Genomic DNA, 71,708 nt, shown 5'->3' with positions numbered 1-71,708 from the left:
AGAAGACTGTAACAGGTGTTAAGATGAAGTAAATTATAACCTTCAGAGGGAAATTTGGTCTTTAGATATCACACATTTTTTAACTGTTAATGTGTCCAAAAGTTTACCATTTCTTGAATGTAGAAGTTTGTTTAATGCTTGCAGTGAAGTGGGAACATCAAGTCCTAAAGATAATCTGTGAAGAACCTGGATTTGTGCCTTTATTTTCCCCCGTTTTTTTTACTTTCAAAATACCAGGAATGTCAACTCTGGTATCCTTGGGTTTTGGTAGTAGACTTCTTGGGAGTGAAGGGGTATCACAGATACCCCTTCACAATGTTTATTGTGAGCTCCTCAAAGGAGACAGATGCCTTTTTGTAAAGATTGAATACCTTTCTCCAAGATGTTCATTAGTCACTGAAGGTAAATAGTTGAGTAGTCAAACAAAAAAACAAAACAAACAAACAAAAAAACCCTCTTCCCCTCTCAGCTTTTATTAAACTCCTCAAAATTCACCATTTTATTCGTTTGGCAGTAATTAAGCCATCTAAAGTAGAGGAAGCATGAATTTCCAATATAAAAGCCACTAAAATTCCTTTAAGAAGAAGTTTAATAATTTGTCTCACACACAAAAAATAAAAGTAAATGCCCCTTCCAAAGATAGTAACTCATGCTTTCAAAGAGAAACCATAATAGCTTCTATGGTCATGGTGAACTAAAAGTTCAGTTTATTAGCATGTTGATTTACACATGCAGACAGATTTTATAGCTAACATGGAGAGACTACATTGCACATCTGCAGACCCATAACCTTGTCTTCACTTGATAGTTTGTCCATACAGTTCATCACAGGGCCAATCCTATGAGAGATTTAAAGAACATAATAAGTCTCACTAGCTCAATGAACAATGATTTATTCAACATGGAACAGCGTCAACATAAAGAGACCCACCCATGAATACGACACTGAGTGGTTAGGGCACTCAACTGTTCAAATCCCTGCTCCAATTTGGGGATTCAAACTAGGAACTCCCACCTCCCAAGTAAGTGCCCAATTTGTAAATCTAGCCCTTTGTGTTCAGAGGACAACAAAACACTAAGACTGAAGTTATTTACTTTGTCAACCTTTTTAACGGATGATCCTAGTTCAGTTGTTTGTATTTATCTGCAAATTTTTAGATAACATTGCTCCAACTTCTTGAATAGTGACACTATGCAGACATGGTTACTATCAACATAAATACAATGGAAGTTTTGCCCATGATGCTGAAGGGAAACATGGCACCTTTACTGAGAAAGATAGATATCTCAGACTGCAGTTCTAGTCACATGACTTCATGTATTCTTTGGCCGGTTTTGACTAGCCAGGCTAAATCAGACACACACACACACTAGATTTCTCATCAATAGTCATTCCAGTCCATAGATAGCTGGAAAAACGCATCTTTAATTGCTTGCAGTGTACATACCCTTACAAGTGAAGGGACAAGTAGTATCCACCTTTCACAAGCATAAAACATTTGCTCAACAGAAAAACAATGTAGTGGAGATTAAGTTGCCTGTTAACCATCTGGGGAAGAGTTATTTAGGAATGAACTTTGGCTCTGTGTGCTAGGTTGGGCGGGGCAGAGTTTAGATTCCAAATCAATTGCTTGGTCTTGTTCAAATGAAGGGGAGAAACTTTAAAAAAAAAAACAAAAAAAAAAAACACCACACAAGAGGGGAACCCCCCCCCCAGAAAACAGCTATTTAAGCTAAAACCTTTTAAGCCACCTGTAACAGTTTGACCCAACCAGACACAAATAGAGCTCAAAGTCCCCACAACCTAAACTCTTGTTTGAGGGCTGAGAGGATCTCATTTTACTGAGCTGAGATTAAATAGTTTCCTCCTATCCCTGAACCAACTGGTAGTCCAAGAAATCTGCACACAGCTCCAATATGCTGCTCAACAGCCTATGCAACCAGTCTTATGCACTAAGATCTGGGCTACACTTTCTGCACAGCGTACAAGCTACTTGCAGGTTTTAGATTGTTGTTAACCTGAAAGGTAATATGAGAGGATTCCTCAGTATCACTCACCTTGAGAAGAAGTTAGGAACCTATAATGAGGGATCCAAAAAACCCTTCCCATACTATTTACTTACATCTTACTCCTTTTTAGGTTTCACTATTTTTATAGTGGCCACAGCAGCTTTTTCTGCCTCAGCTTTGTATTGTGGTTTCATTGCTGCTCTGACAGCCTTGGCACAGATCTGGGAATAGCGGATGTAGCTGAAAAGAGGAAACAAAAGGATGAAAATCAGGTGGGGCCCAACAATTAACATAATCAGCTCCAGGGACTCTAACAGCAGCCGAAGGTGGTGCCAACAACTGTACTGCCATGTTTTTAGGCAGTTCCCTCTGTTGCGGGCCCTTCCTGGCGAGGCCCCCTCCTCTGCCTGGTGAGGAGCCAGAACCTCGCCAGTCAGTGGATGCGATCGCACGGGGGGGACGACAGGCTCTCGCCGTTGGCCCCACGAGGCCAAGGGGGCTGAAGCTAGGGGTGTGGCAGCACCTCCTAGCTCGAAACTGTTCCATCGCATACAGGGTTTGCGGTTTCCTTCAATGGCTTTCAGCTCCCTCACTACAGAATTTGTTCCAGAGCAACACTCGGGATCGCTCCCTAGCTCGGCAGCGGCCAGGCGGGGCTCCCAACCTCGGCTCTCCAGGGGCCTCCTCCCCGCCGCGCCTGGACCCCAGGCGGCCACGGGGCACCCCTCCACTCGGGGACACTGAGGCGCCTCCGAGCCAGGCTTCAGCGCTCCCCCCACAGCCGCAGGAGACGGGGATATAAGGCAGGCGCGGGCTGGCCGCGAGCAGCCGGTACCTGAGCCCGGCCTGTCTCCAGTACGCCACCATGGCTGCGGTTCCGGGGCCTGAGGGCGCAAGCAGCCGAGACCCCCCAAGCACCAAGGTCAGCGCGCACCGGAACAGGAAAGGCTGAGAAACTCGCCGGTAACCAATCAGAAGCCGTCCCATTTCACCAATCAAAGTTTACATCACCTCAAGGAACTCGGCCAATCGCGGCCAACTAGCTCTTCCCACCAATCACAACACGATTCCCCTGTGCCGCCAATCAGAGTGCGGAGTGACCTGGCACCGCCCCGTTTGCTGCCGGGTTTGGCCGCAAAGCGGTGCGGGCAGGAGGCAGGTGGGCGCTCGTGGCAACCAGCGGCCCCTGACGGGCCTGGGTGTCCGGCTGCGGCGGCAAGAAATCCCCGGCATAGCACCTGTGGCACTGCCCAGCCACCACGGGTCCATGTCGCGCCCCGAGCCCCTGCAGGCGAAATCTCACCGAGGCTGAGCCAGTCAGCGCAGGGCTGCTAAAGCAGCCCCGAGGGGGCCTGCCCCAAGCCCCGCTCAGTCCAGGGCGGAGCGCCGCCTCCACAGCCCTGGCAAGGTTGTGCGAACACGATAACCCCTGCATGGGCGTCGTTAACCTAAAACCCCACACTTCTGTCTGAAGTCTGCCTCACCTACTGCTGCCCCAGGTGACACCCAAGATCTCGGTCACTGAACGAGATTAGGGGAAAACATCCTTCCCTTTCTGTTTCTTGGTGCATTCAAGAATGCCTTGGGGGCACTCAGTTCCACTCTTCCCTGATCAATGGCTAATTAGGACCCGATTCAGGGTTTCATAAAGCCAAAGGAGGCCCACCTGCAGGGAACAGTTTACAGGATCAGGGCCTTTTGCCCCTGTTGCTTTGTGTGGGTCTTTAACACAGCAACCAGAGAGAGAGGGGAAAAAACCACACTAAAATTGGGGAAGGGGATGTAAGGGTAGGTGTGGTATCCAGAACTCTCTTGAAATTGACTAGATTTCAAGTTGACTGTGTTCACTGAAGAATATATTTTTATGAAAATGTTTTCTAATGTTCAACAATCTGTGGGTATTGTTAACCCTAGACACCACAGTCCCAATCCTGACAACTGTCTCTGGGCTGGCAGACCTCTGACCTGCATAGGTTTCAGAGTAGCAGCCCTGTTAGTCTGTATCTGCCAAAAGAAAAGGAGTACTTGTGGCACCTTAGAGACTAACATTTCTTTGAGCATAAGCTGTAGCTCACAAAAGCTTATGCTCAGATAACTATGTTAGTCTCTAAGGTGCCACAAGTATTCCTTTTCTTTTTGCTGACCTGCATAATGTTTCAAACACTAACGGGGGGCTACATGAGTTCAGAGGTCTGTCTAAAGGGAACCAGTTTCAGGATCAGGGCCTTGGTTTTTCATTTCTAAAACCACTGCCAATAACTTGCTTGAAAATCACCAAAAGTTAGGACAAAATAAAACAGAAAGGAAACCATAATTATTTTCTACAAGGCTGGAGAACAGTGGATGGTCTTATTCATCATCACATAATGGCATCTTACATTTATATAACACTTTTCAGTAGGGTTTTAGATTACAACTGACTAAAATATAGCTGAAGCAAACATCTGAGATATGCTTTTATAAAATACACATAACCCACGCCCAGATAATCATATCTGAAGAGCTGAAAATTGTTAGCAAAGGTGTCCGCAGACCCTAAAATTCTCCCACACTCACTGAGACCTCATCCTTGGGAAAGTGAGGCTTTAAAAGGGTCCTCCTTTATATATAACAAAAGAAAGCTGTCTTTTTAATATTTGTATACTCCTGAAAACTATACCCATCATTTGCCTAAACATAGACATGGAAAGGAGGGAAAATATATACCACTAACCTGAAACCCTAATTTAATCATTTTCTACAGTGGCCTGAAAACAGTGGGTTACTTTACATATATAACAACAATTTAAAAAAAGATGGATGCAAGCACGCCCTCCTGCAAATTGAAGGTCAGAAATTTGAGGATGAATCTCTGAGCTTCCCTTATGGAGCCTGAGCCAAAGCTCATGTAAATCAATGGGCTTTGGATCAACATAGGTGTTAGGGAATCCCTGAAGACCTGTGCCATTCATGCAGATTCACTATTCTTCCATGGCTCTTCTGGGCTACGCTGCAGTCTGTCTCCATAAAAGCTACACTGCAAAAATTTCCTCAGTAGAGACTGCTCCTTGTAATGCCTTTAAAGGAAACTTCTCAAGTGTGAAGTGGCTCCACTATGAAGTGAAGCCTCAAGCAGATTTAGTGCTGGTTGCCTTCTGAGATGACATATGCATGTTGGTCTGCTCCCGGTGCAGGGGTTCTGGGAAGGGGCAGAGACGGTGCTATGGAGATGGATTTAAACTGGACATGATCTGAAAACCAGCCTCTCTATCATCCTTTCAGAGCTGTTGCCAGAAAAGCAGTATTTGAATGGTTCATCATGGAAGCAAAGCCTATTTCATTCCATCAGAGAGAAGCAGGGCACTGCACTTGGCAAATCCAATAAACATATCAGCTTATTAGTGTGTCTGTCTCACACACAGAAGTCTCTACATGGCAAAGAACAGGTCATTTCCCAATGCACTAGAGCTTCCACTTGGTCTAAAAACCATGATAATAAAAAATTCATACATGATAAGAATGACAACATAGCTTCCCCAGAATCCAAACCTGAGCTTGGTGGATAGCACTGATGAAAGATGTGAGACTCAGTCCTGGAGACATCTATTCATGCACAGATACACACAGTTACACAGCATGTACAGCAAAGGCGGTAAAAGTGAAAACGTGTCCATTTTGCCACACCAGTGTGCCTGAAAACCCTATAAGTCTGGAAGGAGGAGTTCACATTCCCTACTTGACCTTTCCATAGCGATTGCTAGCAAGGGTTCCAATTAGTGCTACTGGTGATTATTGTGTGTGTTTTAAGGTGGACACTTATCTATACAGAACTGAACTTGACCAGCTCATTTCACCTAAGCCACTAATTTGCTGATTTTTAAGAGGCTACTCAACAGCTTGACATCATTGCAGCAGTTGAAGTCAAACTTAATTTTTAAAAGCTTTTATAAAATAAAAACATCTCACAATTTCTCCTATAATAATTTCACAAAAATTATTATAAAAGCAGATGATCTTCTTTGATGTGTTTATTTTCTTGGTTGGTTTTCTACAAGTCATTTTTGCTCTCTTACTTATGAAGCATACATGGCATGTTGGAATAGTTTTCCAGCATGTGAAAAGTAACCTATTACTACAGAAATACAAATTATTTCTACTGCACACACAGCACTTTGGGCACAACAGCCAGAGAGAGAGTGTCAGTCAGTCAATATCAAACCCAACAAACTGAATCAACAGTCTGAAAGCACAGGTAGCATCAGTGACGAAAACAAAAAAAAAGCAGGACAGAAAGCAGCATTGGAATATGCTCATCTCCACTGTGCCAACAAATTAGGTGATGCACAGCTAACTGTTCTATTTGTTAAATCCAAGTTATTTTAGTATTGGTGGGAGACACGGAAGGGTTATTTTTAAACTAGGGTTGCTTTGACGTGTTACACCTGGTGATTTCATTTGATAAATACCATAGCTCCAAGCAAGGTCATTTGATGCCTCATGTGTTGCCCAAACCACCAAGATAATTTATTAGGATATTAGAAGTCCTGGGTAAATTTATCCCACTAAATGTTACTCTACTTTTCTCTGTCTTCCCAACTCCATCTCGTGCCTGTCTTTCTAGCTCTGTCTCTCTCTCTTCCTCTTTGGTCTTTCTTTTTTTCATCCTGCCTTCCACTTTTGTCCATGTCTTTCCTCTCACCATAGATCAGTGTGACAAAGTACCTACCTTGAATTGCGCACACTTCGCTCAAGTTTTGCAGACATGCAAACTGAGTACAATTATTTGATCATTTAGCCCTTTTGTCATCCGTTGATCTTTGGTAGGAAGATGAAAAATCAATATGAGTCTCTAAAAAGAGGCAGGGCTCTGAGAGAGGTAGCAGGCTGAGACAGAATGAGGCTTAGTGTATGAACATAAAAGCAGAGCTTTACAAAAACTCTATAATATAGATGAATAACTTTTCTGCAGCCATAAACAAGGCACCACTACAGATCTGTACAAACTGTTTTCATACACAGGGTTGAGTACAATTTATAGAACTCTCCCCAAACCCAGAACTCTCCCAAAAAGGAACTCATTTAGAGAGCTCTAACAGAGAGGTCCTGAGATTCTAAAGAGGTGAGATTGGAAAGATCCAGAGAAACTGAAGAGGTGAGAGAAGAGGCATCCTGAAAGGTGAGGTCAGAGAGGTCCAGAAAGGGTGAAGAGACGAGATTAGAAACATCCAGAGAGGTTGATAAGGATAAATCAGAGGAACCCTGAGATGTTAAAGTGTTAAAATTAGTGAGGTCTAGTGAGGGTGAAGAGGTTGAAGAGGTGAGATCAGATACATCCAGAAAGGGTGAAGAGACTGCATAAGGAAGGTCCAAGGAAGCTGAAGAGGTGTGACTGGAGAAGTCTAGGGAGGGTGAAGATGAGAAACTGGAGAGGTCCAAGGAGGCAGAAGAAGTGGAACCGGAGAGGTCCAAGGATACCGAAGAGCTGGGATTAGAAAGGTCCAGAGACCCTGAAAAGGTGAGACTGGAAAGGTCCAACGAGATTGAAGAGGTGAGACTGGAGAGCTGCAAGGAATCTGAAGACGTGAGACTGGAGAGCTCCAAGGAAATTGAAGTGGTAATGCTGGAGACATCCAGAGAGGCCAAAGAGCTGCAACTAGAGAGGTCCAGAGAAGATGAAGAGGCGAGATCAGAGAGGTCCAGGGAGGATGAAGAAGTGTTGCTCGAAAGGTCCAAAGAATCTGAGGAGCTGAGACTGGAGAGGTCCAACGAATCTGAAAAGATGAGTTTGGAGAGTTCTAAGGAGGCTGAAGACTCAAAAATGGAGGGGTCCAGGGAGGCCAAAAAGGTGAGACCAGGGAGTTCCAGAGATGCTGAAGAGACTGAAAAGCCAAGTAAATCCACAAAATGATTGGTGTCTTATACAATCATAGGCAGATTCAGCTAAAACTCTCCAACAATGAAAATGCTAAGAAAATATAAAACAATGAGAACATGAAAACCAATTAATATTACTACTGAAAGTAACTAAACACAGATTTCACTCTGGGATTTTAATCAACTAAATTCTAAAATTACAAGCTCACAGCACTATCCCTTAGAACACTAGCATTTGCCAGAATCCCAGACAAGTAAATGCATAGAAGCATTTGTGCATCAGTATGTATCTGTCTTTTTAAGTGTATCTATGTCTCTAGACCATAATCTATGCAAAATCTTAGCACAGGACCCTCCGAATACCCTCCTGTTACATACACAGGCTCATCACCTTGTCTGATGATTTAAAATAAAATAATAATTAAATAAGAGAATGAAAATTACTAAACTTTCTTTTCAACTTCTGGTCTCCAGATACCAGAGGGTATTTGGTGCCATAATAATTAGAGTGGAATAAATGCCATTGCAGACTGATATTTGTTTAAACTGTAAGCCATTAAAAACCTATGTAGTTGTAAATGGCAAGTGAGAGTCCTACTTGGCCTATCATTATAAAGATATAATGGATCATTTCTTTTTCATCTGAATCAATGCTGAGAGAGGTGGCATAATTCAGCAAAGTGCACCTCCTTGAGGACATTAATAGAGATGGAAAAGAAAACAGTAATTCTCTCAGCAATAAGCGTTGGTTTATTTTGGGGGGCCAATGTCATTCCAAATTGCCTTCACAACTAATTAAGAAACCTACTGAAAAGGTCTGGCAGCTTCTAATATGCTCTTTTATTTATTTTATATAGTGGTCCCATCTAATCCCTTGTCATTTTTTATTTTGGGTGTAATTCTTAATAAAATAAAGATGATCTTTAATTTGTGGGCACTCTGGCTGCCTTAATAAACTATACTGAAGAGATCAATTATGATAAAAAGATAATACACCCATTTTAATCCCAGAGTGAGAATAAAGCTTGGCAAATGGTCAGCAAAGCCACAGAACATAAGCAATATATAACTAAAAAGGGAACTGAAAACTTCAAATTCTAGTTCACAATGGTGCCTTTAATATACTTTGGGATAGATCACAAGGTGAGAATTCTACAGCTGCTCCTGGCCCCTCGATTGCATAGCAAGACAGTCAGCAGTTCCAATCTTACTGATACCAGTTGTCATGATGGGACACATGGCACAGATGTATTTTAAAAAAATCATTACAAACATATATTCACTCACAGTTGTGTTCAAACACAGTATAATGGGCCAGGACCAGTAAGGCATGCATTCATGATGCAAGGCTGCAATTTCTCAGGTGGTTAGGAACACAGCTTAACTTTGTCTGTATCATCATCTGACTGAGGTGCAGACACACGCATAATTGATTTAATGTCATCACTCCCACTAAGGTTGCTTCTCAGTGAAGAGAAGTGTCTACTAGACACCAACTGAAGTCAACAGGAGTTTGGTCGTAACATGTACAGACTGATGACCATAGGAATTTGGCACCAGATGAAAAATATTTCATTCTACAAAATAAAATTCACATATGCAACAATACAAGTCCTAAACAAGACTGAATTATCAAATAAACTTTACATTTATTTTTAATAAACCGGTGATTTTAGAGGTCATCCAATATAATTGTCATCTTAACAAGTGTACAAAATATATGGATCAGGATGGCAAAATACATGAAAATCTCTTGCCACACAGGTTTCAGTAATGGTTATGATGATCATATAAATATGCTCACTCTCCTTCTTCCCTTGCACACTTGATGAAACAACAAAAATTATGAACCACCTCTGAGAAATCCTTTCCCATCTAATGCATAAGGATCTGCCATTCTGTAACTGTCTCTCTTCAGATTCAAAAGTTTCACAGATGCACATTACAATAAAAAGCAAATCATTATAACTAAGCTAATCACAATACAATGAAAAGCCAATATTGACACGATTTCCAACACATTACAGATTTCAGTGTCCCTTCACTGCGTTTCTTCTGCATTTGTTTAGAGTGGCAGAGCTACTCTGCTTTTCCTGTGAAACGACACACATTGGAGGAACATGGAAGCATAATCATTACTGCACAGAACATACACTGAGCTTTAATAATACTTCATACCTTCTCTAGTTGTGGATTTGTCTCCTTTCTTCCCTAGTGTGAGCCATATTGGGCTCGGACTGTTCAAGCTCTGCTGTGCTTGCTGCAGATGACCCTAATCTGTTCAACAGCTACTGGAAATCATGTCATGCTGATTAAAATACAGGTAATCTTCTGATAAATCCCTAACTGCCTTGATGAAGCACTCATCATGGAGCACTAGTACATAATACTGTACTCTGAAATTATCTACAATTTTAATGTAAGGTTGCAGTTCTGTATTGTTTTCTATTACAGAGCTAGATTTTGGAGATGAGCTGGTGATATGGATGAACCCATTTGGTGTTTTTTAACGTTTGGACATTTGGATTCAACTCCGGGTTTAGAATGTAAGTAAAAATGACCTTGACAGTGAAATTCTAATTTTCAGTTGTCCTCTCCACAAATTAGACACAATTTGGCAGTCTTACCTGACTATTCTCTAGAGAGACATAGGTCTGGAATAATAGGGGCATTGTGGGGTCAGGATTCACTCCACATTTACTAGTTACAAATAACTATTGCAAATGATATATTTAATGACTTTTTCTTGTTCTTTTAATTTAAAATATATTTAATGGTCTTATGCCCTGTCAGTTGTAACATAATTTAGGGGTTTTTTGGTAAATGTCAAAGCGTTTTACAGAAGATAGTAAATAACACTGGGTACAATTTTCTAAAGCACCTAAGTGACTTAAAAGCCTTGTCAAAAGCAGCTAAGACACTCAGGTGTGGGATTCACAAAGGTACTTAGGCACCTAACTGCCCTTGAAATCACTAAATACCTTTGTGAATCCTGACCCACAATGCCCCTAGCAGACTAAGTGTTTGCTACACAGTGCATTAGTCCACTCTAGAGGGGTGTAAATTCTATGTGCACTAACTGGCCCATGTGGATCCCAATGGTGTGCATTAAAAATTCGCTAATGCATATTAATGTAATACTGTTTGAAACCGGACTACATTAATATGCACAAGGGAACTTTTTAGTTCATGCCAGCAGGGTCCACCTGGGCCAGTTAGTGTGCAACATGCTAAAATTCACACACCTCTAGTGCAGACTAAGGCACCATGTAGACAAGCCCTAAGTTCCAGTGAAAGTCAATGAGACTTAGGCTTCTAAGCCACTTAGACACTTTTGAAAATTTTACCCATTTTACAGATGAGGAAATTGAGAAATAAAGTTGCTTGTCTAAAATCAGACAGTGGCAGAGTCAGAATTATAACCCAGGTCCCTTAACTCCCAATCCCACATCCTATATATTAGACCATGCTGCTACTACTACTTGTAAGTAAGTTTAAAACTGTCTGCAAACATGGTTATGCCCAAGCATACTTGTAACACAGCTCTGAGTTAAGCAGAACAGTGCTTGTTTTCAAATATGGTGGTAATCAAGCTAGCCTCTTTTGGTGCTCCAGAATGTAAATGGCTTTAGGACCCGATACTCTTCAAGTTGCTGTAAACTGGGCTCTTCACCTCAAGCCATGCTACTGCTTCTATATTTTGCTCTCTCTTAGTGATTTGGGACATTTCCTGCTTCAAAAGCAGCAAAGGGTTTTAAAAATTCTAAATCAGAAGCAGGTTACTTATTCATCTTAATTTCAATGCAGTGAATATAAAAACATCAATCCCAGAGTCCAGACACCTTTGACAAGTGATTATAAATGCAATCCAATGAAGACACAAACAGCAGCAACAAGCTCATAAACTTGCTACACAGAAAAGAAGCCACTGCACAAAGCTAAAATTTCCCCACCTCACTTCCCACAAAACTCTAGTCTAGCCCCAAATAAAATTCACATCCCAGCTGAACATTTTATTGTGCAACTGCCCTATGACTCAACACTACTTCCTTTAGATTCCTAAATGTTGTTTGGTTAGTTTAAAAGAATAATTTCAGCTCAAACCACAGCACCAGGAGAAGCAGCAAACATGCACCAGCTCGGCTTGAAGCAAACCTTCCAGCTGATAGGAAAGCAACAAAAGGCTATAATGTAAAGATTGTACTTCATATTTAATTTAAAAATAAAGACAAAAAAAGACAAAAAATCCCGAGGCTGCCAGCTAATCAGATGTCTCCCCTTTTCAATGGAATTATACAAATATTATTAACTGTATATGTAGCCCCATATGTTTACATGTTACTTTACAAACATAGGCCCTGATCCTGTAAGCCTCTCCATGGAAGCAGACGTCTATACCTTCATAGAACCCAAATTGACGGAGACTTGCCCCAGTGGAGCTGCTTGCAGGATCAGGGCCATAAAACAAAACAAGTTTCTTGCTCTGTCTTTGAAATCCACAAAGTTCTAGGTATTTCTTTAAAGTTCACACTGGGCTCAATCCTGCTCCAATTTACTTCAGTGAGAACAAGATTTGGCCCATTGTTTGCAGGAAAATTATTTACTATACTCATATGATTGAGTTTATAATCTCTAGTTGGTAGCATAATAATGAAGAACTCTGATGGGCTACTAAGTGTTCCCAAGCCAGCCTTTTCTCTGTGCAGCATCACATATTGGTATATTGCATCTACCAGAGAGAGTATCACAAATTTACAGTCAGTTAGAAGCATTAGGTTTTATGTGAAAGAGTACATCTACACTGCAATAAAAGATCCATGGCACCAAGTTGCAGAGCCCAGTCAACAGACTCGGGCTCGTGGGGCTAAAAATAGCAGTGTAGTTATTCAGGCTCAGCCTGGACCTGGGGCTTTGAAACCCCACAACAGGAGGTGGTCTCAGAATCCAGACCAAGCCTGAATGTCTACATTGTTATTTTTAGGCCTGCAGGTAGAGCTCAAGTCAGCCTGGGCTCGGAGACTTGTTGCCGTGGGCTTTTATTACAGTGTAGACAAGGGATCGGCAATCTTTGGCACGCAACCCGTCAGGGAAATCTGCTGGCGGGCCGGGACGGTTTGTTTACCTGCAGCATCTGCAGGTTCGGCCAATCACAGCTCCCACCGGCCATGGTTTGCCATTCCAGGCCAATGGGGGTTGCGGGAAACGGCGGCCAGCATATCCCTCAGTAGGACCTGAGATTAAACTGGACAATGTATCATATTCCCAAATTTACTTTAAAATGTAAATTTCAATTAAGATTAACTATGTCAGCACTAGTGGGCTTCACTCACATTAAAAAATCCACTAGAATTCTATTGGGTCTCTCTAAATAGGAATCCTCAGTACAGTCCACAGTGGTTCTCAAACTTTTTTACTGGTCACCCTTCACATTGCAAGCCTCTGAGTGCGACCCCCCCCCCTTTTAAATTAAAAACATGTTTTTATATATTTAACACGATTATAAATGTTGGAGGCAAAGCGGGGTTTGGAGTGGAGGCTGACAGCTTGTGACCCCCCCATGTAATAGCCTTGTGACCCCGATGGGTCCCGACCCCCAGTTTGAGAACCCCTGTGCTGGAGGGTATGCTATGGAAACAGAAAAGGAAAAATCTGACAGTCCTGCATCCAAAATAACTGAGAAGACAAGTAGAAAGTGGCAATAAGAGTATGTTAGGCTCGGTTATGTACTTGCAAAGTGAACAGTGAGCACACAACACTGAGGAACATTACCAACAAGCAGAATGGGCTCTGGCTTATCTTAATTCCTTTCTGGCTGCTTTTCTGAGGGCCGGTCTATAAAACTCACACAGCCGGTGTACAATTGTCTGGCAGGCTTTGAGTGACTCAGTGTATTTTTGCTTGTTGTATATACACAATATTGTTATTGAACTATTATTCCCTTGTAACAGTGTAGGCTTGTAGTGCAGATAGTTTTCAGTAGGAGAAAAGTGATTTGGGGCCTATCTATCTAGGATGATAAATTTGACCACCACATCCCTAGGATTTGGCAACTCCTACATTAAAAAATTTACTCTGAGTCCATAATGCAGCAACTTTTAAGCAGAACTCCTATTGAAATCAATAATGGTGATCTACTTAAAAACAGATAGCACAATATGGCTCTTTATAAAGGGTACCTGATTTCCTGGTTCAAATTAGGAATTTTAAACTCTGGACCAGATCCTCCTCACTATGCTCACAGCAAACCCTAGTCAGCCTAGTGGCTTTAAGTCACTTTTGTGCCAGTCGCAGTATCCAGCATACACCAGCTTCAGGGTTGCTGTAAATTAAGACAGCTGCTGACATCCCCCAGAGGCTATTCAAACAGCTGTGGGTCAGCTAGATACAGGGTACCCTGGCTGCTCTCTACATTGGGGGCTGGATGGAAGTGGTACAGGAGCCACTCCGCACCAACCAGTGCTTCTCCTAAGCAAAGGAAATCATCCATTAGCTGGGTAAACTATTTAGGACTGCTTTGCACAGTTGGCGCGGCACAAAAACAGCTTTATCACAGGAGAGAAATGGGCCCATTAGATCCAAAACAAACCACCGAAAACGGTGAAAAGTCTACCAACATCCTTCCTTGCACCCTCTCCCATGAACGGCCCCACCACATGAATGAGCCAATCTTTCAAAGCAGTTAAAAATGGTTTCACTTAAACCTATTTCTAAGTCTTGCCAGCCTACTAGTTAAAACATTTTTTAAAAACATGTTCCTAGATTGGTAAGAACTAAGAAACTGAGTTCCAACCAGCTTTCTATAACCCAAGGGTTTAATGCCACAGTGATAGCGAGAAAGCAGGTATAAAAAAGAACCAGGTTACTATGGTAACTGTTATGCATAATGTTGCCTCTCCATAGTCACACATGCAGGATGTTTTACCCCCAGTGCCATGGAGCTTTGCAGAATTTCTGGAAAGTAGCTCTTGTTGGAGGTCACAAGCTCAGAGCAGAAAGGGCTGCACTGCCCCTATGGCCTCAGTTCCCCCTGTTAACCCCAAGAAATGTGAGCAGATATTGCAAAGGAACATGCACTGACTCAAACGGACTTGGAACTGGGCTGCAGGTTAATGTGTGGTGGTCTTACAGAAAAGCATAGTAGGCAATACAGAAAGGTTATAGGAACTCTTTATGTTTAACTTATTAGTGGCTCTGCAAATTTGGGGATATATTATTTAATAAGTAAATTAGAAAGAGTGTGTCTTCCCCTGCATTCAGTGCTCCCACTCCACTATAGAACAGTGAAGAAAAGAATCAACAGCCTTCAAACTGACTGCCCTACTCACTAGTCAAAACTCAGCCACAACTTTATTTAAAATAAAATATTCACACACAAAGAACTACCCTGCTCAGAAAGAGCACAAAAGCCTGAATAAATATGAAAAATCAAAATCCTTCAAATGCCTACTAAATATTGCCAGTTCAAGTCAGTTGGTCCACAGTGCAGCAAAATGAGGAAAATTCATGCCGGGTTTAAAATGCACAGAACTAAGCTAGGTTTTACAAGTTAAATTAGTGATTAGAAACTTTTTAGAGCACTGCAACTTTTATCACAAGATACAGTATTGACTACAGAAATTTTTATCAAGTAGCAAAATTTACTAATCTTTAGCTGAAATATAATTTCAGTTTTATGAACAATCTCCATGTGTAAAAAAAGGCCACAAACCCTAATGGATCTGAGTTGCTTTTACAAATGTACTCACAAAGTCTCAAATTAAAACTTCATAGGTTTTAAGTAGAAAAAAATATTAAATTTTTAAATAGGTAAATTTTCTTTTGTTGCATTATATACACACATACACAGTCTTTCCTCTATATAAAATCTTATTGAAGTTTGTGTTCCCACTATATTGATCACTGTTAAACTAAGAAAAGATCTAGTTTTGTTTAACACACAATATTCAATATGCAACTTCAATATCACAGAAAAATGGCATATAACAGAAAATACTAAACAGGTGACATCTTATATTCTGAAAATGAAACAAAACATATAATCATATAAGTCTGAAATGCCAAATGGACCCCTTATGGCACAAGAAGTCAGGATTTCTGACCAGTAAATCATCAGTGCAGTTTCTTTAATGCTACATTTTGCACTTTCCCCCCACATTGAAAGGTGCCGTAGGGCTTGTCTATACTGCCATTTTAAAGCGCTACAACTTTTCTCGCTTGGGATGTGAAAAAACCACACCCCTGAGCACTGCAACTTTCAGCACTGTACAGTGCCAGTATAGGCAGTGTGGGGTGTGAAAACACCCCCCCCCGAGCGCTGCAACTTTCAGCACTGTAACGTGACAGTATAGGCAGTGTGGGGTGTGAAAACACACCCCCTTGAGTGCGGCAACTTTCAGCACTGTAACGTGACAGTATAGGCAGTGTGGGGTGTGAAAACACCCCCCCCAAGCGCTGCAACTTTCAGCACTGTAACGTGACAGTATAGACAGTACACCAGCGCTGGTAGCTACACCCATGGAGGTGGTTTTTTTAGAGCGCTGGGAGAGCTCTCTAAATTATGTGCTGCAGCTACACAAGCCATGTAGACAAATCAGCGTAGACAAGCCCTTATTTTATGAGAAGTCCTCACTGATTCCAATGGAATTATCTGCAGAGTAATATGGTATTTGACTTCAGTACAGTTGGCAAAAATCTGACCCTTTGTGATAAGCTGTGGGAATTTAAGAATGACACAGCACCAAGAATCTGTGGCCAGTACCAAGAAACAAGATTACCAAACCCTCCTCTAAATTCTGATTCCTGTCTTTCATTTAAAAGCCTTGTTTGTAAGCAGACAATTATTTCAATACGATATAAAGGAGGCACACAGAGTATTACATAGAAAATTAAATGCAAAATACTGTGTTTAAATTAAAGGACACCCAAATAGTCTGATACCACGCTTAATGAGTATTTTTGAAGCATGATTAGGCAACATTTTAAACATGTTTAGCAATGTAACAACTCTTGTAAACGTACGAGGAAGTAACTCAGTCTCACTTCTATAAAGTTCCTCTAATAACGTCAAGACAGTTTTTCTTCTGATTTCAAAATACGTTTCTACTTTTCTATGAAGCTTTAATGGTCTACAAAATTACATGTTAAAATGCACATGTGGTTATAGTACCCTTCTCAATAGAGGTTGTTTTCCTTTTTATTGTGATGGTGAAAAAAAGGAGTAAGCATCTAGGGCTAAGTTCTTCCCTCAGTTATTGGCATGTAACATGCAACTTCATCTTTAAGAACAGAACTTGGGCCTCAGCAGGTAAGTACACTATTCAAAACTATGCAGTGACTTTTATTGTGAGTTTTAAGATGCTGTTTGATGGATATAGTTAACTTTAAAAGTACCGTTTTAGCTCAGCTATCCAATAACGCTTTAACAGCAGTTTATCAAAACAAGTATTTTTTATACAAACATTCATTTATACTTCAGACTTCAAGTAATACCTTCCATCTAAATCAAGTTATATCATTCAACTGCCCAAGACAAACATAACACCAACTTTGCCAGCCCAAGCTATTTTGCTTAATTTTGGGCTTGGTCCCAAAAGAGGTAGAGGCCGTGAATCAAACCACTGAATTCCACCCAAGTAGGATTCACTAACATGTCAATCTCCTGCAACGTCTGCAATCTTACCTAGGATAAAAAACTATTTTATATAAGTGTTCAGCTAAATACAGGAACAAGCTCTGAATGTTAGATTATTTCATTTGAAACAAATGTTCAGTCCAATGGAACTAACATGTTAGTGAAGCCCCACCACATAACGTTCAGTCACAAGAATTTGTAACTTCTCTCCAAGTTTTAATTTAAAACCTACCTAATATACAAATATACTTTTAAATAACAAATATAAGAATAAATATATTTCAACTTGGAGAGAAGTTTTAGTATGCTTATTTTAGACACTTAGAGCTATTAATTGATATAGCTGTATTCACTATTATTTCTCTACAAATGCTGCTGCTGCCATAGAAGTCCTCATGCTTCCTCTTGCTGAAGCTGTGAACTCCTCAATTTCAGCATTCAATTTACTGATTACCCATTCCAATGCTTCACGGCCCTGCAATTAAAAAAACAACAACACTTATTCTCATATTTATGAAGAAAAGAAAGGTTTGTAAGTAAATAGCCAAGGTATCATATTTTCTTGAAGACTAGCTAGAACAAAACAGTTGAAACAGGGGAGCCAAGAGTGAGTACAGATATACCTCCACTATTCATGCAAACTGGAAGATCTTTCCCCCAAGCCCCAGACTTCCCTTTAAAACCTTTATAGGGCTAACCTATGAAAGACCATAGCTAATTGATGGTATTTGAGCCCAGGTGGTGGTCAACATTTTTCAATTTATACTCTGGACTGAAATCTAAAATTAATTTTCGCTATTATTCTCTTTGACAGGCAGAAAACATTTATAAATGTAATTAGGTTTTGACAAAATGTATACAAGGTTGACAATGTGACTTTTTGTTTAACACACACACCCAATTTTACAATACACAAGCTACAGCTTCACACCCCCTTGGAATCCTTTTGGACACCTAACTGTTGCTGGAATCTCAAACAGCTGACACTAATTATAGCCAAAACTGGTTAAAAGAATGCACCCCATCTTATTAAAAAAACCATTTGGTCAGATAAGCCAGGTCTTTGGAATCTCCAGGTAAGAATAACTGCATTGTATGATATTCCTAGTCACAAGTACCCCCAACAATATTGAAGTTGACTGAAGTTCCACAGGTAAGATTGAGTTGAGTTTTACATGAAAGAGGGACTGAATCACTTCATTAAGTATGAAGATAAAGTACAGTATTTTCTTTCAGCACAGAATACATTTTCTGAAAATTTACAAGCAAATCAGTTAGATTATGAGTTTAAATTAAAAAACTCAGTCCTGTAGTGGACCTGAAGGGAAAAAAAAGTCAAATGTCTTTAAATCAATTGAATCCGAGATTTACAAACACTTATGTGCTAATCATAATTGTATGGTTATTGAAAAGTGCAAATACAGGGGAGACTTCAAGTTGCCTGGATGTCTTACCTGTGCATTTCCATATGTTAATATACATGGATTTCTCACTACACTGGCTCTTAACAGAATAATGTGTTGAGTTCAAAAGCTGCAATCCTAAATTTAGGCCTTCCATGATACTGGCCCTGGTTTTTGTTTTTTTAAAAGAGAAATTCTCTGTACAATGACAGTCCTTAGAAACTATGATACTGTCAACATCAAGGATTAAGCTACTAAGAAAGAGGAAACAGCACATCTTAAGAACAGGACCAAGGCTTCAGAGTTTACCACCACAGGAGATTAAAATTATCACAAATATCACAGCCTTCAGAATTAAGTGAAGACTCACTTCAGTTTCTCTCTCTCCTACAGCTGCAATAAAAACCACAAGGAAAAAGGTATAGAAAAAAGGAAGAGAAAAATCAGAAAATGAATAATACAACAGTGAGAAAAGAGTGAGGTGAAACATTCAAATAAAACCAAACAGTTTAAAAAAAAATTCACATGACTGACAGATGGGAAGGCAAGGAGGAAAATTAGGTCTCTAGCTGTTCATAGATTTGATTTCAAATTCTTTCAGAGACACTCATAACTAAAATGATGGGCACTATTCTAAAAAACAGAAGAGATATATTAGAAGGGCCATAGATAAAATTGCTATAAATGGCAATAAAATTATCTAGTTTTGTCTTCTTGTCTCTGACACCAGCAAATATCACGGATTATATTCTATGGCTGAAATTTATCCCCATTCAGGAGGCCCACACAACGCCTTAAATGTCTCTTATTCCCCATTTTAAAAGATCTAAACTATACCTAAGTTGTCACATAAAACAATGTGCAGAACATCTTTGCACGAGGTGAATACTATGTGAAGTAGTATTTTCTTTAATTAGGTTTATATTTACTGCCTGTGCATTTTGTCTGTCTCCATGTTTTGTATTCTATGACAATATCAAAAGGTAGGGGTGGCGAAGACCATGCATATAACTAATAAATTAAACTTAAGCAAACCAAAGTTGATGAATTTAGTTCTCATAAAACTGAAGATGTAAATTAAACAAGACCTCAACACACACAGTTTCAACAAATAAAGCGAACAACCAAAGTATCAAGGAAATAAGCAGTTTTTCATTTTTTTGAAGATTTTCTTTAGTTTAACAGTGCTTAAATTGTGATCTGCAAAGTTGCTTCTGTCAAGTCTATGCTTCCCAACCGCTGTAGCGCAATCCACGACCTGTTTGGATTTCCATAGGCTAAGCTGATCAGTTGCACTAAGAAGCAGCAACTTTTTGCATCTGCTTCACATCTGCCCAATGCAGAATTTTGGATGGCGCTTGAACTGGAGGAATAGTAAACATATAAAACAGAACCAAAGTTCAAAGTGACCTGGAGACGCTAGCCCAGACAGCATGGGGATATTTGGTACTAATAAATACACAGTCAACAAGAGGAAAACCCCAAAGGTTCACAGAGAGATGTGATCAAGCAGCCACCCTATCCTGCTAAAATGTGCTTATTTTCATTTTGTCATCTTAAATGTTAGGACAATATTAACAAAGTGCTACTGTTATGCTAGGGAAGGTGCAGAATCAGGATTGGGAGGTTGAGCATGGAGATGCCTATGACAGGATCTGTATTTTAAGAAGTGATTCACACTATGATCCCTTTTGAGAAGCCCTGCCATATCTTTTTCAAAAGTAAACTAAATGTAATATGAACTTAAAAAAACTTAGCGTTTTTTTTTTTTAAACTCCACAAATCAGGAAGCCACATAAAGAACATATATGTAGGAGTCATACTTACTTTATTAGCATTGGAAGAGATAGTGTTTTCCATTAATCCCTCGAGATAACTGCTGACACTGACACCTTTTACAGAGATTATTGCCTCTTGAGTCAAAATGGTTCTGAGTCAAAAAAACAAGTTCACTTTATTTTTTCACATTATAAAAACAAGTAGAGTGTTATTTATAAAAATATAAAATGTCCCTCCCTCCAAATGCCCTGCTTCCACAGATCCACCAGGTAAAACTGTTTCTCTCTCTTGCTTCTGGAATTCTGGAACAGAAAATCATGCACACACTCCCTCAATGGCTAATTGTTTTGAAATGGGCTAGGCTGCTGTGAGGCTGGGCGTGCATGATTCTCTGTTCCAACATTCCAAAATAAGATACAGTAATCCCCACCCACCCACAAATGTCCTTTACTTATTCTTGAATCCTTTAATTCTCCATAGTAAAGGGTAAAAGGGAGGGTCAGCATAGATCTGCAGAGGGAATACATTCAAAGCACAAAAGTCACCTCTTTTTCTCCCTTATGACATTGCCAGGACATATTCCCACTGAGAGAGATGAACTAGCAGCAAAAAATCCTCCAGGAGGTGGCTGTGGAATATTACTAGCTACAAAATAAACACAGCTCTCCCAAAAGGAGCAGCTAATCTGATCTACAATTACTTTAGTTATTCTAAAAGAAATCCAGATGCAGACAGAGGTGTATAGTCTGTGTGCACTCAGGTTGATGGAAAGAGAAGAAAAAAAGAGTAGAGACTCATGAAATTTCTTTTATTTTAATTTTATTTTTTAACCATTTTTCATTTTATTTTCCTGCAACGTGTGTTTAATTTTATCCATTCTATCAATGGGGGGGAGGGGTGATGGGTCTTGCCGAGAGAGGTCACAGAGCAAGCCTGCCCCGCACTTACCTGGCAGTGGCATCATGATGACAGAACGACAGCCAGGCCAAACCTGAAATGGCACTGAGAAACCATGCACCAGGTCGCAACACCCAAGAGCAAGGAGCTGGGCCCAACCCCGTGGGACAGAAGCCATAGCTGCAGGGTGAGTTTTTTGCTTTATATGTTGCTTTTCATTTTATTTCATATTTGTAAAAAACACAGGACTCTGGAAATGAGACTGTTTGGAGACCAGGGATTTTTATACCCTTCATTTTAAAATGCTGAAACAGAGGGGCATATGCTCACTCCCTGAACAGCTGCTATGAAATGGATTCCACTGTCATATGGAAGGGCATGCCATCTCACAGTGGGGATTTGCAGAAGCAATGCCATTAAGGATAATGTAAATTTATTTTACTCTTCTAAAGTGCAATCTTGAAGACAAATATTCATGTGCTTACTTTTCTGGCTCTTGAGGATGTGGTTTATAGATAAGCCTCTCATCTACTGACACCAGATTTGTAAATGAAATCTATGGAATAGAATGAGTTAGATTATTATCATCATCACTTAAATAAAAAAAATTATCATTAAGAAGATGCAATAAACACAACTAGAACAATCTAAGATCTTAACACTCAAATATCTGATTTTAAACACCGTCCTTCAATGTGGTATTCTAATTTATTATTCTAAAATTACAGCTGAATACTATTTCATGAAACTGGTATAAACATACACAAAAGAAATCAATCCTGAAGTTCAAGCTTGCTAAACTACTTTTTCTTCTTACATCCTTCAGCATAGACTGTCAAGACCACAAAAGGATTTCAACAATGACCATGTACAAATGATATACAGTAACAAGCAAAGTACTACACATTAAGGTAGCAGCAATACTACAAAAGAATTTTTGAAACAAAGTGGGATGTTTTGTATTTGCTAATTGCTAATCATTTCTAGTGCAGGTGTTTCATAACAAAGCTGGCAAAAAAGTTCCTTTACTACAATGGGCTATGGGAGGTTGAGAATATGAGGTATGCTATTTTCACGATAAAATTTTCTTTTTCAAACTGTTTATAAAATTTAAACATGTTAGTCAACTAATGACTTTAGCATTATTGATAAAAGAAATTACAATACTTACGTTACTTGACTTAAGTTCCATTGTTTTTTTCACAGGGTCAACTACAGAGTGTTCCTGAACATATGTTTTTGTTCTGCAAGCACCGATGAGCTACAAGAAAGACACCCAAGATTATACATGCAAACACTGCAATAACTATTCTGAAAAATTTAAAGATTTGTATTTACTTTTTTCCTTTCATTTCAACATACTAAGGAATATCAAAGTAAACATTACCATACTGAATAAAGAGTAAGAAATGCGACTAGCCTTAAAATGACAAAGTTGGTATTTATTTTCTGCTTAAAATATTAGGTATAATTTAATTCAATTTCTTTAAAAGGACACCATCGGTCTGAAATCTAACTATTTAATAAAAAAGCTAGAAGTCACACTTCAGAAGTCCCACTGTTCTTCCCTCTGACAGTTTTAAAACCACATGCTCCTATTAAAAAAAATTCTTGCCCATTATGCTGCAAAAAAGCTGCAGAATGATTGTACAGGGGAAAAGGTGAATTTGTCCATAGTCAGTTGTCAAATGTGCAGGGAACAATAAAATAATTTTTCTATAATTCTTTTCCGTTATAGCAACTGTGTTACCTAACAACTGCAGGTAAAGCAATTTATACTGAAATGTGATTTAAGTTAACATCCTTTTAAACTTTGGAAAATTTATACATAAAGTATGCAATAGTCTAAACTATATTATCTACTACTTACAAAACAGAATTCTGTTCATCATTTAAAAGTAACATCACAAAAAATTAGAAGAATGCTATTCTCTCAACTAGATGAGAAATAAGTGGCATGGTTTCCCAAGTCCAACCTTATTCTTCCAGAACATAAAATAGGAGCACTAGCTATTATAAGGAAATAATACTATTCCCTTACTCCCAACCTTCGTCTGTCTTGTCTAGTCAGACTGAATTCGGGGCAGGAACAGTCTCTGACAATGTGTATATAAAGTGCCTTACAACAATGGGATCTAATCTTGATTTATGGGGTATTTAAAACTGATAATAAATAAGGAAGCATGTGGTTCTTCCACCAAGCTAATAAAGGAATTCTCATCATGAGGAAAGCCATGTTAATATATTGGGAATGATTTATGTACCTTTCAGGACCAAAGCATACTACAAAACTGATTCTTCAAGGATCAAACCATAATACAAGAATGTCAGTGTACCTGACAAACCAATACAAATTTACCATTTTTAGGAACAGGACACTTTAAGAGAACAGCTGTTAACCAGATTACTGTTCTGCTTTTCAAGTAACCAAGCAATAAGATACTACAGAGTTGTTATTGCAAGAAAAAAGAAAAGGAGTACTTATGGCACCTTAGAGACTAACCAATTTATTTGAGCATAAGCTTTCGTGAGCTACAGCTCACTCGAAAGCTTATGCTCAAATAAATTGGTTAGTCTCTAAGGTGCCACAAGTACTCCTTTTCTTTTTGTGAATACAGACTAACACGGCTGCTACTCTGAAACCCGTCATATTGCAAGAAAATACATGAAAGGTCATATTGGGCTTTACCCCCCACCTGCCTGCACAAAGCAAGAACTAGACACTAAAGCAGCTTCTGTGCTTGAGGGTAGGTAAAGTTACTGTTCCCTCCCGTGCCACAAGGACGCAAATAATTGTAAAGGAGACAGGGACATGGGATAGCACTAAGGAATGGTGCAGTACACATGATTCCCCAGGCCCTGTGTTGTCCCAAGAAGAGCTGGATTGTAAATTATATATTGTTTTGATTGTTTATAAAAATGTGACAACTCATATGTAATTTCTCTCTCAAATCTTGTAATAATGTACTTACTGATTTTACAATAGAAGGCATCCCCCATTCTGTACTGAGCAGTCTATGGCTATGCAACTTTCCACTGGGATCTATGTGTCTGTCTAGTACGTCAACTCCAATCACACTAGGGTTCATGGGATTTGGGTATTTCTGCATAGCAGCTGTTGTAACTGTTTCCCAGGGGTGACTGACAAAATAAATCAAAATTACCACATTTATAAATTGCACACATTAGTTTGTCATACTTTCTATTACATAATGAAAAAGATGCAGTTTACATTTTGCTTTAAAAATACAGGTACAAAACATATTCAGTTGAAACAATATATAAACAAACCAAACAATTATTTGTGAAATACCAGAGTACTGTAGATTTTTTAAATTATTGGCTTTACTGTAACACAGCAGTTATCAAACTGTGGGTCGTGACCCCATTTTAATGGGGTTGCCAGGGCGGGCTTAGGGAAGCCCGAGCCCCACAACCCTGGGCAGCGGAGCTCAGGTTACAGTCCCCCTGGCTGGGGCTGAAGTCCTTGTGCATAGGTTTTGACCCGTTCCTTGCCCGGGGTGGTGAAGCTCAGGCTTTGCCCCCCACCCGGGGCAGTGGGACTGGGGCGGCCTCAGGCTTCAGTCCCACTCCTGGGTTCACGCAGTAATTTTTGTGGACAGAAGGAGGTCGCAGGGCAATGAAGTTGGAGAACCCTGTCTCACTTGAATTAACAACTATGTAAGACCATGATAATTCCACTGCTGTCCCAAACTACAGAGAAAGTTTCAAGGAGTTTAGCCTAAATAATTAAATAAATGTATTGAGACTTTATTAACTCCAAGGAGCGGTGGGGGGGAGATACTCTACAGAGTTTGCCAGACCCAGCTCTCCTGCACCTAAACATTTCCTGAGGCAGACGCAGCGGGCCGGGCGATCTCTTTCATTGGACTGACGGCTGCTGGCGGAAGGGTCGAGCTTTCGAGCTCTGCCGTAGCTCCGCGGAGCTCGAGGCTCGCCCCTTCTCCCGAGAGACGATTGGCCAATAGGCGAGATCCCCTCGCCCGCCTCCGACGCCCCGCCACCGCGCCTCGTTCATCGGGGTCTGGCGCTCCAGCCCGCACCCACGCATAGGTACGGGCCCCTTGGCAAGAACCGTCTCCCCCCTGGGCCCCGGCCCTCGCTCCCGGGCACACGCAGATTCCCGCGCCACAGGCTGCGAGCGCGTCCCGGGGCCCAGGGTCTCCGGGCCGCGGCGCCTAGGGAGCCCCTGGGCAGGGGCTTTGCCGCCACAGTGCGGGCCGCTGGGCCCAAGGCAGGCCCGCCCGCGGCTCGGGCTCCACACCGCCCCGGCAGGCGAACAAGCCTCTCCACGCGGGCCCAGGCCCGAACGCGGTCGCTCACCCCCCGCGGCCGTTGCGCGCGCGTGGCCTAGCCCCGCCCCTTACTCGAAGACATGCTCAGAGGTCCAGATCTTCATGGTGCCGGCGGTAACCGGCCCGGGGCGGGCGGTGCTGCGGCCGCGCGTCTCCCACGCACGCGGCGCCCCTGCCGTCCCTGCGAATGGAACGGAAGCCGGAGCCGGCAGCAGCCCCTGCGCCTGCGCCGTGAGGGGAGGAGCGTTAGGCCCTAGTGAGGGAGGGGGAAGAGGCTCCCGTCTCCAATCTTACGCTCTTGCGTCAGGGTGACATCAGAAGGGAAGCGCCACTCGTCGTGAGGCCACGTGCTGGGCTGGCTCCCCCTCCCCAGACAGACGCGCGCGCCTGCGGCTGTCTCGTGACATAATTGCACTCAGGACGCATGCGTACCCAATAGGCCGGCTAGCCTTGCGCGACACTTCCAGCCCCCCCCCCCCCCGGGTCCCCTCGGTGTTCCTCGCGCGTGCGGCTGCGCAGCCTGGCAACTGACTCCCGCTGAGCCTGGCTAGGGGCGGGGCGGTGGGAGGCGAGTGGGCATCCTCTGGCTTGCCGCTACGCGGGGCACAGCGTGGGAGGAGGACAAGTACGCTCAGCATTGCTCGGAGGCGGTGCACGGTGCAGGACTCGCTATTTACCACCAGCTCGGGCCCTGCGCTGCGGAGCGGGGGAGGCAGCACTTGTCCAGTCCGCTCCAGGCAGCGTCATGTGCAAACGGGAGGCGGTCACCCCCCTGCAAAGTAATGGACTCCACGCAAAGCTAGTAATGAAGATGCAGAAGGTTCAGATTAAGCATGAAGTCGCTCTCAGTGGTGTTACAGAAGCAGCAGATTTAAGGGGGGGGGGGTACAATGAGGAAATTAAGTTTATACAAAAAGCAAACTACTACGGTTTGTGGCAGCCCCTGCTTTATTTCTAAAAGTGAATAAACCCCTCTTCGTTTAAATATTACATTATATATTACATATATTTTCCCACCACCTCTCAACACCCAGCCTTAAGACCTACACTACTGCTTTCTCTTTCTAGAGTCACTGGAAGTGTTCTCCCTTAGTGTCTAATACTTCCCCCTCCTGTTTGTTCCTGTAAACTGAACCCTAATCAGATTTAAAAAAAAAATCCAGCCATCTCCAAAAAAGCACAAGTAGTCAATATTCCAGAGTGAGAGTTTCTTCAGCTGCTTTATAAACTGGTGGGAAAATCCTCCTTGAATTCTTCTTAACCCATGGATGTTTTATTATTTCTTTGAGAGAGAGCCTCAAAGAAGGAGTGCGCTTAAGTGTTTTTGAAATAAGGTCCTTGGCACCATCAGGCACCCATGTGGGAAATGCAAATTTAACCTTGAAATAAAAAAATAGAGACAATATTAGTTCCACAAGGTAACAGCAGTATGATGCAAGTACAATGGATAGTATAATATCACCTAGGAGCCTCAGTCATGGACCAGGACCCCCATCAACACGATAGACTGTGGTCTCAGCACACCAGCCACCTAGCTGTCAAGTTTTTTGTAGTCTTCACAGCTACAAGAAGTACTGCTTAAAAAGGTAATAAAGATGTAAGAGTATTACCAAAGCCAGGTAATTCCATGATAGTAAACTAGTGTCTTCAAAAAGACTATAAGAATGCAAGACTGTTGACAGTTATTAGGATTTGGAATTCCAGTAAATCTGATAGTGTAGAGTTGGGTTATAATGACTACAGCTGAATTTCAGTGCAAAGTAAGATTCTTTGTGTGCTCCAGAATTATATTGTAACATCTCCTATACCAGATCATTGTCACAGCAGCCACAGAATAGATCTAATCACAAGAACTTTATCTGATATACTTTTAACCCTGATTAATGTGCAAAATAAGATCAATGTTTCTGGCATAATACACTCCCCATTATCTGCGATACAGCGTGCACATTAGAGTCACAGTCAAGGACACTAGCTGATAGCGTTCACTGGAATAAATTGGTCGGCTGCTGAATTTTAAAGAGACATTTTGTACTAAGCAGCGTGGAAGACAGCTAGAATTAATGAAGGAGAGTAACCTTCATTGAATAAGGCCAGTATTAGAACCAACTGGTACATTTTGTATCTGTATCCCTAGTCTTCAATATATTTATCTACATTTGTTCATCCCCCTCCTCCACCGTGTCAATTTTGCAGATAGAAACTGAAATTACAGCCTCAGTCTTGATCACAATGGCAAATCAATGGCAAAACTCCGGTAGATTGTGTGGGTACAAGACAAGGCCCCAAATCTATATTCAAGATGACCCACTGTTTCAAATTAGGTAGTTTACATCTTGTCACCACTTTTCACCCCAAACTCCGTACAAAAAGGAGCAGCTGTCTGAAACACATCCAACACTAATTTAGATTTAACAGTTTTGCCATATGTATTGCCAGTTGAAGTGCCACAGTATGTGCTATTTTTAGCAACGAGGTAGCACAGTTGATGAGTGCTTCAGTAAAAGGGAGTGCTTCACACTACTATTCAAGGACTCTGGTTGATTTAAGAATGAGTCCATGTGTTCTGAAGGCATCTTTAGTCAACAGTGCCCAACTACAGCCTTTGAAGAGGGAAATGGTAAGGGCAAGAAAAAGAAACCAGGATTTTCTTGTAATAAACAACGTTATTCTGACATTGTTCTGAAGATTTTAACTGGGAATGTCAGGGCTCCTAATGAATACTGAGATGGTATCAAACAAGATGCCCAGTTCTCTGTAATGCACTCTGACAGTCCTTTAACCAGTCAAGTTTGATGCCAACAAAATCAAAACCCAAGCAGTGTCCGATTCTAAAGAAGAGAATTTATTGGCCTGGTTATCAGTGATGCTGACAGTTCTGAGCTCCTACTCTAATCTTTTATATGATTAGTTTATTGGTAGGCTTGCCAGAATGTTTGTTTTTTAATGTAAGTCAATGAAATATCTAATGTTTAAGCTTTTTTCCATTTTTATCAGTTTAAATTTTCACAGTTGCAGAAAATTATGGGGATCAGACAATTATTAATGACAGATTCAAAAAGTTAAAGCTTTATAACCATTAAAACACAAGTTGTCAACATCAGTCAAAATATACAAAGTAAATATCCTTAAAACAAAAAGTTCTCAAGCAGCATTTGTCTTACTTTGCCTCTAATCATCAATGAAGCTATTATTTCATTGGTTTGTGCGTACCATGAAATCAGCTTTCACTGATTTAAAAAAAAAGCCCTTCAGAGCCTAATTTGTTTGCCTGTGGGAGAAGGTTTTCTTTGCTCTCAAAACCAAGTAACCTTTTCCATGGATTTAGGAAAGCATACCTCTGCAATTCTTTTGTATGTTTCATTGCGGGTGGGTGCTTCAAATGGTGCATACCCCACAAGACACTCAAAACATAGAACACCAACACACCAGACATCAACATTTTCATCATGGGTTCTCCCATCGATCATTTCTGGGGCAAGGTAATCTGTTGTGCCACAAAATGTGGTCCTCCTATTTAAAAAACAAATCACCAGTCATTTTGTTGCATTAAAATAAGGTAGAGTAAATTTATCATCAATAACTGATTTACTACAAAAAGAAAAGGAGGACTTGTGGCACCTTAGAGGCTAACAAATTTATTTGAGCATAAGCTTTCGTGAGCTACAGCTCACTTCATCAGATGCATCCGATGTGCATCCAATGAAGCGAGCTGTAGCTCACGAAAGCTTATGCTCAAATACATTTGTTAGTCTCTAAGGTGCCACAAGTCCTCCTTTTCTTTTTGCGAATACAGACTAATACGGCTGCTACTCTGAAACCTGATTTACTACACACATCCACACCCAATTTATTAGAACTTTAGGGGCCAGATTTGGACCCACTAGAATCTGAGCGGTTTTGAAAATCTTTCCCTCGGTAGGATGTCATCTTTGTGGCCTAGGTGTGGGGAAAGCAGATTAGCTTCTGTCTCAATCCTAGGAAATGCTTTAATTACCCAACAACTTTGACCCATTTAACCCAATTAACTTTGACCAATTAAGGCCCAAACTTTAAAAATTGTGTATGCAAGCTGGGTGACTCCGTGCATACAATTTCTTAAGTTTCACTCTAAAGGAGTAGTTTTGATTGGCTTCAGGAGTTATGTCTAGTCCCCAGAGATCTAAATGAGGTCAAACAGAAGCTACATGAGGGGTTAGGCTGAATAGTCAAAAACATCCTCTGAGTGCTTCATGAAAGACAAGAGGGACTTGTATGGGCCCATGACAGTAATATTTGAGACTATATTCTGTGTCGCAAGAATCTTAGAAAAAAATAAAGATTCTAATATCTAAGGAAAGCCATATGCAATATTTTGCTTTCTTTCCTCAAAGTGCCAGTCAAGGTGTAGAGATAGCCAGCCTTGAAGGAGAGCTTCTCTCAACTATTGGTCCTGGGGCTGCTGACAGACCTTCTCTTTGTTCATGCTGTCTGAAGGACTGCATAGTGGAAGCAAAGCAGGGCACAAGGAGTATACTTTTCATGCCTTTGTGGAGGCTTGAGGATTCATTTCAGTGTTCAAGGGCCCACACAACCTTGAACCAATCCTGCTCTTCCTTGCTCACCATCAGTGGTGTCACAATCCAATGATTGTCCACAGTTCATGTCTTTGGAGACAATTATGTGGCATCAGTGAATCAAGATGAGAGGATTAGGATATTAGACAGATTTTACCAAAATGTTGTCAGTGGAGGAGCTGGAAATACAGGACAGTCGAATAGAGACTGAGTCCATATAGTAGTGGTCTTACAACTGAAAAAAGGAGTCAGACTCACCTGAGTGACGGAGCATGCACGGACCAGCCAAAATCCGCTAACTTCAGTTCCCCTTTAAGTCCTAGCAGGAGGTTTTCAGGCTTGATATCTCGGTGGATCACTTTCTGAGCATGGCAGTATATCAGAGCATCAGATATTTCTTCTACATACTGCAGAATGTGCCACACCCAAGATAATTATACAGTCAAACACAGTTTATGTAGTGGTTTTCTATAGGAAATACGATTTAGCCATTTAGTAAGTTAAATACAAACCTTATTGTGGCTCAGCAGTGAGTGATTTGGTTTGATATTTACCATGTTTGTTTTGATATTGCTTGTAAGAGTTGCTTAGAAAGCTAATGGTAGTATTATATAAAACCAGGGATGGATGTACTGAACCTCTGAGGATTAGAAAGAAGCCTTGACACATCTTGGCAATTCCTGGCTCTATCCAGGAACTGGAACATTTGGCAGTCACACAAGACACTCTGTGAGCAAGTTATTTCCAACTAGTTTTACTTAGGCAAGAAGATTTGTTCTGCATACAAACCCAGCGTATGTCTACAGTGCATATATTATTATAGTTTCAAGATGAGCTTCCATTCCCCTTCACAAAACGTAAGCAGCATCAACACTTTACTCACGGTGGCAGTTCTTGTCTCCTCAAAACGCTCATGTTTTTGCAATTCTTTGTATAGCTCCCCTCCTGGAGCATATTCCAACATCAGGTAGATCCGTGTTCTGTCATGAAAGTAGTTATAAAATCTCAAAATATTTGGATGCCTAAAAAAAGCCAGAAAGGTCATGTTTGGTAGCTGAAAGTCAAACAAGTACCACAACACTGAAGCCAAATGTTAAGGTAGCTTCTTGATTCCAACCACCACATTCCTATTCAGTTGGATCAGGAGTGTTATGAAAGCTTGCACATGTGGGAAAATAATAATCCCATGGTTTAGTTGGTCTAGTGGTGAATTAAATGGATCAGGTATGTACAAACCAGGCACAATACATTACTAACAGAAGGATATAGGACAACTGGACTTAAGTAGCACTGGCTGCTGACTTAACAGGAGTAGAAGCCATGTTGTAGAAATGGCGCTTGTTATTTTAGAGGTCTGGGGGAGAAAGGCTAAAGCATTCCCCCCAGGATTAGTGGGATGCATTTGGAGCTGCTGTGACAATTTATGAATGCTGTATGTGACCTGGCTTTTGGCATGTTTACTGCACTGAGTTTATTTGATAATAAGGTTGTCAGGAAATGCAAGAAGCCAGGACAATTGCCTAGAAAACAGACTTTCAGCAAGCACCCAGGAATATGGACTTTAATGTTACTACCCACACTTTTTTTAAGCTATCTGAACTGGTTTAACTAGGCTCAGAAAACACAGGAGAACAATAAGACTTGGGGCTGGATAAAGAGTCACTATAGAGAGGGAGGGTGAAGTCAGGTTCCAGAAGTGGAGTGTCTGGGATATTAGACCTGAGTACGGTCTCTGCTAAGGGACAGCAAGCCTTTAAGGCAAGACAGATATGTAGGTAACCCTTTTATTGCTTTAATAAATTTTTGTCTTATGCTTTGTTCATGCTGTTAAGATTAAACTCTTTCCACTAGTCACAAGCTCCCAAGGGGAAGAACTGCAGGTATCCAAACCTACTTGGGCTTTTTGGGGTGAGCACAGACAATACACAGGGTACTGTCGCCTCAGAGTTGGTAGGAGAAGGACACAAGGCTGAACACCTGAGGGGGTGCATTTGGCTCAGAGGTGCAGTTAGCCTTGTAACTGTGATAGTCAGGAATTAGGTCAGTCAGAAGCATGTGGAGATTGGTACAACTGAACCATGTTAGAAATCAAGACAGCAAGCTCAGCATCTCAGCTTTCCCAATGAGATCCTCTTTAGTTCGAAACTGAACAGTGATCAGAATTAGGTCGCTCCAGAGTCTAGCCTGAAGTAGACAACTGGAAAAGGCAAGGGAACAATTTTTTTGGGAGGGGGGTTGGAGGCCCACCAGCGCGCACACCATTTCGTTTGGTGTATATTTCTTAGATAATAGCAATGAAGAATGTAGTTTGTAGGGATAGATCTCAGAGCTATTTTCTTCACCCATATGACAAACTAGTGAGGGCACCCTCTACCTTCTTTCCCACCTCTCAAGTTCACCAATTCAGGCTAAGTTGTTTTGAAGTAAGGTAATCATGTTTTCTACTTCTGTGTATCACCAAAAAGGCAACCCATAAGACTGGATCCAGTTTGTCGAGCTTGCCACTCGGGTGGTCTAGGATGAACGGCAGTCTGGCTCATGCTGAAGTGGAGGGTGCAAAAACTAAGTCAGCCAGGGATACCAGCATTCCTCAGGCTGTAAATCCCACTGCATGGTTATTTTATTTACTTTCAGCACAGCTGCTTACCTGAGATGACTCAAAATTTCTATTTCTCTTCGGAGCTGGTGCTCCAGTTGTGATTTCTCCAGGGCAGACTTGAAGATGACTTTTAGGGCTAGGATGAAGTGGGTATTCTGTTCACGAGCCAAATAAACGGTTCCAAATCGACCTTTCCCAAGTGGCCGCCCAATTTCAAAGTCATCAATGCACCACATTTTCCTGCATACAGTATAAGAGTCAGTATTAGAGCTATAACATTAGTAATTCCCAGTAAATGGAGAAATATCAGACAAATTCAATCTTGCTGTAAAGCAGATGTCACTGCATCTGCTTAACCATATCATGAGGGGGTCAGTATATTTCAACATGTTTAAGTTTTCTGTTTACTACATTTAGATATTCAATAGCATACAAGTGAATGGGTAGACAAAAAGTTATTGAAGACAGTCAACTTTCCCCAGTGTAAGCCCTCCATGCTAAAATAGTCCTACTATTTTAGCAAAGTAAATGTGTATAAATAAAGCCTTGGTAGACTCAATTCTAACCTCCAAGTTACTTGAAAAAAATAGGGCTCAGGTTATCAGGGTCATACATGCACCTATATGTTCAGTTGTGCTTAATTTGCACATGCAAATGGAGAACTGGATACTTGCCTGCCCATGTATGCTCACCTGCCATGATTTCACATGTAAGCGCCTGCACTTTTGCATATGCACATTGCTGGAAAAATCTAGGCCTTAAATACTATTCTCTACAATGTAAGATATACAGAGTTCTAAATATCTTAGGGGAAAGGCCCTTTAAATATCCATATCTTTTAAACCCAACTCAGGAAATCTGCAAGACAGTTCTTACACAGTAAAAAAGCTAGTAGTTCCATAGTATCTAGAGGTTTGGGATGATCTGGAGACTTCTACAGCAAACAATATTAATGCTCCAGAAGCAGCAAATTGAGATATTTTCTGAATAGTTACCTTGGCAGCTGAGAAACAGAGGCACGTTTGGTGTCCATTTCTGAACCATCTTCCTCATCTGTAAAACAAATACATCAGCTTTGGAACAGAAATTGTGTCTTTTTATGCTGTAGCTTGTAGAGTGGATTTGAGAGCTTTTCGATGGATGAATGGGGGAGGAAGTCTTCACTGAATAGGAATTCTACCGTGAAAACAGACAGCCCTAGGAACGTTTGGACATAGTGTTAATGTGAGACATCGTGTCACCCATTAATTGTGGTGGCAATAAAGTGCAATTTAAAATAATAGGATGAAGATGGAAGGGTGGGTGAGTGATGACCAGAGCCCAGAGTTAAAACAGTGATTGCTATCTCATGATGGAAGGGGACTGAAGAAGCTGGCATGCCCAGGCAACTCTTGCATCCTTGAATAGGAAGATGATCACTGAAACTACCAGCATGTTTAACATAAGAGTCAAGGGGGAATCTCAGGCTGTCCTTAAAGGAAAACTGCACCTAATTTTATTAATCAGTCTAAATGTGTCTGGAGCACAATAAGCATCAATTGTCTCTGGGCCAATTTCTGCCCCTTGGTACATGGAGCTCCAGTTGACTAGGAATAAACACACCATTAAAAAAAAAAGTTTCACAGTCTCATTTTTATCTTTGTAGAAGGTCCTGTGTCTTTTGTACCATTAAATACTGAGAGTTCTTTTTAAGGCTGAACTGCCCTTTACATATTACTGACATTTGTATTGTTTCTGCATTTCCTTATAAAGTAAGAGGCCATGAACTGGGAAGCAACACTTCTTTGTTCAGGAACCCATTGAAATGGAGTTATTGACAGGATGCAGCCTGTCCCTGCCTGGTTTGTTCGAGCTCAGCTAGGCTACTTTTGACCAGGTGAAAACACACCCCTATTTCAGTTACTTCTGCTGTTATCACCCGGCTTACAGGTTTGTTTGTTTGTTTTTAAAGCAATGAAAGCATTTCACAAGCTTCTTGGTACACATAAACTCCTTAACAGTGGAAGTTATGGGACTAGTGCCTACATAGGAAGCTTTCAGAGCCAGTCAAGTCTCAACCAGATTTTTAATGGAAAGCATGAATCAGGAGTAGAGAATCTTATTTCACCCTCACCCCACCAAAGTCGTCACTGGTCAAATAACTGCTGGATTACTCCTTGCCCAATTTCAACTCCACTACTTTGCCTTTATATTTTTTGAAGTTATGGTTGAAACTGTAAGCAGTTCTTTGGCAAGTGGGAGACCCCTTCAGGATGTCTGGGAACTGGAAAATTCCCATCTCCACGTAACCTGTGGGATGGGTCCAGCTATGGTTTGAATGAGTAACATACCCTTAGATTCTGATCCTGCTTTGGTTTTCCTTAGGATATTCTTGATTGTTGGAGAAGACGGCCCCTTGCAGGAAAACACTGAAATGCAGGAACTACTCATATGTTTTCTCATGTTCTTCTGGTGCACATCTGAGCTGCTTATAGTCATTGGCTTTGGAGACAACTTTAACAGTGAAAATCCAAGAGACAAGAACACTATGAGGTTAGATTATAAATTCTTTGGGGCAGGGACATTTTTGTTCTGTGTCTGTACAGCCCCTTATCACCAATGGGCCCTGGTTAGCAGGTATGGCTTCTCAGCCCTATCACAATACAAGTAATAATAATAAAAAAAATTAGGCTATACTATACATAAATAAATGTGCACTGTATCGCTCAAGAGTCTTGAGGTATCAGCTTTCAATGTTGTGTCTATTGATCTGTACTGAAAACAACAGGCCAATTTATCATCTGATGATTGTTCAGTGGCCAATAGAATGAGTGGTCTCAGTACCAAATGGACAACTATCCAGCCTCTCAGAAGCCACCATCATAATTTGCACCATTATCAGCAGCAGTCATAGCTTGCATCAGTCTGAACTACTGTTGATGGTCCCCTAATATCAGCATTAAGGCTCATTGACAGGCTGATTCTTTTTTGTGCCTCAATAGAGGACTTCAATCTCTAGTGCTTTTAGACTGGCATTTTGTCACCAATGATAAATTCACTCAGAACTCTAGCCTAGCCTAGGGAACAGTGTAAGGTTGATAATGGCTTAGGTCTCATGTGATAATGCAGTCAATTAGTAGTTCAATAAAAATGGTAGCTTTTTCTTTAGTGTTGCACAAGAAAACAAGCATGATACATACTACTGCAAGCAGTCAAACAAAGAGGCAGGATCTTAACACAAATGCTAACCTAACGCCAGTGAATGGCCTCCCAGCCCATATGCCACAACGACCTACCTTTTTGCCACCTCTGATGTGGCATGTGGCTTCAGTCTCTTTGCTTTCCATGGGGTAATTACGTGCTTAAAGAAAAGGATACCAGGGAGAAAGAGTCATAGTGTCATAGCACTGAACATTATGGCACAAATAGATACTTGCTATGCGAATAGAGGCTCAGCTAGCTGAGAGATAAAAACCTCCACATTGCAAGACTTACACAGGAAGAGCTGGGGCCAGTTTGAGCAAATCCAGGGCAGCCTGAAGTTGGCACTTTAGAGACTGAAATCAAGAACTTACATTTGTTAAACTGAGTTAGTCAATAGTCACTCCCAGCCTCCCCCACACCTTGATGTGCCCGCTGTCCACTGCTCTCTTCAGCTGGCAGTTCTCCATTGCCCCTCTGATTTAAATGCCTGCCACAGCCCAACTCCCACTCTAACATCTCACTTTCAGGAAGTTTCCTATTAGCATGGGTGTAAGAGGATGAAACGAGAATTCTTTAGCCTCCATACTGTTCTCAGGAGTGGTTACTGATTTGGGGTGCCTAATTTTAGAATAGCTCCAATTTTTCAGCACCCTCCCTCTGAAAATCAGGCCCTTTTAAAGTGTTTCAAGCTGGGTACCTATAATCACATTGAAATCTTAGCTATCCTTTGTAAGCTGCTATGTTCCTCCACTAGCCATTGTGAGCATGTAGAGATTTTATCCAATCACTTACACCTGGTAAGATAGTTAGACCAGATCTCATTTAATCAGACACACATGTTTCACAAGAGCTAAGGCTTTAACAAGAAAATAGGCACAATAGTCACACATAAACCTGCTCTAACAAGCAGTTTATAGGTATCAAACAGACCAAAGCTTGGCTGGAAACTAAGCTGCACTTCTTAAATGATAACTTCTCTACCTAAAACTACAGAACATTTTGTAAGGCATTAAAACCCTCTAAATGAGTATTTTAGGATTCATTAACATATGTACTAAGAGAATACTGTGTTTCATTTCCAATACAATAGCAAGATATACCTATATTAAAACATGGATGCCCACAATTAAAGGGTTTTTGTTTGTTCCAGAAGCCTTGATAACTTTCTAATGAAATCAGCTAAAGTAAAATAAATAGATCAGATTGGCAGCACTCCAATAAGGCTACAGATCTAGAGGTATGCCTGGATCTCAGTTCTGACCTTCAGTAGGTTCTACTCCATAGCCACTCCCACCAGCTAGCATTAGAAACACAAATTAGTTCTAAAAGCTCCCTTTATATAGAAGGCCAGGGTCATCTGACACCCCTTAGGCCTTAAAGTCAGACTCCCCACATCTGATTTCTAAAATGTGAAACTGAGGCACAGAGGGAAGCAGTAACTTGCCCAGGGTCACACAGTAAGTCAATCATAGAGCCAGAAAAAGGATCCAGAACTTGTTCCAGGCTTGTGCCTAATGTTAATATAATATAGTTAGATTTAGAAATGAGCCAAGTAATGAACAACGCTTTAGGAAAGATTTGCTTTGATTACAGAGCAATAAATTACAGATCTTTACACACATGCTTTGAATCAACGCACAACTTAATACACTATATAAACCTAAATAAAGGAAGAGAAATTCCTTTTTTGATGAATGAATTAATGTTTTGCAAAGCGCTTTGGGAATCAGTGTGACAGGTTAAGAGCTATTGTATTACTCATTATATTAGCAATGGACACAAACCACAAACACAAACCCTAAACCCCTGAATCTCAGCATCTCAAAGAAATCATAGTGTCATAGCGGTGAACATTATGGGGTAGGGGTAGGGTTGGAATCTGAACTCAGAACTGGTTCTCAGTTTGGAGGCCAGTGCTGAGTTCTGCAGTCTCAAATCCCAATTCTAAACTTTAAGGAATCAGAATCCAAACCTGGATTTGAATGTCACAGTTCATCCCTCACTCTAGGACAGGCAAACCCTGAAAACCCTGACATCAAAACTGAAAATCCCAGCATCTGTTGATGCCTGGGCACATCTCTAATCACAATTATATTTATATATCAATGTTAGACAGCAACTGCCTGGGAGTGAGGAGACCATGGGGATGTTCCTGTCTCTGCTACTGATTCATAGTGCAACCTTTGTCAACTAACTTATTTTCTTTGTGCCTCAGTTTCTCCACCTGCAAAATGGGGATAATGATTCTTACCCATCTTTGCAAAGTGCTTTGAGATCTACAGGTGAAATAAGTGTTATGATTATAATTACATTTATTGGTTTCTCCAAGTAGTCACAACTGGGAAATATGACAAACCGGAATTACCTGGGGAAAGACACCTCTCCAGGGGCCAGTTATAGACTACCTTGTATACATGTTAAGGCATTGGCCCTGCAAACACTCGTGCACACACTTGAATAGTCCAGTTGAAATCATTGAGGCTGCTTGTAAGCGTAAAGTGAAGAATGTGCTTAAGTTTTTGCAGAGCCAGGATCTAAGTGTTGTAATTTTACATATTTTTTTTTCAAATATTATTTTTCAGTCCTGGGCAAATCAATTGCAGTATTAACAATCTTCATGATTTTATCACAAACCTTGTGATATTTAACGTTTTTTCTCAAAGCTTCAACTTCTGGAGATGTTATTTCATGGGAAGCTCAGGGGCGGGCTTTTGTTTAAGCAAGTTTCTGTTCTTCACAGTTGCAGAGAAAAGCCAGAAAACATGGCCCAGATGCACTCTAAAGCTCAGAAAGCAAAAGAACACCACATTTATCATTTGTTAAAAACCCCTGATTTCTAAGACTATCTCATGATTCTTGTGGCCCTAATTCATGATTTTTCCCTGCCTGGGTTAGCAGTACAGAAATTGCTCCACATTACATACTAAATACTGGCAAAACAGTTTTTAAAAACGCATTCTAAGAACAACATTTGTAAGGCTACCATTTACTGAAAACACCAAAACAATATTTCCTTTCAACTTGAAATGGCTTAAATGTAGGCTACGAAGACCATCTTTTCATAAGGACATTGAGGAGGATGTGGGGTGAGATGGAGATATGTATGGGCAGTCCTTTGTTTATGTTAGCTCATTTTTAATTTATGGAATAGGTGCCCAAAGCACTGGATGTGCAATTGTAGTTGTATTTGGTACATATAAATCAATACAGATACCAATCCATTGCTATGTAATCAAACCATCTATTTCCGGCATTGGTAGAGCACCTATCCTCATAGCATTTAAGCACCTCTGTGGAGCCTGCAGACTGTTGGAAACTAAATCTTTCCTATCAAATATAAGCTTCTAACAAGTGAGAACATTAAAAGTAAGTTTAATAAGAGAGTCTGTAGTTGGGTCCCTGCTCCTGATTGCACATCACCTTTATGAGCAGCAATGTTACTACAGAGTGAAAATCATTACAGTTGCAAGGAATCTTCTCCGCTGTTCAGCTGAGCTGTAATTTTGCATGGAAAATCCTTCACTTCTTCAAACCCATAGTGCTGGCCTTGACACTGAGCACTGATGTTCTTTGTATTTGCCTTCTGTGTTGAGGGAGCCTGAATGCCGAGTCAAAACATTCTGTGGAGGAGAGAGGCTCCCTAGACAAGAGGATGTTGGAGGGCTGGATCTTCTTCAGCTCCTAGCACAGTATTGTTTTCTGAAACAATGCACTGTGTCCTGGTTCATGGGCCATATTTACTCAGAGGAACATAGTCAACTACAGGGTCACTCGTGTAATTCATAAAGCTTTGTTCTCTACTTTGGGATGGCGTCACCAAGCAAACAGCCTGTCTCACTGCAGAATTGTATTTTTCATTCATGATAGGAGAGGGTTTCCTGAAGAGTTCTCTTCTGTCTCTACCTGGCATTAAGCAGCTGGCACTAGAGTTCCAGCATTCAACAGTGGGTTTTGTTATTTGCTGGTCACAAATGGAAGAGCTACTAGAAAGGTATTCGCAAAAAGAAAAGGAGTACTTGTGGCACCTTAGAGACTAACAAATTTATTTGCGCATAAGCTTTCGTGAGCTTACAGCTCACTTCATTGGAAAGGTATTGAAAACGGGAGAGAGTACAGGATTTAGGTAGCAGACATATATTAAACTAAAAAGAAAAGGAGTACTTGTGGCACCTTAGAGACTAACCAATTTATTTGAGCATGAGCTTTCGTGAGCTACAGCTCACTTCATCGGATGCTATTTGAGCTCATGCTCAAATAAATTGGTTAGTCTCTAAGGTGCCACAAGTACTCCTTTTCTTTTTGCGAATACAGACTAACAGGGCTGTTACTCTGAAACCTACCATATATTAAACTGATATTGATCAACTGAGTGATAGATTCTTTCCATGTTAGGTATCTGTGGTGCTACAAATGCTGGATTTCTGAACAGATATATAGATATACATTTCATTAAAAACTATGCTAAAAGAATGCTATTTAGGTTTCAATGTCAAGAATTCAAAAGTTAGGAAATACCAGATTTAGTACTGCCTCTGCCTCTTGATTGCGTCCATCCTGTGCACTGAATGAGACAGGAGTCCCATGGAAAAAAAACAGTATATGATCACGTCATTGACGACAGCATCATAATGTATATGCATAGCAGGGCCGAACAAAGGTTACACACAGGTGTTATGGCTTAATTTAGTTTCTGAAGCACACTACAATTAAAACGTGCTATAGAACATATTGTCATTATTGTTTCTTATGCTGTTCCTGTTTATTGCTCTTTACTGGTTTGAATGTCTGATGTTGGTTTTGCACATGTGAACACATACAAAACCTCAATCATTACTCAGTCATTGAGGACTTTGTTTTATTGATATAGTTTCAGTTTATTAAAAATTAATATATTTAACAAGGAATAACTTAGCACTTTAATAGTGCTTCACATATCCAAAGTACTGTAGAGATATTAACTCCTGAATGTTCCCCCTAATCTAAAATGGTTTCATGATACAGTTAACTGGATATTTGGTCTTCCTAATGGCATAGAGAGTACACTTATAAAGTTTGCAAATGATACCAATCTGGAATGGGTTGCAAGTGCTTTGGAGGATAGAATGAAAATTCAAAATGATCTGGACAACCTGGAGAAATGATCTGAAGGAAAGAGGTTGAAATTCAATAAGTACAAATGCTAAGTACTCCACTTAGGAAGTAACAATCAGTTGCACACATACAAAATGGGAAATGATGGCCTAGGAAGGAGTACTGCAGAAAGGGATCTGGTGGTCATAGCGGATCACAAGCTAAATATGAGTCAACAGTGTAATGCTGTTGCAAAAAAAGCAAACATAATTCTGGGATGTATTAGCAGGAGTGTTGTAAGCAAGACAGGAGAAATAATTCTTCTGCTCTACTCTGTGCTTATTAGGCCTCCACTGGAGTATTGTGTCCAGTTATGGGTGCCACATTTCAGGAAAAACATGGACAAATTGAAGAAAGTCCAGAGAAAAGCAACAAAAATGATTAAGGGTCTAGAAAACATGACCTATTAGGAAAGATTGAAAAAAAACTGGGTTTGTTTTGTCTGAAGGAGTGAAGATTGAGAAGGGACATGATAACAGTTTTCAAGTACATAAAAGGTTGTTACAAGTAGGAGGGAGAACATTTTTTTCTCATTAACCTCTGAGGATAGGACAAGAAGCAATGGACTTAAATTGCAGCAAGGGAGTTTAGGTTGGACATTAGGAAAAACTTCCTAGCTGTCAGGGTAGATAAGCACTGGAGTAAATTGCCTAAGGAGGTCATGGAATCTCGTCATTGAAGATTTTTAAAAGCAGGCTAGACAAACACCTGTCAGGGATGGTCTAGACCAGTGGTTCTCAAAGCCGGTCCGCCACTTGTTCAGGGAAAGCCCCTGGTGGGCCGGACCAGTTTGTTTACCTGCAGCGTCTGCAGGTTCGGCCGATCGCGGCTCCCAGTGGCCGTGGTTCGCTGCTCCAGGCCAATGGGGGCTGCGGGAAGCAGGGCGGGCCAAGGGACATGCTGGCCACCCTTCCCGCAGCCCCCATTGGCCTGGAGCGGCGAACTGCGGCCAGTGGGAGCCGCGATAGGCCGAACCTGCGGACGCAGCAGGTAAACAAAGCGGTCCGGCCCACCAGGGGCTTTTGCTGAACAAGCGGCGGACCGGCTTTGAGAACCACTGGTCTAGATAATATTTAGTCCTGCCTTGATAGAAGAGCTCTCGAGGTCCCTTTCAGTACTATGATTCTATGATTCCCTCTTTCGAGTTCCTTGTACTCCAGTATATCACCATGTATGGCATCCTTTCTGAGTCCAATCTTGACATGTGTCCAAACCATTGCAGTTATCTTTCTTAAATCAATTTCTTGCCCTGGCTATTTTCTTACCACTCCATTTTATTTTCTGCAGTCTTGAAAGTCTCAATATTCCCTTCAGCCAGTTCATTTTTACAGTCAACATCCTATATTCATCAGCTTTCCTCATACTCCAACATTCTGACATGAGTATTACCATGACAATTGTTTCATGCACACTGATTTTCATTTTTATCTAAATGTCTTTAGATTTTCAAATCTTACAGAGTTTTCTAAACGCAACAGCAGCTAGTCCAGCGTTTCTTTTTATGTCATCTTCACAATTCCTATTTTTCGATACTAAACCTCCAATGGACACAAATTTTTCCACTTGTTCTAGTTCTTTGTCTCCAACTTTTATCTATGCCTCTTCCTCTTGTCTTCCTATTGCCACAGATTTTTGTCTTTGCCACCCTGATCTTCAGTCTGAATTTTCTGCTTTCCCAGTCTACCTTGTAAGTTAAATCTCTGTAAATCCTCCAGTGCTATGAGGTCAGTATCACCTGAAATCTAAGCTTATTTACTGTCCTCCAACATAACTCATGTCATGTCATGTTAACTTCATTTAATTTTGACTGTATTTGAAAACAGATCTATTTGCCTATCAGCCACTAGAGGGCACAGGGATGCTGTGAATCTCATAGATAGAGCTAGAATGATGCCCTTGGAGAGGTTGTTTATACATTGTTTATACTGGTTTATTCATGATCATCCCAGACTCTACCCACAGCAATTTTTTGGTGTTAGCCAATTTGTTTTGTAACCCTGCTGGCTGGGAGTTGTTTTATAACTTGCAGTTATAAAACAGCTTCTTTCATTACCTACTCTGGCAGTTTCCTCTTGTTACAGAGCACCTATTCCAGAAGATAATTGCTTTCTGTTGTCTGTTCTGGCCTGTCATTCCTATATATTTCAGGAGTGAAACAGCAGTGATTTATAAGCATAATAAAACACACTCACACAGACAAAAATCCAGCTGTAGCCACAAAAAAGGTCTCCTAAAGATTGTTGACATGTTCTTTCATCAGCATTTCCCTCCACAGTTATAAGTACCACATGAAGTAGGAAGTGACTTGATTTGTGCAAAAATAAATCCAATTTTTTTTCTTAAAGGGAAGAATATTACAGGCAACTATTATAATGCACTCTAAATGGCCGAGATAAGAGATCCAAATGTATGTCACTGGCTGTTTTCATTTCTCAGCCTTTGGGTTTTAAATAGAAATCATATGAAAAAAATAAAAAACAACAAAAAAATAAGAGGATCTCATCTTTCATTGTTCTGGGACAGATTCTGCCACCCTGACTTACGCTGAGTAATAACTTCATGCATCATTTCAATGGGACTATTCATAGAGCAAGGCGTTAATAGACAAGAGTAAGACAATTCTTGAAAGGAGCCAAACTGAGAGCTCTGGAGAGTGAAGTTCTTTCTCCCCAGAGTACATATAGCATGGGCAGCAGCCGTCCAAGCTTCCCCACAACAATCAGCCAATATGTCTCAAAGCTGCATCAGGGAAGAAAGGATATTTCAGTCTCAGTGGCCCAGTCTCCCTGGCTTCTCTGCTGAGACTGCCACAAAAGGGCCAAGCAGTGCCAACTGAGATGGTGGTTTTTTTAACATGGACAACCCTGAACTAGGAACTGATCGATAACTACTAACCTGTGCAGTGCTGATGACTTACCACTAGTTGACAGGGGTTTAGGAAGGAAATTCTGCATAGACAGTTCTGGAATAATATGGTTATTCCAGAATTGTCCAACTTGAAGTTTCTAGCACCTTCTTCTGAAGCATCTGATACTGGCCATTCTGTTGGGAGTCTTATATCCAGTTATTAAGATGGCTTCTTACTTGTTACGGTCCCGTTCACAGTAAGGGTCAAATACAGCAGTCCTTACTCAGAAAATTACCATTGAATTCAAGGTGAGTGGAGTTTTGGGACTGCCTGGTTTGGCCCTAAGAAAATACCCACTATAGCCGGACCCATGTTTAAAAATGGACTCAGCTAACGCCAGTTAAAAATGCTTTTCCTACTCAATATGGATTAGATTAAATTCACTTTAAAAGGAGCTCTAAATTGAGTAGGGACCTAGTTATGCAGTTTAATACACCGTTACATAGTTTACAAAACCTCATTTTTTGCTAAAGGCTAGGTAGGGATAGAGGGATTGGATTTAACACACTTTTGGTATGTCCAGACGAAAAAACTACTTCCTGTCAAAACATATTTTCTTAGAGCCTGATTCTGTGAGGTGTTAAGTGTCAGAGTTACCAGGCTAACTGCATGTCTGACCTCTCTTGGTCTGACCTCTCGTGGCCCTAAGTTAGAATGCTGAGCCCAATCAACAGCTGGTGTGAATCAGCATAGATCCAATGAAATCAATAAAGCTAGATAGATTTATACCAGCAGATGATCTGGCCCTAGTTCTAACCTAATTCCTCCCTTCTTCCTGTGTCATTAGGGACATATATTGCCTTGCTTATGCTGCAATCCATCCTTTAAACAGTGTTGAAGCGCTGTAGAATTAATCTCTTAATTCAGAAGAGCTATTATAGGGTTGCCAATTTGGGTTGGACATATTCCTGGAGGTTTCATCACATGACGTAATCTTTAATTGAAATTAATCTTTAATTCCTGGAGACTCCAGGACAATCCTAAAGGCTTGGCAACCCTATGATATTACCCTGAATGAGAGAAATGCGGTAACAGTTTTAAACTGATTTGGAGATTGGGTCAGATTCCTAGCTGGTGTAAATCTGGATAGGTCCACAGACTTCAAGATTCTGGCCTGGTATCTTCTTAAAGTGCAGTTCTAGTCTGAAAAATCATTCTGTAAAAATGACATTGTTTCCTGTATGTCAATGATTTCTGGATCACATGTGCTCAGTTTACAAGTGACAATAATGTTTTTCCTAACTGTCAGCTTTGCAAATTCAGCCTGGGCTCTCAGCATAAAGCTGGTCTCTTTCTTTCTTCATCAATAATGAAGGGGGTCTGCAGACCACACCGGGCTCTCAGTTACCTCTGTATAAATCTACTGCCTTCAAATTATGCCCTCTGACACATGTGCAAATCCATTGCCTTCAATGGGGTTGCACAGGGATGACTGGAACTTTGTAAACAATTCTGTCGATGATGCACAAGAGCCCAGTTCCTTCTCTGTTAGTTTGGCAGAGCCAATACAGCTAAGAGGAGTAAAAGTAGAGAAAGCTTATTTTTGTCATTGAAGCCAGTAGACCTGATGCTGAATGCACTCAGGGGGCCGATCTGTTGAGTAAAGAGCTATCATTATTTATTGTTATTTTTCAGAGCAAAACCATACTTTAAAAGCTTCTTCAAAAACTTCTGCCTGGAAGCATTTGTGATCCTTAGCAATTCCATGTGCATATTTGTATATGCTGCTAAATGAAAGTGAAAGAAAATGGTAGTCTTCACAATTATATCAGTTTAGTCTGAAGATTGGCAGAGGGACTAAAGAAAAGTAGAACAGATTAAAATCATTATATACCATCAAGAGAAGAAAAATGATTCAGAATGTCTTATGAAACATCTCTGGTTGAATTTAAATTGTTCCAGAGGATCCTCCAAAGACATTTGATTGGGGAGGGAGGCGGGGGAAGCAACATGTGTAATCTGTTCTCTCCACTCGAAAATTTTGTTTATTACATTTCTCAGATTTTTTTTGTTTATAAGGGATTGGTTTTCTTTTCTTTCTTTTTTTTTTCCATTTCAGGCAATTCAAATTATAATTCTCACCCTCCTTCTCCCCCGAAACATATCACGTTTTATTTAACATGACATTTCACTCAAGCTGCCTCATTTTCCTTGCTCAAAGTGAGCACCGGGTTACAATGAAATACATGTCAAAACTTTTCCAGGGAGCCAAATTCTGTGCTGGAATGCATGTATGTGGTCTGAACATAGAGGTGAACCAGAGCTGCACACATGCTTCAGAATGTGGTTTTATGGTTATTCAAAAGTATGTGTAATAGCTCTTAGTCCATTCATGCCTCTTGTGTGGAAAATCCATGGTGGGGGATGGGGGCAAGTAGGAGGAAATCTCTGTGAAGTTCTTCTCATTGAGAATTGTTGCTAGTCATTCCATCAGGAAAAGGACAGGACTTTCCCTCATAAAACAGACTATAGGACTCACTCCAAACCCTGTGGATCCCAGGGGATCAGTCGGCACAGGATCATCTGAAGGCAGTCCTGTCTCTCCACACTGGTTCTGTGATCCTAATGGCATCATGGCTGTATTGGTGCTTCCCTTCCAGGGCTCCCACAGCCAACAGCTGCCCCAAGGTAGCCTGTTCACGGAATCCACAGGAGGTTTTCCCGTAGAGGTGGATGAGTCTTCACTTCTGTCTGGGTGTGTGTGTGGGTGATCCACAGATAGAGGGTCCCCTCTGTAAGTGGACCTGGGAGATACAATTAGGCCTTTTGTTAACAGTTCATAACAGAAAATAATAAAGACGATAAAAATAACCAGAATGCACCAAAATAAGGGACCCAGCCCTGGAATGACCCTTAAACATGTCAGTAGCCGCATCTACTTCAAGAAAACTATTCATGCAAGTAATCTTTACTCCTACAAGGAAGGGCTGCAGCATCAGAGCTTAATACTTCCCTTGAAAAAAGAAAAGCTCCCTGCTATGCATGTTCTATCTTGTTTAGATTCCTGACTACTTCATATTAATATTTGCAAAGCACATCAGTGCGTCTGAGTACCCGGTAAACTTGATCATCCCAATTTTACAAAGCATTTCACATACAACACTTTCATAGAATCATAGAACTGGAAGGGACCTCGAGTCCAGTCATCTACACCAGTCCACTGCACTTCTGGCAGGACTAAGTATTATCTAGACCATCCCTGACAGGTGTCTGTCCAACCTGCTCTTAAAAATTCCCAATGATGGAGATTCCACAACATCCCTAGGCAATTTATTCCAGTGCTTAACCACGCTGACAGTTAATAAGTTTTTCCTAATGTCCAACCTAAACTACCCTGGCTGCAATTTAAGCCCATTGCTTCTTGTCCTAGCTTCAGAGGTTAAGAAGAACAATTTTTCTCCCTCCTCCTTGTAACAACCTTTTATATACTTGAAAACTGTTATGTCTCTTTTCTTCTTCAGACTAAACAAACCAGTTTTTTTCAATCTTCTCTCATAGGTCATGTTTTCTAGAACTTTGTTGCTTTTCTCTGGACTTTCTCCAATTTGTCAACATCTTTCCTGAAATGTGGTGCCCAGAACTGACACAATACTCCAGTTGAGGCCAAATCAGTCTTTCAGCCATTTAACTAGGAAAAGTATAGACGTACATGGGACTTACACATTATTTTTTACAGAGTGTATATATTAACTATGCCTGATTCTCCACTGCCCTGCGCAATTACCTCTCTGCAACATGAATGCAAAATGGGCATAAAACAGTACCAAATCATAGTGGTAGCATTACACACCCACTTTGACGTGGTGTGAATGACTACACAATGTGTAAGGCCGTGGCAGCATGTAATTCATGCTGAAAACCCTAGGCCTGATTCTTAATTGCCCTGACCCTTTACGTTAGCGCAAAATGAGTGCAAATCAGAATGGCAGTGATTCACATCCACTTTGCACTCACCTTGCACTGGCGTAAATGACTACAGAGGATGCAGAGTAACTTAGAATCTGGCTCCTTATGTTGCTAATGTGCAATGAATGCTTAACACAAAGGAAAAAAATCCATTGCCTGATCTCCTATGGTTTAATCCCGCCGATGTCTTGCTGAAGAGATTCAACGAAACGGAAGAGCTTCAAGTAAAATAACGATCTACTGAAATTTTTATAGCCTCAATCCTACATCTGCCTTGATCACAGTGGGTAAGTGGAGACAGGGAACATACAGTAGGACTCCAGTGAGTAAGCATTACTCAGAATATGTGATTTGGGGACACTCTGGACAGATGCTATGGATTGATTTTCCAGATATTTTCCTTTCATTTTCATGTACAAATATAGAATGGAAACCAAGTGCACAGAAGCCTGTTGCTCATTGGACAGTACCATACTGATGGCTCGCACAGTTTGATGCTCTGTTTTACATATAGCTTCCTATGCATTATTAACTTACTAAAGTAACAGACTGCATTGGAGCTCGAGCAATAAAATATGACCTTCCCCTCCCTCTTCAGTTCTTGCCTTTTTAAAACACTAAAGAAGAGGGAGTGTATCACTACCTATGTTTCTTCTTGTTTCTATGACCTCCTCACTGGGGGGAGCTATACATTTCCCCCCATGGCTAACAAGGCATAATGGGTCAGGTAACTTTTTCAGCTTTTTCAGTCAGAGTTCCAGTAGGGATTGCAGTAAAATGTTGTATGCTGATCATTCAGTAACCCTCCTATGGTAGCATGATTTTTCTATTACCAAGGGCTTGTAATATCAAGGCAGCAGCCAAAACTCTGCTTTCATGTATAGTAATCTCTTGTAACAGTGAACCCCACCCCACCAGTATTACAATATTTTTTGTTCCAAAAATGACATAATTTTCTTTTTAGGTCATAGTCAAGCTGTAAAATTCCCCACAACATCACTGAGCTCAAAGATGGCATGTGAGCTTTGTGAAACCCCTGGGATTTATTTGTGGAAGGGAAGGAATTTGGAACTGGTATGTCTCTGATCTGGTACTTTCACTAAATTTATTTACTCATAGCCAGGACAGTTAAGTTAACAACACATCAACCTTCTTATTAGCTGACAAAAATTACTCTGATACAAAATAAATACAAAAGGTTGTCACTTACAGGGTGTCCATACCAGAGTTTAAGCTGAAGCTTTTTGTTGCGCACCTGGTAACCCGCGGTATACGAGTTGCACCAACAGCGTGCACACAGAACTCCTGGTCTGTTTCCAGTTCGCAGTGTGTAAACACACAGCAGCAGTTTGCTGCAATTTGAAGGGGTAATGCTTTTTGGAGGTGTCCCATGGTCCTTTGCTTTGCTACTGAGCAGCTTGCATCCTGGTATTGTTTTTGCTATGCACTGTGGGAAGCCAGGAGAATTCAATTAAAAAAACCCACAACCCTTTGTAGCCACTGTCTCCACCCCCAGGTTTCCTTTCTGAGCTGGCTTGTGCCATTTTCAAATGTTTGTCAGCCAGCACGGCCCCACAATGCTCCGCATTGCTATGGCGACAGGCACAAGTAAACACGGGCTGTATTATCACACTTGGAGCCAGTTTGGACTTTGCCTGTTGCACCACTGAGCAGCTGATGCTGGAGCAGACTGTTCTATGACAAGAGCAGCAGCTTCTCTGGCAGCAGGAGGATACTCTGAGGTGGTGGCAGCAGGATGAGATGGAAAACCAGTAGGATGCCAAGCTGTGGGAACAAGAGGCCCAGTTCGTGGGACACCTACCCAGCAGACAGCACTGTTTTTGGGCCCAGTGTGGATTGGTGGGAGATGATCATTCTGCAGAGGTAGGATGATGAACTGGTTATCTTTTCTGAGATCTGGGTAGAACTGACCCCGGAGCTTCAGCAACAGCATACCAATATGTGGTGCCTCCTACCCATGGAAAAGTGGGCCACCATTGCTACCTGGAAGCTGACCACTCCAAAATGTGACTGGTCTGTAGCCCACCAATTTGGCACGGGGAGATCAACTGTTGGGGCCCATTCTCATGCAGATCTGCTACGCTATGGATAAGGTGCTGTCTAACTAGGTCATGAAGCTGGGTAATGCTCAGGAGATTATTGATGGATTTGTATGCATGTGATTCCCAAGCTGCATTGGGGCAATTGATGGAATCCATGTGCTTATTGCCCATCCACCCCTCCTCATGGTGCACAATTTATAAACAGAAAGGGATAGATCTTCATGGTGCTGAAAGGACCAGGGGAACACTCTGGCAAATTTATAGACCTAAATAGCGGTCTGGGAAGGTCCATGATGCTAGGAGCTTTCAAAAAATGTAGTGCTATTTAAAATAATGGGGAAAGGACTGTTTAGCTCCAGGATCCTTGTGGACATTAATGGTGTGGAGGTTGGTCTATTTATTCTGGAAGACCCAGCTTACTCCTGATTCCCTGGCTAATGAAGTCATAGACAGAAGGAAGAAAAATTTTATCACCCAAGTCGTTGCACAATGGTAGTCGAGTGTGTATTTGGCTCTTTGAAAGACCGAGGGTGCCGTTTATGGAAGCAGCAGAAAAATCGTTCCAGCCATTATAACTGCACATTGTGTTTTGCACCATATTTATGGGAGCAATGGTGAAATCATTACTGATGGGTGAGAGGCTGAGATGTGAAGATTTGGTTGGAGGTTCAAGCAGCCAGTAAGGTGTTCCACAGAAAACACAGACGCCCAAGGGAATGCTTTCAGGGATATATTTTGTTTGTCCTTGAGACTTATGCCTGAACACGTTAGCCTATGTGGTATGTGTTGGGATGCAGACATTGTAAGCACTGGTTTATTGGCGGGGATGAGGGGGCAGACGGATGAAGTTTAACATTACCTATATGCTTTTGTAAGACTCTATGATTTTTTTTTTAGTTAAATGATTTTCTCAGTTAAATGCTTATGATGACTCATAATAGATGTATTGTAAACAGCTGTATTATGAAAGAACGATACAAAAATCGACAATAAAGTTTAAATGAAACCAATGGTTGTATTTGGAAATACATTTAACTAACCAATTTTCTTAAGTAACCAACTATACACAAACCTTTAAATTACTGCAACAGTGCAAACAAAACTCAAAGTGAAACAATAAGAACATTTCAAATATAACAATTTAGGGAAGGGGGGTTTGCATACACCATGCCTCTGGCTCTTCTTGTCACCCTGGATTGAGTGCTATGGCTAAAAATTCTCAGGGGGCATTGCAGGGCTCAAAAGAACTGGACCCTCAGGTGCAAGTGTTGTCACGGCCCAGAGGTTGGATCTCAGAGGTGAATGGGAGCCACTGAGAGCACTGCTGTGGGATGCAGAGGTTAGAAGTTGTTGCTGGTCCCAGTAGCCAGCCTTGGCCAGGAGCTGAAGAAAATGGCAAGATCCCAGATTACAGGACAGCAAGAGTATGTTTTGCAGGAGGGCATTCTGGCCTGGGATAGCATCCATGAACTCTGGACGTCTCTGCAGTGCCTCTGCATAGAATAGAATAACAGAGTTGGAAGGGACCTCTGGAGGCCATCTAGTCCAACCCCCTGCCCAGAGCAGGACCAATCCCAACTAAATCATCCCAGCCAGGGCTTTGTCAAGCCTGACTTTAAAAACTTCTAAGGAAGGGGATTCCACCACCTCCCTAGATAACCCATTCCAGTGCTTCACCACCCTCCTAGTGAAAAAGTTTTTCCTAATACCCAACCTAAACCTCCCCCACTGCAACTTGAGACCATTAGTCCTTGTCCTGTCATCTGCTATCACTGAGAATAGTCTAGATCCATCCTCTTTGGATCCACTTTCAGGTAGTTAAAAGCAGCTATCAAATCCCCCCTCATTCTTCTCTTCCGTAGACTAAACAATCCCAGTTCCTTCAGCCTCTCCTCATAACTCATGTGTTCCAGTCCCCTAATCATTTTTGTTGCCCTTTGCTGGACTCTCTCCAATTTCTCCACATCCTTCTTGTAGTGTGTGGCCCAAAACTGGACACAGTATTCCAGATGAGGCCTCACCAATGTCGAATAGAGGGGAACGATCACGTCCCTCGATCTGCTGGCAATGCCCCTACTTATACACCCCAAAATGCCATTGGCCTTCTTGGCAACAAGGGCACACTGTTGACTCATATCCAGCTTCTCGTCCACTGTCACCCCTAGGTCCTTTTCCTCAGAACTGCTGCCTAGCCATTCGGTCCCTAGTCTGGAGCAGTGTATTGGATTCTTCCGTCCTAAGTGCAGGACTCTGCACTTGTTCTTGTTGAACCTCATCAGATTTCTTTTGGCCCAATCCTCTAATTTGTCTAGGTCCCTCTGTATCCTATCCCTACCCTCCAGTGTATCTACCACTCCTCCCAGTTTAGTGTCATCCACAAACTTGCTGAGGGTGCCATCCACACCATCCTCCAGATCATTAATGAAGATATTGAACAAAACCGGCCCCAGGACCGACCCTTGGGGCACTCCGCTAGATACCGGCTGCCAACTAGACATGGAGCCATTGATCACGACCCGTTGAGCCTGACAATCTAGCCAACTTTCTACCCATCTTGTAGCGCATCCATCCAGCCCATACTTCGTTAACTTGCTGACAAGAATACTGTGGGAGACAGTGTCAAAAGCTTTGCTAAAGTCAAGGAATAACACGTCCACTGCTTTCCCTTCATCCACAGAACCAGTTATCTCATCATAAAAGGCAATTAGATTAGTCAGGCATGACTTTCCCTTGGTGAATCCATGCTGACTGTCCTGATCACTTTCCTCTTGTCTAAGTGCTTCAGAATTGATTCCTTGAGGACCTGCTCCATGATTTTTCCGGGGACTGAGGTGAGGCTGACCGGCCTGTAGTTCCCAGGATCATCCTTCTTCCCTTTTTTAAAGATGGGCACTACATTAGCCTTTTTCCAGTCTTCTGGGACTTCCCCCGATCGCCATGAGTTTTCAAAGATAATGGCCAATGGCTCTGAAATCACATCCGCCAATTCCTTTAACACTCTTGGATGCAATGCATCCGGCCCCATGGACTTGTGCCCGTTCAGTTTTTCTAAATAGTCCCGAACCACTTCTTCCTTCACAGAGGGCTGGCCACCTCCTCCCCATGCTGTGCTGCCCAGTGGAGTAGTCTGGGAGCTGACCTTGTTCGTGAAGACAGAGGCAAAAAAAGCATTGAGTACCTTAGCTTTTTCCACATCCTCTGTCACTAGGTTGCCTCCCTCATTTGGTAAGGGGCCCACACTTTCCTTGGCTTTCTTCTTATTGCCAACATACCTGAAGAAACCCTTCTTGTTACTCTTAACATCCCTCGCTAGCTGCAACTCCAGGTGTGATTCAGCCTTCCTGATTCCATTCCTACATGCCTGAGCAATATTTATATACTCATCCCTGGTCATTTGTCCAATCTTCCACTTCTTGTAAGCCTCTTTTTTGTGTTTAAGATAAGCAAGGATTTCACTGTTAAGCCAAGCTGGTCACCTGCCAGATTTACTATTCTTTCTATACACTGGGATGGTTTGTCCCTGTAACCTCAACAGGGATTCTTTAAAATACAGCCAGCTCTCCTGGACTCCTTTCCCCTTCATGTTATTCTCCCAGCATCTCTCTGTCTTTTTTCATGCTCTCCTTCACCATGGAGATGCTGTCCTTGGCCACAACCATGCTTTCCCTGGCCACTGCACTACTGATGGTGGCTAAGCCCAGGATTTCCTGGGAGATCCACATCTCTTTCTCTCTCTGGGTCCCTATGTTCAGCCACCACCTCTCAGCCAGCTTGGTTTTCCTTTCCATGTGACTCTGCCATGAATTCTGCAAAGACCTCATCCCGAGTCTTTCTTTTTCTCCCCCTCAGGTTGGCCACCCTGTCAGCAGTTCAGAAAGACCCTGTCCTTGATGGTCTTGCTGTTGTGGCTCTGGGAGTAGGGGGAAAAACAAGTTGTTTATTGTTCATATCCCAGACATGTCATGATAGCTTTTTTCATGATGTATATGTGACTTTAACTCCCTGAGGCTCTTCCCATTCTTTGGGGGAACCTCAGAGATGGTAAAAGTGGTCTGCATGTACAGAAAGTGGTGGGTGCACCTGGATCTCAGTCTACTTTGTCTGTTTTCATGCTGGTAGGGGTGGGGCGGGGTGAGGTGGCTGGAGCCATGTTCCAAGTTTGTTTTTCCATTTTTGTTTGTGCTCTGGAGGCACTTCTATGGCATTGGAGGTGTAAAGAGCATATTAAGGGGGCATGGGGGTGAGCTGGATCGTAATCCTCTCTTCGTCCTCTTTGGGTGGTCCTCACTCTCCACGACATTACACTGAGGTGGGTGATTAGGAGGCAAAGAATGGTCTTATTCAGAAAGGCAAAGGGGAGACCCCTGAGATATGCTTTGAATTTATTCACCAGGATGGTCTCCCCAGAAGCGCTGCAGGAGTGGAAGGCCTTTGCAAGCTACAGCAGGGAGCACAGTATGTGGGGCAACATTCCCTCTAATTTTTGACAGGCCATGGGCTCAAAAAATTTCTTCTGTGCAAATTGTTGTGTGCATGGTGTTTCGCCCTGTGCACGCACACCTTAGAGGGAACAGTGGTGTGGGGCAATACCTTCTATGGGACCAACTTCTCTCAGTGAGAGAGACAAGCTTTCGAGCCACACAGAGCTCTTCTTCCTTGGACTGACAGCTAAAACTACACTGTCAACTATAATGCATGTTACAGGGCATTTTTTACCTCAACGGGCAGCATTATTGTTTGTGCCTTAACCTAACATTCAATGTGCACTTATATCTTATGGAAACTAACCACATTTCTTTTCCTTTAAGCACGATCTAAACTGTTGAATTTTGCATACGTGAATGCTTTCGATATTCCAATCTGCTGCAGGAGGGGGGTGGATACAGACTACAACTGCATCATCCTGGCGGACGCCTTTCTGGAGCAGCAAAAAGGGGCTGGGTGGGAGGGAGGAGGGGGCTTCTAGCTCACATCCAACACCACCACCAATAAATTATAAATTGTAAAGACAAGTACTTATGTGCCCAAGTTCCCTCCAGGGGATCTGACTCTTTGGTCCAGGCCTGGGTTTCTGGTGGGACTTCAGCTTAGCAACATAGGGCAGAAATTGGGGTCTGACTGGGGAGCTGACTTTCCAGCTGGCAGTCATCAGCTGAGTCCCAAAAAGATCCTGGCCCACAGGGGGACAGCCCCACTCTGGGATCTTCCTGCTCATCCACCAATGGATCTAGCCTGATCCTGGGTGTAAGGGAACGTGTGGGCAGCAGTCTCCAAATAGCGCCTGGGATGGACCATACTCTAACTGTATAGAATCCAGTCCAGTTCATCAAAAACTGGACAGATCACATGTGCCCTACTGGATTGTCTCCTTTTATTCCTCCTTTCAGTGTACTCTCTCCTGAGCTGCTTGCTCTTTATCTGGCACTAGTCGGCATCCTGGTCGTAACCACAAAAAAGGGTTTTATTCCTGTGGCTGGTCACAAGAGCTTCCTGAATAAACTCTTCTCCCTAGATGGCAATAAGATCTGAGGTCTCAGCCCGACTCCAAGCAGCTGTGCGAGGCATATTGTGGGACTTCTGGAGGGCTACTGTAGTTGTATTATCAGAATAATGATATGCTGGGATCCAGGAGCATTTAGACAAAATCTGGCTCTGCACCACCGTTTAAAGGGAGGAAGGGTCATCCTGGAAAATTGACAGACAAATAAATGAACAGGTCAGTAACGGTCGACCTGCACAGCATTGTGAGATAGCTGTTGGAAGCATACAGAAAGTGTTGTGCAGCAATTGTGTGCATGCACAAAAGACTGAACTAATTCAATTTGAAACAAACTTAGTACACTTTGCAAGTGGACTGCACAGCTCCTGATAAATGTGGAGTTAGTGTGTAATGATGGGATGCACTGTGTATGCGCAAGTATTTTCAAACCAGATTAACTCAATTTGATCCAGTTTAAAATCCCCCTTTCCTCTTATTTGCCTAGGGTGAAATTCACTCCTGTGCACACAGAGACAGCAATGTTTTCCCCATCTCATCAGCCTGCAGCTCTGTATCTACCAGCTCTGTACGACCCCCAGGGCAGGGGGAGGGACCTAAATGGCAGTTTTCCATTAATATGCATCCATATTAATATGCAAAAAAGGCTAAGCATAATAGAAGCAGCAATCTACACTGTTCCTCCCTGCACCCAGTTTTGTATTCAAACTCATTTGCACCCACAATCTTGCACGTGCAAATCACAGACCTTACACAACTACCATGTCTAGTGAGACATCTAAGAACAGAACGGCCATACTTGGTCAGATCAATGGTCCATCTAGCCTAGTATCCTGTCCTCTAACAGTGGCCATTGCCAAGTGCTTCAGAGGGAACGAACAGAACAGGTATCCATTAAATGATCTATTTCCATATGCAAATATTGTTTGCACCAAGAGAACTAACAGTGAAATGTCAAAATTCTATTATTTGGGCCCACAAATAATTGTGAATGCAAATTTATTTTCTTGGAACTAATACAACGGGCACATCATGAATACTTCAGATCAACAGAGAGTTCATTTTGGATAATACGATTTTAATGGCTTAGTTTATCTGATAAGCATTTAACTACTGAAAAAATAATGACTTTGTAGCAATGCCTCATTTCAGCTCACAAACAAATGTTGGGTGCGAAAGGGAGTAACTAGTCTCTAATTTAGCATTGTCAGTGGTCTTCCATCAGCTGCACTAAAAGCTCGTATGGACCCCACTGGATGTTTTTAATCACAAAATGCAGCTGTTACTTGAACTGTATAAATTCCTGGTTTTTCCTAGAATTAAATAATTATCGGCAGGGTTTAACATACTCATCTGCATACACTGCTAGAACACAGTGGAAAGTAATTTTTTCAAGTGACCAGAACTCTACCTAGCTAACGAAGAGCAAAAGCTGGTTCTACTAACAGGGTATTTGTCACCAATATTTCTGCAGTGGAATAATCATAGTTCATTGATCAACAAACGCAAAAAACTGCAACATTTTTCCTTGCAAGTTGCTTTCAGATGCCAGTGCTGCAATATCCTGATGGGTTTTTAGTAAAAGGTCTTGTTCCCCCACCCCACCCACATTTTTCTCTAGAACTGTAGTTTTCAAGACACAGACAAAATTCTACACCCTTCTCACTTACACCCTAGGACTCCCAGAGTAGTCAATGATATTGCATGGACGTAAGCAAAGGTAGAATTTGTCCCACAGGTTTTTTCTTTACTGTTATAATGCTAAATAAAACAAATATTTAGGTATGGAAAAAAGTTTAAGCAGCAGAGGTTATTCGTGTTCTTCTCACTTTCCACCCTTGAAGACCTGATCTTGAATGCTGCCTTAGGACACAAATGAAAAGGGCGGTGGTCTCGTTTTTCAGATCCCTTTTATGCACATCACCAAACCACAAAAAAAGTAATATGATTGTCAGTCTCTGCTCAGACAAGAGTCAGGACTTGCAAATAAGTGGATTGGCAGGTCAGAGCTATTATGCAATCAGAAGCCTTTACTTCGCCTGCTTATACTGGATGAAATCCTGTCCCCTTCCCTCTTCTAGCAGCAAAATGGCAAAAATGCAGTGGAATTGCCATGATTCTGTTAACACCGCAAAGCCAAAATGTAGAAGGGACATGGAGAGAGGTCATATAGACCCATGCACTGTCATGTAGGGAGCATTGTGGGTGGTCTGCAGAACTGACGGGCACAAGTAATGGTTCTGTGAACTGCACAGCTCCACTGGCCACAAACTGCATAAAATCAGGGGGGAAAAACATAATGGCTGTTAGTCACCTCACAGCCCATGTCTCACTGCGGTAGAAATCACAATGTCATGTGACTTAAGTATACTAATACACTCTTCCTTTCATCATCCAGTCTCAAGCTGATTGTTAAAGCTTTAGGACTGCCTCAAAGAGCAAATAGTTTAAATTAGAGCTTGCAGTCTTGATTAGGTAGAATGATCTGGTGACTAAGCCACAGGATCAGGAGACATGGTTTCTGTTCTCAGCTCTGTCACAGACCTCTTGAGTGGGTTTCCCAAAACACACAACCTCTCTGGAGTGTCATTTCCTTACTTGTAAAATGGGCAGAATGCTTTCCTCACAGAGGTATTGTGAGGCTATATCAATTGATGTGTGCAGTATGCTGAAACCTTTGTCTGGAAAGTGCAATATGAGTGCAAATAATTATTTTTCAATCAGATCTCTTCCCATCCTAGAATCTACAGCATCCCAAAAGTGAAAGGATACTCCTTTGGCCATCTCTGATCCCCTTCACAAGAGTGTTGTAGGCCCCTAGCTCTTTTACATGCAGTCTGCAGAGTCCTCTTCTGCTTTAACATATTTAAACCACCCATGATGAAATGAGATGCCATGTTATACAGGTGCAATCATATTTTTTTACATTTTGCAGATAACCAGAATGTCAGAAGTAGGCGATACACAACTGTCTTAAATGGTTTTCAGCTCATGAATGATGCATAATTTCAATTTAAAAATGACTCAGAATTTGTAACAAAATGTACATATTGTATGACTCACACCATTGGCACTCTTCCTTCCGACAGATATTTAACAATAATGGAAATAAGCCTAACTTATATTGTTCTGAGAATTTTGACTATGGCGGTACTAAATAGTTCTCTTTATGATTCCCAGCCTGTTTGTGCTTTAAATGAGGTACAGCTGTAACCAGCTATTTCAACCAGTTGCACAACTGGTTGCATAGAATCCTACTGCATGTGAAGTGAGTGAACTACCCCACAGCAATGCAATATCTCACACTTCCAATTTTTTTTTAAAATCTTCCAGGTTATGACAATTTAAGCGAGCTGTCCAACAATTCATGCTCACAATTACAACAAATGGGAATATGAATTGCATAACTGTGAAGACATATGCTAATCACATGTATTTACATGTGTCCTTGAACAATCATAGTAACTACACAATTGCCTACCTTAACTTGTTTGAGTGGCTGTGTTGTCCTTTAGTTATGCAATAAACAATCATAATACTCCCAAACTTTGATCCTTGAAAATTCTGAATCTAATCATTCTACTATTTATTATAAAAATGTAATGGGAAGTTCCATTAATCAATATATGTCCTTGAAAAATTACATAGAAATGTCTGATCACAAGTTCATGAGTGGCTGCCTGTCTTGGTCCATCCTGCATATGGTCTTACCCAATATATATGGCCCCCAAAACACACTCCCTCATCCATCAGCTGGATGTCTCCATGTCCACACCTCTGATGCAGGCTTGAAACCTGACTTTACTTACCCCAGTCATTCTCATGACATAGTTCACCATCCTAAAACTGCAAAGAGAGTCAAGAGTTTCTCCTTTCTGTTTAAAGGCCAGATCCTGCAGAGGGGCCATGAAGCTGTCAACTGAGGATTCCTCCTGCATTGCCCTGACATAAGGACGGATAAAATGCCTTTGTGCTCTGTCAGTTCCTATTTGTAATAGACCCAGAGGACTATTACCATCTTGTACAAATTAGAACTGCTTTGAGGCTAAAATAACTTGTGCTGGCCCTCAGCTAAACTCAAGATAAGGTGGGGGGCAAAGCATAAAGCAGTCTTTGTTCTCTGCTCCTCTCTGGGTCCTGTACCCAGTAAAGACCAGCCAGAGCCACAGATCAAGCCTACCTATACTGGACTTAGTGTTGTACCTCATTTGTTATCTACTATTTTATGCCACATTAACAAAATGCTTACTCCACAAAATAAGAGGGACTATTTAAAAGTTTTGATACCTTATTATGACACATATAAAACTCAATTTTTGGTTTTTAATTTTGTGGAACATTGCTATCCTTACCAAGTGTCTACTGAGGGCTGTTTTACAAATTTATTTTATCATACTTAAGGGGTAAAATGTACAACCATTATACACAAACATTGAAAACCATAATCACAACTATTTAGAATTTTCTCTATTTACACAATTTCAGACAAAACACAATTAAAACAGATTAAGTCTGAGTTTATATTACCCTTAAATTATTAGCAACAAAGTTATTAAAAACACTGAGCATCTGATAGCCAGGAGATTTATAGCTGAATCACAGAATATCAGGGTTGGAAGGGACCTCAGGAGGTCATCTAGTCCAACCCCCTGCTCAAAGCAGGGCCAATCTCCAACTAAATTATCCCAGCCAGGGCTTTGTCAAGCCTGACCTTAAAAACTTCTAAGGACGGAGATTCCACCAACTCTCTAGGTAACGCATTCCAGTGTTTCACCACCCTCCTAGTAAAAAAGTTTTTCCTAATATCCAAGCTAAACCTCCCCCACTGCAATTTGAGACCATTACTCCTTGTTCTGTCATCTGCTGCTACTGAGAACAGTCTAGATCCATCCTCTTTGGAACCCCCTTTCAGGTAGTTGAAAGCAGCTATCAAATCCCCTTCCACAGACTAAACAATCCCAGTTCTCTCAGCCTCTCCTCGTAAATCATGTGTTCCAGTCCCCTAATCATTTTTGTTGCCCTCCGCTGGACTCTCTCCAATTTTTCCACATCCTTCTTGTAGTGTGGGGCTCAAAACTGGACACAGTACTCCAGATGAGGCCTCACTAATGTCAAATAGAGGGGAACGATTACATCCCTTGATCTGCTGCCCCTACGTATACATCCCAAAATGCCACTGGCCTTCTTGGCAACAACGGCACACTGTTGACTCATATCCAGCTTCTCGTCCACTGTAACCCCTCGGTCCTTTTCTGCAGAACTGCTGCCTAGCCATTCGGTCCCTAGTCTGTAGCGGTGCATGGGATTCTTTGGTCCTAAGTGCAGGACTCTGCATTTGCCCTTGTTGAACTCCATCAGATTTCTTTTGGCCCAATCCTCTAACTTGTCTAGGTCCCTCTGTATCCTATCCCTACCCTCCAGCGTATCTACCTCTCCTCCCAGTTTAGTGTCATCTGCAAACTTGCTGAGGGTGCAATCCACACCATCATCCAGATCATTTAGGAAGATATTGAACAAAACCAGCCCGAGGACTGACCCTTGGGGCACTCCACTTGATATGGGCTGCCAACTAGACATGGAGCCCGCATAAGCAGGTCTAAGCTACGTCGATTTGAGTTACGCTATTCACATAACTCAAATTGTGTAGCTTAGATCTAATTTCCCCTGTAGTGTAGATAAGGCCTTAGAGTGCAAAAGGCACTCAAGAAAAGAGAAAGAACAATTCAGGATTGATCTTTAGGGAATTAGTTTATAAATGTTTTACATTTCCAACAACAGGGGTCCAAGTTGAAATGTACCACATATTAGTCACCCATTAAGAGGCAAAAAGATTTACAACTATTAAATATTCCCCTGTAGATTCAAAATCCTAAATCTGGTTTGGCTATAAATGCAATAGAAAGGTTGTTAATGTATTTAATCCATCCAAAGAAGGCTTGATGATTAATTATGCCTCATGTATTTAATAGGATGTTATGATGACTCAATATTTTGTAAGCAATATTTTGTAACTGGATAGTTATTTCTATTTTTAGACTGAAATAAGTGGTAGACTATTTAAAAGGGTTCATAAGGTAATAGCTTGTTGGTCTTGAAATCAAGATTAATGATTAAAGTGACAGATTAATGATACAGCTGACGTTTAAGTCCCCTGTAATACTATTTAACACAGGACTGTTCTTACAAATGTTGGACATAATGTAGTGACATTTAGAGTCTAATATGGTTCTTGAACAAACCCTGGGAGAAAATTTTAACTTCTTTGAGCATTAAAACCCTAAGGTTAGCCAGAACCATATCCTCTTGGGTAAAAAATGCAAAGCATTCTCGTGGCCTGAATATGTATGTGCATGTGTACACACACAGATACAGGCAGGAATATATATGTAAATCATTTTTTCTATATAACTGGAGTGGGAGTTTGTTAGAAGCATTAAAATCTTGATTACAAATTAGTTTTTTCCTTATAGATTGCTTGACTGCTTATCGGTATAGAAATATTTTTATTGCTTTGAACAATATATTTGAGAGATGACTGAGCATATTTCAAAACCGTGCATGTTGGCATCTCGATTTAAAAATGCAGTATGTTCATAAACGAAACTCGCACTTTGTGTGACCTATTTTCAGCTTCCTCTCTATGCTTACTTCTTACATTTTTGAAAGTCACCTGCAAGAAAGGAACAAATTAAAATTAAGTAGTGTGGACATTTCAATCCTGGCCTGCATTTCCAGTTGCGGGATTCTCCTAAGCATAGATTTCTATTCCTGAAGAATTGTTTCAAGTTGTCTAATGGCTCAAGCAAAATTTCATCCTAGATTTCCAGAGATGAAAACTCCACTGAAACAGCAGATATTTACTTATAAAAGTTCCTTATTAGATACACTCATTCAAGAAATTTATGTTCTATGGAAAGAGATGAGAAAGCTCTGTGCTGACCAATCTGGTGAGGGAAAGGTTTAGACAGAAGATTTCTCTGCTAACACACATTTACTGTCCTTATCCCAATCAAAATCCCGTGACAATGAAAATTCTGTGCATTGCTTACCCCATAATATCTGTGTTAGATGCTCTCCAAGTAAGTAGAATCCTACCATTACAAGGTAGGAAATGGTAAAAAGTACCGCCTTTCCAGGTATGCCTAGTACTTCTAAAATTGGGTATGCCCAAATCCCTGATGCATAATTTACCCATAGTACCCTAAAGCAATAAAAGACAAACAGTATTAAGAAACAGAACTAGACATATCTCCATTTTAATTTGCTTTAAGATTATAAATTGGCTTTCTCAAGACATATGAAAATCTCAATTCTGTCAATTTTAATTTTTCATTTAAAAGGAATTTAAAAGGAATGTTTGGTAAATTAGTTAAATTTTCAAAAAGAAAAGGAGGACTTGTGGCACCTTAGAGACTAACCAATTTATTTGAGCATGAGCTTTCGTGAGCTACAGCTCACTTCATCAGATGCATACCGTGGAAACTGCAGCAGACTTTATATATACACAGAGAATATGACACAATACCTCCTCCCACCCCACTGTCCTGCTGGTAATAGCTTATCTAAAGTGAGTATCAGGTTAGGCTAACCTGATACTCACTTTAGATAAGCTATTACCAGCAGGACAGTGGGGTGGGAGGAGGTATTGTTTCATATTCTCTGTGTATATATAAAGTCTGCTGCAGTTTCCACGGTATGCATCTGATGAAGTGAGCTGTAGCTCACGAAAGCTCATGCTCAAATAAATTGGTTAGTCTCTAAGATGCCACAAGTCCTCCTTTTCTTTTTGCGAATACAGACTAACACGGCTGTTACTCTGAAACCTGTCATTAAATTTTCAAGCAATTTTTTTTCCTATAATGTTCATAAATACTTAAATTTTTCAGTTAAAATTAAAATAGCTTTGTTTTGATTTAAACTTTTCCCTGCAGTAACAGCAATGTAAGGGGGTTTAATGGAGTGTAGTGAGGATAAATTAATATTTATAAAGTAATCTGAGATTATTGATGAAAGGCTCTAAGAGTAAAATGTAATATCATGACTATCATTAAAACAATTACACGTAATAATGGTTTAAAATTCTCTAGCACCTTTGAACAGAGGTTTGCAAAGCATTTTTCAGCCATTGCTTAAAGTCACAAAACTGCAGATTTGCCAAACAAGTTACAGTATATATCATATGTACACACAAAAAGAATCAGTATAGAATTCTTCATTGTGCCAACCTGTGTTACTATCAGATGTTTTTTTAAGTGTGTGTGCATTCCAACTGTCATTTAAATACAGAACATTAAAATAAAACAATATTGAAGGCCAAATATTCAAAATCTAGTGCAGGAGAAGCCCACAAAGATTGTACAAACACTTCTGTATTCACAACTGAATTGTCAGCACAAATGAGAGTACATGAACCTCTAACCAAGTGCCTGTGAGTACAAATATGCACATTTGAATTCACATTATAAGATTTAAAAATTAGTCTGCAGAACAGGAGGCTGATCATGAGCTCTTCTGAAAATGTATCCATGTGTGTCAAATGTATAGAGGATCTTCAACATTGGATATGTGCAGCTAACCTCACTTGTGCCAACAATGGGATTGAACCTGTGACTAAAAACACAAGCCTTGGTCACTTGAGTTAAATGACTGTTCTCTAGGTGTAAGCCAGTGGTTCCCAAACTTGTTCCGCTGCTTTTGTGGGGAAAGCCCCAGGTGGGCTGGGCCAGTTTGTTTACCTGCTGCGTCCAAAGGTTCGGCTGATCACGGCTCCCAGTGGCCGCAGTTCGCTGCTCCAGGCCAATGGGGGCTGCAGGAAGCGGCGTGGGCCGAGGGACGTAATGGCCGCCACTTCCAGCAGCTCCCATTGGTCTGGAGCAGCAAACCATGGACACTGGGAGCCGCGATCGACCAAACCTGCGGACACGGCAGGTAAACAAACCAGCCCGGCCCACCGGGGCTTTCCCTGCACAAACGGCGGAACAAGTTTGGGAACCACTGGTGTAAGCAGTAGAAGATTCATAAACCTCTGTCCACTAGAAGGATAAGTAACACATAACTGAATGGTGAATTACACATGCAACTTTATGCACACAAAACCAAATTCTATGTGTATAAGCAAATAAAGCATTTCTGAATGAAAACTGTCATCACTGAAAGCCTATCTACCTCTTATGATTGGTAATTAAGCAATGTTGTTTTTCCATGAACAAGTTTTGCATGGGTATGGACTGGATGTCCTTTGAAAATGTGACCCTAAAGATGCAACACAAACCCACACAACCACAGAATTCTGAGTTAGAGTTGGCACAGACATTATAGCAGGTACAGAACTGCCTCAACCCTAGGAACATTTTATTGTAATTGTTGTTTAAATATTTTATGTTGTTCTACAATTGGAAAATGTATAACTAAAGATTTGCTAAGATTTTTTTTAATAAGTCCTCCATATCCCCTGCTGAGCACAGAATCACCCATATTTTCCTCACTCCCACTCTTGAGGCCCCATGTAGTAGCTGCCAGTCTTCCATCTGAGGACTAACCGACCTTCATTCCCAATCAATGTTACTTCATAATTGGTCAGAGAAGTCACTGTTGGACAATCTGAAGGATTCCATACCGCAGGGAGATGGTCCAGATTTTTAAAGATGTTTAGATGCCTAACTCTCATTGATTTCATTGGGAGTTAGGTGCCTAAATATCTTTACAAATCTGACCCTCAGGGCTCACAATGCCTGTTGCCCCAAGCAACAAGGTCTTGGGAATCAAAACTACATCTGTTACTCTGCAGAACACTAGCAATAAATCTGAGAATCTCATGCCCCCTCTGGTTTCTGTGGAAGGCAGAGAGGTATGATAAAAGACAGCACTCTTTGGAAGGGACAAATAATAATTACTTATGAAGCACTGCACAGTTTCAAATAACTGTTTTAATATTTCTAATTAATCCTCACAGCAGTCTTTGCGTGAGGAAGACATTAATACCCCCATTTGTTGAAGGAGACAATGAAGTGACTTGCCCAAAGTCACAGAGTAAATAAGTGTCAGCCTAACTAGGTCTTTTGGCTTACAGGTCAAATATTGCATAAAATGGAATGGTCACTTGAAATAGAGGATGGCAGATTCACTTTTCTGCATCCAGTTAGCAGCATCTGGTATCAACACTTGGGACTGATGTCACCAGATAGTTATGCATTGCTACATCACTCTTCCAGTGAGAAGTCTGAAACTAAATAAAGAGAAGCTTATCAAACAAGAGTGTGTTAAGTGGGAGAATTTGTAAACTGAATAAGATGAAAAGCAGAGCTTATACATCCTCCATAAATGCATCCTTGGCAACAAGGATCCATCACAGGCCAGGCCGCTAGCAAGAGTGCAAAGAGCCACCGAGAGAAGAAAACTACAAAGGCTCTTCACAGATAGTCCTCCCCTTTACATATTCCCCTGATATCCAAGCAGATTTTGTGGGATCCACTTGTTTTTGAGATCTGACTCACCTTTTAGTTTGGTCAGGTAGGGGGACGGGAGCACAGCATGAGGAAACGATAACAGAAAAGCTGCACTGGGAAGGGAATTCAGAAAAGCTGCCAGCGATCTACGCAGGTACTTTGTGCATAGGGGACACAGTGATCCTATGTTACCGATCCCAAGGAATGTGACTTTGCAAAAAGAAAAGGAGTACTTGTGGCACCTTAGAGACTAACCAATTTATTTGAGCATGAGCTTTCGTGAGCTACAGCTCACGAAAGCTCATGCTCAAATAAATTGGTTAGTCTCTAAGGTGCCACAAGTACTCCTTTTCTTTTTGCAAAGACAGACTAACAGGCTGTTACTCTGAAATGTGACATTGTAGCTATTCTTTAGTTCTCAGCTTTTTTCATATTATATACATGGACATGCAGCAGTACATTAACTATACATTTACAGAGGTGGTCATTTCAATTCAGGCGTATCACTAAATGTTGTGTTCATACAGTAGCAGTGTACTGTGATGATTTCTTCTGGATGTGGAACTTGCTTCAGTAATCCATGCCTTTTCCATTTGAAGATTTTCTAATGCAGTGCATCCTACATTTTAAATCAACCTAGAAGCTGGTACAGAACGTGGTGGTTTATTAATATGTGATCCCATTACTCTGGGATGTGCATTAGCTATCTAATGGTTTCCAGGTGGATTTTAAAGGGCGGGTTTTGAGCTATAAAGTCTGAATTGGATTGGACCTATGTATCGAAGGGTTCATGCACAATGCAATCAGAGGTGTGACTGCAGCTCAGGTAGACACATCTAAGTAGCATGGCTAAAAACAGCAGTGTAGATGTGACAATGCAGCTTTCAACAAAGCAAGTGAGCACCCAACATCTGTGGTGTGCTTGTCTACAGCCCGTGCTGAAGCTCACACCACTGCAGCTACACTGCTATTTTTAGCCATGCCAATGCCGCTGTAGCCAGTTTAGGTACTACAGTGCAGACATAGCCTCATTGTACATCGACACCACATTTTCATCGTTAAAACTTTTGTCATTCAGGGGTATGAAAAAAAACACCGCCCTGAACGACAGACGTTTTAATGACGAAAAGTGTCTTTGTCGACAGCACTTTGTTGGCGGGAAATGCTCTCCTGGTGACAAAGAGCGGCTACACTGCGCACCTTACAACCCTGTGGCTGCAGTGGCACAGGCGTGCCGTTGTAAGGTGCGTAGTGTGGACCTAGCCTAAGGGCTTGGCTACACTTACATTTTATAGCGCTCTAACTTGCTGGCTCGGGGGTGTGAAAAATCACCCCCCTGAGCGCAGCAAGTCAGAGCGCTTTAAAGCGCTTGTGCAAACAGGCTCCGAGCACTGGGAGCCGTGTGCGACCACTCACACTTCAAAGTGCTGCTGCGGGAGCGCTCCTGCAGGAATGCTTTGAAGTTTCCAGTGTAGCCATGCCCTGGGGACTACATTACTCAGGCTATATTACCATAGTTGCAGTGAACACAGGTGTTTGAACAGGAGCCCCCTCTATGCAACAGATTGGAGCTGCCTGCAGGGCATTCTCTGAGGGGCCTTCAACTTTGAAATTTACTCCCCTCCCCAAGCCAAAGTAACTCAAATGTGCTGATCTTCAGGGCAAGCTGCAAGCTTCTGGATAAGAAATGGTGTATTAAGGGCTCATACTGTTGAGTGTAGTTGGGGAATATTTGGATTCAAGATTTCTGGTTATTTTCTTATTGTTTCAGCTAGCTATGGTAAGATACTAGTTTCATATTCATGTAATTATATTTATAATTAAGTGAAAGGAGATTAATGTTCAGGATAGGTATATTTAATTTTAGGTTTAAAATGAAATAAATAAATAAATAAAGACAGACTGATAACTTGCCTGTATCAGATGAATAACCATTTGAAAGGTCAGCGACTAAATTTAAGCAGTTATTTTATGACAGTTCACTATTCATCCTGAGCAGGGTTACAGGGAATTTGAGGGAAAATTTGTAAGACTTTGGTCTCTGAGCCTGCAGAATTTTTGGGGAAATCTATAGAGGTTTTTCTTAAAGCAAATTTACTCAAAACAAATGAAAACAGTAAGGTGTCTAATAACATATTTGTATCTTTTAATCAATAAAGAGAATTTAAATTTAATCTGCTTTGCTTTATTCAAATCCTTCCAGCTTCCTGACATCTTTCATTTTCCTTTGAAATCTTCCTCTTGCACCCAGTTATCTGTTTCCCTTCTAGTATACTATGTGGAGGATCAGACACTTAAACAGCATATTCAAGTGTCTGTATATTCTAAACCTGAAACTTATTTTTGTGGAATGTCTTTTGACGGAATCTAACCATGGTACATAAATATTTTACACATACACACACACGTAAAATATTTGTTTTGCTAATACACTAAGCAGTGAAATAGTTCACCATGTTGCTATTCAAATTGATTATTATTAGGTTTTAACATTATCACTGACTTTGAATAAATTAAGTACACCTCTATCCTGATATAATGTGATCTGATATAACACGAATTCGGATATAACACAGTAAAACAGCGCTCTGGGGAGTGGGGCTGCTTTACCTTGTTACATCCGAATTCGTGTTACCACAAGTGGTTCCTCTGCGCCCCCCCGTACTTGTTGCAGCCCCCTCACCCCAGCTCACTTCCACTCCGCCTCCTTCCACGAGTGTGCTGCAGCTCTGCCTCTCCTCCCTCCCAGGCTTGCTGTGCCAATCAGCTGGTGCGGCAAGCCTGGGAGGGGGCAGAGGCTGAGCAGAGGTGAGCTGGAGTGAGGGGGGGCCCAGAGGAACCGCTCCTCGCCCCAGCTCACCTCCGCTCCCCCTCCTCCCCTGAGCGCACTGCCGCTGCTCCGCTTCTCTCCCCCCTCCTTCCTTCCAGGCTTCCCCTGCCAAACAGCTGATTGGCGCGGCAAGCCTGGAAAGAAGGGAAGGAGAAGCGGAGCGGCAGCGGCGCACTCAGCAGAGAAGACAGAGGCAGAGCAGAGGTGAGCTGGGGCAGGGAGCTGTTCCTCTCCCTACCCCGATATAACGTGGTCTCACCTGTAAGACAGTAAGATTTTTTGGTTTCTGAGGACTGCGTTATATTGGGGTAGAGGTGTAGCTTAAACCTCTCCGTGGGTCAAATCTACTGGTCATAAATGTTCTGCAGCAAAGGGGGGCACTCCACATAAAGGCTACACATGAACATTCGCTACTACATCTGCCACTGAAGAGTGCTCTGCAGCAGCTCTCTCCAAAGCACACATGGAGGTAGTATTTGGAACCAGGTGGTCATGAATCAGGAGCGTTCCCTGTGGGACCACACTATTGTAGTTTAAAAAAAAAAAAAGGGACTGTAGCATGCATTTTTATTATCTCTTTTAAAGTATTTGTATATGGTTATACTAGAGTGTAACAACCAAGATACATTATGGTAATTCCATCAAGAAAAGCAATAAATATTATGACAAAACACACCCATGCATTCTGCTCTTTATGCTTCTTGGTGCTGATGTGTTTCTGAGAAACAAGGAATGCCTACCATGTGAGGTATGAAGTACCAAAGATGCTAAGTCCTACCATTCCCCTCAATTTAGAAAGATACTTATGTGGACATGTAACCAGCTCAACAAGAAGTAGTGGCAGTATAGTGGTATGCTGAAAATAAAAATCAAATATAAGAATCAGATTTGGAAAGATACAATATGAACAAACGATATCCTAGAAAACAATTATGACAGAAACATCAACTGTGAAAACTTCAGGAAGAGCAATGGAGTATTTTTTTTGGTAGGTTTCTCTGATGAACTAATATAACAGATTCCTTCCATCCCTCACAAATATAGTCTCTTTACTTTGTAACAGCTGCATCCACGCCCCCAGAAATTAAAGGCCACCAAGAGATGCAACCAAATTAAATTGATGTTTTTAATCAGGAAATAAGATGCCAATAGTTGATTTTGAGTACTATAGACTTGATCCTATATTCACTGAAGTCAATGGCAAAGCTGTCATTGACATGGTACTGGCTCAGGACCGATGAGACAAATTAGAGAGTCAATAACTAAATAATGTAAAATCCTGCAGTCCTTCTCATTCAGAACTCAAACTGACTTCAGTGGGAGTTATGTTGACTTACAGTTAGCTTTGGATCAGGACCAATTTAGCTAACTACATTCAACATGCTTTGGACCTGGCCCATAATATATAGGACCAGTTACTGTGCAATTTACAGATTTATCCGCGAATGTTCTACAAGATTTAAGAAATTCATATATCTAGATAGATTATTAGATTTACACTCCATACAAAAACATATTAAAAGAACGTTCTGGCTGCAGTGTGAAGCACCCAAAAATCAGAAAATGAAAAAGACTTGTGCAGCCCTCTTCCATGTATATACTATAATACAGTATATAATTACATGCTACATACTGTTTTAGCCACGCACCCTGCCTAATTCAGTGCACAGGACAGGTGATATTCAGTGAAAGAGGCATCTAGCTGTTCATAAAAAGAACTAAGGATGTGTCTACACTCAAGAAACCAACCCCCCTCCCTGCAACTCCACAGCAGAGAATCTCCGAATCTCGGCTAACTGACTTAGCCGAGGCTAAAATAGCAATGTAGACATTTCTGCTCAGGCTGGAGCTTGGGCTCTGAAACCCGGAGAGTTGTAGGGTTTTTATTTCTTCTTCTTTTTTCTTCAGTGTAGCTGTACCCTACAAAACAGAGAGCCCTGGGTTGAGTCTACACTAGTCTTTCCCCCCCACATTCTTGTTACTACTGGTGCATCTCCACCAGCAGTAGAGATGGAAGTGAGCTGTAGCTCACGAAAGCTCATGCTCAAATAAATTGGTTAGTCTCTAAGGTGCCACAAGTACTCCTTTTCTTTTTGCAAAGACAGACTAACACGGCTGTTACTCTGAAACCAGTTTAGAGAATGGTATGGTAGGGCTACAGGCCATGACCCTGATATCTACACTTGATGCAGTGTGGAATACCAGAAGATAAGTAAGAAATCTGTACACTAAACTGTCTGCAAGTTATTGTTATGTTCAAACAAACTGCATATACTATACATACATAATGAGGAAAATACCATAAAGTGAAAAAACATCAAACCCAAGACCTTAAGAAAGAAACACTATCTGCTTACCATAGTATGATTAAGCCAGGATGGAGTAGTCTCATCCAGTTCTTTAGGGTAAACCAATTCTCTGTCATATGCATAAAGGGTCCAAAAAGTAACAGCTACAAACTGAGATAAAAACCTGCATGTAAATAAAACTAAATACAGCAGAACCTTGACTTACGAACACAAGAGTTACGAACTGAGCAGTCAACCACACACCTTAGTTGGAAGTGGAAGTATGCAATCTGGCAGGAGCAGAGACACCCTCCCCCGCCGCCCCCAAAAGCACAAATACCGTCTAGTACTGTGTTAAACCTAAACTACTAAAAAAATAAAGGGAAAGCAGCATTTTTCTTCTGCATAGTAAAG

At 41.3% G+C, this 71,708-nt stretch overlaps 4 protein-coding genes and 1 long non-coding RNA gene across 5 annotated transcripts in view; 1 reads left to right on the top strand and 4 right to left on the bottom strand.

The window, feature by feature from the left end:
- Nucleotides 1-676: 676 nt before the first annotated feature.
- On the bottom strand, nt 677-3,001 carry ATP5F1E (ATP synthase F1 subunit epsilon). The gene is made up of 3 exons (XM_077832353.1): nt 2,846-3,001; nt 2,124-2,250; nt 677-839 (listed from the first exon to the last, which is right to left on the bottom strand). The coding sequence occupies exons 1-2, from the start codon at nt 2,995-2,997 to the stop codon at nt 2,127-2,129; spliced, it is 276 nt and encodes a 91-aa protein (XP_077688479.1). The 5' UTR covers nt 2,998-3,001; the 3' UTR covers nt 677-839; nt 2,124-2,126.
- Nucleotides 3,002-17,174: 14,173 nt separating this feature from the next.
- PRELID3B (PRELI domain containing 3B) lies at nt 17,175-26,112 on the bottom strand. The gene is made up of 6 exons (XM_077831603.1): nt 25,962-26,112; nt 24,546-24,714; nt 22,745-22,834; nt 22,059-22,129; nt 20,725-20,827; nt 17,175-17,969 (listed from the first exon to the last, which is right to left on the bottom strand). The coding sequence occupies exons 1-6, from the start codon at nt 25,991-25,993 to the stop codon at nt 17,850-17,852; spliced, it is 585 nt and encodes a 194-aa protein (XP_077687729.1). The 5' UTR covers nt 25,994-26,112; the 3' UTR covers nt 17,175-17,849.
- LOC144273129 (uncharacterized) lies at nt 21,630-22,635 on the top strand. The gene is made up of 3 exons (XR_013347736.1): nt 21,630-21,760; nt 22,400-22,484; nt 22,566-22,635. It is a non-coding gene; the product is annotated as an uncharacterized LOC144273129 (long non-coding RNA).
- A 964-nt stretch (nt 26,113-27,076) lies between the features above and the next one.
- Nucleotides 27,077-36,370, bottom strand: LOC144273127 (aurora kinase C-like). The gene is made up of 8 exons (XM_077831602.1): nt 36,320-36,370; nt 35,375-35,537; nt 34,040-34,097; nt 33,093-33,284; nt 31,329-31,467; nt 30,704-30,852; nt 29,228-29,402; nt 27,077-27,268 (listed from the first exon to the last, which is right to left on the bottom strand). The coding sequence occupies exons 1-8, from the start codon at nt 36,368-36,370 to the stop codon at nt 27,077-27,079; spliced, it is 1,119 nt and encodes a 372-aa protein (XP_077687728.1).
- Nucleotides 36,371-62,375: 26,005 nt separating this feature from the next.
- The window catches only part of LOC144273790 (androgen-induced gene 1 protein-like), a 12,520-nt gene continuing 3,187 nt past the window's right edge, over nt 62,376-71,708 (bottom strand). Inside the window, exons 3-6 of the mRNA XM_077832493.1 lie at nt 71,364-71,465; nt 69,747-69,862; nt 62,781-62,932; nt 62,376-62,401 (exon numbers count right to left, since the gene is read on the bottom strand). Coding sequence (XP_077688619.1) covers nt 62,376-62,401; nt 62,781-62,932; nt 69,747-69,862; nt 71,364-71,465 — 396 coding nt within the window. The remainder of the gene's footprint in view (nt 62,402-62,780; nt 62,933-69,746; nt 69,863-71,363; nt 71,466-71,708) is intronic.

The sequence above is a fragment of the Eretmochelys imbricata genome, chromosome 13 (assembly GCF_965152235.1).
Source record: "Eretmochelys imbricata isolate rEreImb1 chromosome 13, rEreImb1.hap1, whole genome shotgun sequence".
NCBI classification, from domain to species: Eukaryota; Metazoa; Chordata; order Testudines; family Cheloniidae; genus Eretmochelys; species Eretmochelys imbricata.
The sequence above is the reverse complement of the archived record's forward strand: the minus strand, read 5'-3'. Positions and strand labels throughout refer to the sequence as shown.

Bases quoted from the DNA above. Each gene is read 5' to 3' on its own strand.
- PRELID3B (XM_077831603.1), bottom strand. From the start codon at position 25,993: ATGAAGATCTGGACCTCTGAGCATGTCTTCGA. The intron at 22,835-24,545 runs GTAAGTACATTA...TCTTTCTTGTAG, and splicing joins TGCCTTCTATTGTAAAATCA to CTCATCGGTGCTTGCAGAAC. The intron at 22,130-22,744 runs GTAAGTATTGTA...TCTATTCCATAG, and splicing joins TGGAACTTAAGTCAAGTAAC to ATTTCATTTACAAATCTGGT.
- ATP5F1E (XM_077832353.1), bottom strand. From the start codon at position 2,997: ATGGGACGGCTTCTGATTGGTTACCGGCGAGTTTCTCAGCCTTTCCTG. The intron at 2,251-2,845 runs GTACCGGCTGCT...TCCTCTTTTCAG, and splicing joins TGGAGACAGGCCGGGCTCAG to CTACATCCGCTATTCCCAGA.
- LOC144273127 (XM_077831602.1), bottom strand. From the start codon at position 36,370: ATGGAAAGCAAAGAGACTGAAGCCACATGCCACATCAGAGGTGGCAAA. The intron at 31,468-33,092 runs GTAAGCAGCTGT...GGCTTTTTTTAG, and splicing joins GAAATTTTGAGTCATCTCAG to GCATCCAAATATTTTGAGAT. The intron at 29,403-30,703 runs GTGAGTCTGACT...TTTTTTAAATAG, and splicing joins GTGCATGCTCCGTCACTCAG to GAGGACCACATTTTGTGGCA.